Below are 72089 nucleotides of genomic sequence, written 5' to 3' on the forward strand. Positions count from 1 at the left end.
GTGACAAGGTATCATCTATATAAATCTCATGCAAAAGAGTTTGATAGTAACCATATGGGTTTTTTTTTCCTTTGTTTATTATAGGCCTAAATATTAATGCATTTTATAAGCTCTTAAATGGCCCTTGTTTGGGTCTCTAAATAGGCCCACTTATGAGCTCTTTATGGGTCATAAATGGGCCTAGGTTAACCATGCTAAAATGTTCTAAACAAAATTCGGTGTCTACACTTATAATTATATTACTTGTACAATTCTGTACACTAACAAATCGCCTATCAATTTCTTGTCTTTCTTCTTCTATCATAGTGTTTGTTTTTTAAGTAAGATTTATTTGGTTTTTACCTATTCTCACTATGCATGTTCTCTTCATTTGTTAGTCTATTTTAAGGCTGTGTGACTCATTTCAAGTTGTCATGTAGCTATGTTTAGATTTGTTTGCATTTAACTCATTCAATTAATTATTTAGGTTAGATTTCATGCTCCATTTTTTTTCAATTTTTCAAGATGCTTTCTTTTTTTTTTTTTCATTTTCAAGTCTACTTCAAGTGTATAAACCCAATTTTTACAATTCCTTTGGTTTGATCACATTTGTATAGAATTTAAGGCCATAAGTGGTATATAGTGTGCATTTTCTTATTTAGTTTTACACTACATTTTTCTGGTATTTTGGTTTGGTTTTTACATTTGGTGACAGATTTTGGGTCATATTTTGAGTCTATTTGAGGTTACTTAGGTCATATGTAGTGTTTGTGCCCAATTAGGTCACATTTCCATTTGGTTAAGTTACCTAAGTTGCATTTTAGCTTGATTTAGGTGTTTTCCCATTTTTGGTCTAACTTAGGTGTTCTTTCTAGTACTTTTCATGTCATTCTCATTTGGATTAGTGTAATTTTAGTTCTAGTTGCATGCCTTAGGATTTAGATTGATCATTATGGAAGCTTTCATTTAGTATGTTAGGTATTCGGTAAAATGCCTTCATGAAAATTGATGGTCATGCATTTATATTTTTACCTTAGTTAGTTATGCAATTTTCAATTTCATTTTAAGTCATTATTTAGTAAGCTTCTATGTCATTTTCATGCTTCATTTCATTTTACTAATTTCATGCATTTTTAGGCTAGGTTAGTATTATTGACAACCATAAGTGTACGAGTCATAGAAGTAATATAGATAGGAAATATTGAGTATCATCTCTACAAACATTAAATTTATGATTAACCTAGAGCTAAGTACCTAAATTAGGCAACTAGATTTTATTCGACTCTAACAAAAATTAAGGAAATTACTAAATTATCTTACATGAATTAAACTTAAAATATCCAAATTGACTTCTCAACCTAAACTAAAATGCAAAATAAAATGCATGGAGATTTAACCTGCCTAAAAGAAATGTAATCACTACATGATCATACTTAAAATAAATAAGCTCAAGCTTAAAATTTATCTAACTAATGCTCAAAATAAACAACATGAATAAAAAAATGCATGAAAACTATGGAATGACAAATAAGCAAAAATTTCCATGACGAGACCTCACTACAGGGGTTTTGGTTTTTAGTGAGGTTTTTTTTTATATATATTTAGCGACATTTATAAACGCCACTAAAAGATTTACGACATTTGCAAAAAACGCCAGTCAGAGTGCCGACTATACACGCGTCATAAAAAATAGTGATGTTTTCTATAAAGTGCCGTTACATTAGCAACGTTTGTATCTGGAAAATGCTGCTATATTAATGGCGTCTATATCTGGAAAACATTGTTATATTCATGGCATTTGTATCTTTGAATCCACTAATTTAATGGTATTTTTATCAAAAAAATGTCATTAATTTGGTGGCATTTGTATCACAAAAACGCCACTAATTTAAAGCTTTTTCTAACAAGAATGCTGATATTTTTAGTTGTGTTTTATGGTACAAACGCCACTAAATTATTCATTTAGCGACATTCTTAAACACAAACACCATGAAATTAAGAAATGTATTTTTTTTAAATAAAAAATTTTTGTTAATATTTATTATTTTCATAAACGAGCTTAAATTCAGATATTGAAATTAATATAAACTTAATTCATGTTCAAATATGCATCTAATTAACACAAAATTTAATAATTAGTATAATAACAATAAATTTTTTTAATACATTAACAAAATAAAAATTAAAACGTATGAAATTGATGACTGCATACATTTTGAAGGCTGCCAATTAATGAAGGAATTTTTCTACCTTGGTCACTAGCGTGCTTAAGAACCTACTAAATAATAGCATACAATTTTTAATACTTCATTTTAAGCTTTTTGGATATTAAAAAATATAAATATTTACTAAATATAATACCTGAGTTGGAGGACCACCAAGATCAGTTCTTGAAAATTATTATTGCAAAAAATTCATAAGATGATTGAATCGATCATGCAACTGCTAAAATTTTACACGCTTTTGCTCCATTCTAGCATATTCTTCCTCAATTGTGGCACGCTCCTGTTTTCTTTCTGTTCAATTTGCTGGAAACATTGTTGCATAATTTGCAACTCCTCTCTCAGTATCAAAATGTCTCACGAAGACTGACTTGTTGAGAATGTAAATTGTTGAGAGCTACGTCCATAGTAGGTAGATGGTGTTGGACCCAATCCAAGGCCTCAAACCCATCCATGCCTTTCTTTTCTAGCAACTTCTATGAATATCCAATTTTTCAATTCTTGCTTGTTAAGAGAACCATTAGATGCTATTCAATCTCAGTAGCTATTTTCTCTTTCGCTTTCTCCTGTAAATTAGTCATATACAACTATCAAGTTTAATAATTAATTGATAATATGTTAAAAAGAGTAAATATTTACTTTTTGTTAAAATAGAATTACAAATTATCATAATTTCTTGTGTTTCAACATTTATGTAAGATTTGTCTTTTTTTGTGTGTGTTAAGTGAAAAAGTTTCACACATCCAATTTGACCACACATCCAATTCGACCACCCATCTCAATCTCCTATACAAAAACATATGTTACTTGATATGATACATATCAACCGCAACTTATTCATGCGTATCATGCCTATCAATCAAGTTCAAAAATTTTGAAAATTTTAACATCATGATTTATATTTTGACCTCTTTACAACACAATAGTCTTAAACAGACACAAACAATAAAATCATTTTAGCCTTTCACACATATCGATCATGACAACCAAATTCAATTATTTAGACAAGTTTAATATAATGGATTAAATCCATTCAAACTATAGAAAGCCATCCAAAAGTTTAATTTGTATTTTGCCTTTTAAAGGTAAAAATAGTCCCAAATAGACATAAACGATAACTTTTTCACCCATATCAATCGTAGAAACCAAGTTCAATCAATCGGACTAGTTTAATATCAAGTATTGAAGCTATCCAAACTGTTTAAATAGAACAATAACAAAAAATTTGTAATTTTACCTAAATAAATGTAAATAATAACTTTTTCATACATATCATCCATCTCAACTAAATTTAAAACTTTTGATAAGTTTAATATCATGTATTGAAACTATCAAAACTATTAAAATAGTACAATAACTATTAATTTGCATATTTACCTTTTAATGGCAAAAAAAAGTTCATTCATTGGAATAAGTTTAAAATCATAAACTTACAATTTCTTTTTGCTTTCTTGCAAAACTTTTTTATCCTTTTTTGTGGCTATATTTCTATTGTTTTCTACTACCAATCCTAATCTATTATCTTTCCTGTCATAAAAAATAATTGGGTATATCATGGAAATACAAATATTACAAACTTAAAGCATAAAACACTTTCATTATTTCATTCTACTATACAAAGTTATAAATTAGTACCTCTCATTTTCTTGAGAACCAAAATCTAACTAATTGTTCATATTGCCACCTAATCACATTATGGGGTAGATTTTCCATCGTCACTTCTACAGTTGTATTTTCATCGAAATACTTATTCTTCAAATTATGCTTATAATCTTTCCATTTCTTTCTCAATGACTTAAGCATAAATGAAGTTGGTATTTTAAGTATACTTCTTGACTGTAATAATACAAAAAAGAAAAGTTTTAATCAATAAAGTTATTTAAAATAATTAATTTTTTATATGTAATTAATTATACCAATACCTCAATAAAGTTTAAAGCGTCGTCATTTACTTCTGTTGGAACTTTATGCCATGTTTCATAATGAATAGGCAATTTCATTCCATTACAGGTAAGTATGCCTAGAAATCTAGCTAACAATTGAGCCTCTTCACCAATTGGTTGCCTATCAGAGTTTGCAGACACTACAATACGCTCATTCGGAGGTAGTGCAAATAATTTCTTCAAAGTTGTCTGACCTCTAGTCTTTCGTTGACCATTGTTATCAACTGCAAAAATTAAAAAATAAATTTGTAAAATAGCAATACTTTTATCATTATAATTGATTTGTAAATATGGGGTATATGATAACTGCATTCAAATTTAAAACATAATCAATTGACGAGATACTATCTAAACCTAAACCTTATATATTACCAGATCCAATATCAGTTGAATGGTTAGAAGTGACTAAGTTAGATTTGACAATACATTCATTCCTCTTCAAAGGATTTAGTCCATCACCAATATCAATAGGTGCCATAGATGGTTTTGAACTAATATCTCTTATATGTATTCCTTTTAATTTACTCCTCCGTATTGTAACTTATCTGCATCATAAAAATGAATATATAAAAGATATTAGTTTAGAACATATATAAAGACATTGAGAAGTTAAGAAATCATAACCTACGATACAAAAAGAACATATCAATTTAATTAAATCAAAAGATAATGTATGATTTACAATACAATAAATATACAATAGCGAATGTGACATTAATTACATACAATCATTTACTATATTATGTCTTAAACACTTGAATTACAAAATATAAATGATCCATCATGGTTCATAAATGTCTTCATTAACATCTTCTCGGACCCACTAAGGGTAGGTACTGGAGATATTTTCATCCAAGTTTTGTTCAGCAAAAGGATAACATTTAGTTCCATGTTCAACATCATCTCTTGTATCTAACCCCATATCAAATAAGTCTCTAGGTGTGTTTCAAAGAACAACAAACCAACCCAATTCTTTGGGATCTTCAGAATAAAAAACTTGTTTAACTTGAGATAAAAAAAACATAAGGTTCATTGATAAGTTGTTATCCATTATGAATTAATTGAGAAAAATTCATAAGTGTAAATCTATACTAATCTTTCTTAATACCTCTCATACTATTCACATAAGCCCAATCACACTGACATAAGACAACTTTCCACTTGCCATAATAATCCAACTCAATGATGTCATTAATCATGCCATAATAGTCAACATTTCCCTCTAAAAGGTTTGTGTCCCTAGCACTAGCATAGCTAATAGTTGTTAAAGTAACAATAACTCTTGAATTTTGTGTACTGCTAAATCTCACACAAGATTTAGTGTGAAATCTAAATCCATTGATAATGAAACCTTTGTATCATTTCATAATCTTGTTCGAACCTTATGAAAGAAACTTCACCTCTTCACTAACAAGCCTTCCACTCCAAACCTATAAAAGTGGAATAAAAACATATATTTTATTAATGTTAGTTATACCGTAAGCATTCTATGTAGATTTTTCATAAAGGGAAGTATGGCATTACTTATAATTGCTCCTAACCATTCATGAAAGTTTTTGGTAAACAACTTATCAAGTTCTCGAGGGTTTGATCGTTGATAATGTGTAGGAGCTCTCAAATTATTTCTATACTCGCTACAAAGTATCATGATAAAGTATTAACAATAAAAAAATATAATAAATTATGCTTAATGTAATGAATAATTTCCTTGCTAAAAAACTTACATGTGAAACAATTCAATAGAGTCATGATGAAAAAGAACATATTGATGTGCTTGCACCCAAGATTTATCATCTAACTCCACCATTTTAGCTTTGTCTATTAGTTGTCCAAAACTTTGAAAAAGATAACTATAGGCAGAGTCATGTTGCTACATAGCAACATTTCTCAATGGTCTATTAAATATCATTTCAACATCTTCTAAATAATGAGCACAAAATGTCATACACTTTTTTGTAAATATCTTTCAGCAATAAAACCTTTCAGATAGCGTTTATTGCAATAATAAGACTTTAACCTCTCTAAAAACCTATCACATAAAACATTAGTCATATATCTTTTTAACTAGAGTGGCCTGATCATCAAAAAAAGCCTAATCAATCTGTTAAATAATAATACCTTTTGATAGGATACATCCATCGATAATAAATCAGCCCATCAACTTTTACTTTATATAAAACGTGGATAACCGAATGCATCATAATAGTGAAGAAGTTTGGAGGGAAAATCTTCTCTAAATGGCATAAAGTAATCGTGGCTCGATCTTAAAGTTTGTCAAGCTCTTCTACATTCATACATTTCCCACATAAAGATTTAAATATGTTACTCAATTCAATTATCACAAAAGTGACTTGCTTTGACATTGATGAATGTAAAGCAATTTGAAATAAGTCTTGCATCAAAATGTGATAATCATGTGATAATCAGATTCACACATCTTGATATATTTGATGCATAGCCATAAGAAACTTTGACATTTTTCAAAACCTTGCAAAACACATCTTTTTCAGATTTAAAAATCCTAAAACAAGTAGCAGGTAATTGATATTTGCCATTAGGAAGTAACTTCGGATGAAGGTCAGGGTGAATCCCCATATCAATTAGGTCAAGCTGACTCTTTAAGTCATCTTTTAATCTTCTATTCACATTGAAAATTGTCTCCATAAAATTTCCACAAACATTCTTCTCTATGTGCATCAAATCAAGGTTATGGCTTAATAAATTATATCCCAATAAGACAACTCAAAAAAGATACTTCTTTTTTTCCACAACTTAGACTCATTGGGGTCATCTTCTTTATTATCCTCTTCATCATTTTGAACATCAAGATCACCAATGTCAATATCAGTATCACCAACTTGCATAATATGAGGCCAGACACCTTCAAAGATGTCCTTCACTCTTTTTCTTAATGGAATCATTTTTTCATAAGTGAAGTTGATATCTTTTAACTTTGACAAGATATTAGACTCACTAATGGGTAAAAGTGATCTCCTTAACTCTTCAGTTTCATCAAAGAGATATTTTTAGAATCTAAATCGATGATTATCATCTAACCATCAACGATGTCTCATATAACAAAACTTTTTACCATTAGGTAACCACTTCAAGTATGTCTGTGTAGCACAACAAAGACAACCATAATGACATTTTGTACTCTAACCAGATAAATTCACATAAGTAAGAAAATCATTGATAGTCTATATAAAATAACATGCATATTGAAGTTCTCTTTTTTTTATGCATTATAGGTCTCAACTCCTTCTCATAATCACTTTAACTCTTTAATAAAAGGTTGTAAGTAGATGTCTATATCATTACCCAGACTTTTTTCCCTAGGAATCATCATAGACAATATAAATGACTATTGCTTTATAGCAATCTATGGTGGTAAATTGTAAGGAATCAATATAACTGGCCAAGTACTATAAAAAGTACTTATCATTTTGAATAGGTTGAATCCATCAGATACTAGTCCAAGCATAACATTTCAAGGATTAGATGCAAAGTCTAAAAACCTAGAATGAAATGATTTTCATGCCAAAAAATTTGTAGGATGCCTCAATGATCCATTATCTATCCATTTCTCATGATGCCACCTCATTGAATCTGTAGTTTTGGAAGACATGAAGAGTCATTAAAGTTTTGTTATTAATGAAAAACCTTAATAGGCTTTTTTTTTACATTGACCTCATCATCATCCTCATTTAACCTTTCATTGGAATTTTTGTCCACCCAATGAGAAATACCACACACATGACAAGATTCTTGATTTTTTCTATCACCCAATACAACATGCAATTATTGAGCAACTATGAATTTTCTTATATCTGAGACCTAAATCTTTGATCATCTTCTTTGATTCCTTACAAGATTCAAGGATTTTTGCAAAAGGAAACATTTTTTTCATAAACTCTAATAATAAAGTTAGAAAGTTGCCCGTCCGTCCATATAAACTTTTCAAGTAAAAAGATGAACACAGAAAGATAACTTTGAATGCTTCGAGCCCTCATAAAGTTCTTCATTCATATCCTCAAGCAACCTATAAAACTTTGATGCTTCTTCTCTAGGTTATTGGTCACTTACACCTATCTCAGGTTTACCAAATTCATTCATTTCAACATAGACTGATTAAATCCATCATTTTGGGGAAAAGAATTATGAAAATATTGGTTATGAATGTTAAAAGCATTTTGCAACATGCCTTCAATGTCATTTGCTATAAAAGGATTATGCTAGTGTTGGAGAGCCCTTGAAGTTAAAGAAACTCTAGTGGAAGCCTTTGATGGTATAGACTCTCCATGAAAATACCAATTAACATATCCCAAGAGAAATCCAATACAAATTAAATGTTCAAAAACAACTTGATGCATTTGTCAATCTATATTAGCACATTTCACACATTGGCATAAAATCATATTATCATCACTTGTTTTCTCAAATGCAAAATTAAGAAAAGTTTTCACTCTATCTCTGTACTCTTGACTTAATCTTGACTTTTGCATCCAATTCTTATCTATTTAGTGCTTGCTACATTATCAGACCAAATGTATATAAATAATTTATATGAAAATGAACATGTCAAATACTTAAGTTTACTATGTTTTAAACAAAAGATAATAATAAGACCAGTACTTATAGAAAATGAGAACTCTTTATTGTGAAGTATTTTATCAGGTACTTGATATTATGAATGTTAAAATCCGCTGCAACATAATAATGTGGTTTTCTGAACTTATTAACATAATATGTTTATACTTAGTTTTCTGTTAATAATGTGGTTTGCTGAACTTTGTTGTGTGATATTATTTTGCTGAATGGTATTGTATGATATTGGTATGCTAAATTACACGTTGAATGGTTTGCTGAATGGTGTTTCTAAATGGTTTACTGAATGGTGTTTCTAAGTGGTTTGCGGAAAGCTATGTCTGAGCACATTGCTGATTGATTTGCTGAATGGTGTTTGTATGCATAATATGGTATTGGTTGTATTTAATTACATACAATGTTAAATTTAGACTGTCATTTTATGTAATTCATATAATTATGATCAAAATCATAGGTATTATGGACTCCGAATAACATTATTCTTTTTTTATTGAACATGCAAAAGATACACCTGTAAGTCAAAAAAGAAAGGTAAGGGGCCTAAATAAATTAATTAAAATGAGTGACACAAAAATTCATGTTGACTTCAATCAAAGTGGTAAATCTGTGTCTAAAGGAGCTGCCAAAGTGGCTACTCATATTGGAACCATCATTCATCATAGGATTTCAATTACGTACATCGATTAGCGATGAGTTTCTAATGATCTAAAGGATGATATATGGCAGTCGGTTATGGTAAGTTTATTCAACTATTTCATAAAATTTGCTAAATGATCATTTAATTGAAATTCAATGTGTTCTTACTAATTGTGTCAAATAATTTAGGAACGGTTTGATGTCCTAATTGACTGTAAAAAGATTGTGTTGTAATATGTTGGGAAAGCATTCAGAGACTTTAAAAGTAGATTGACAACCTAATATATTTTATCACTGGCTGATCAAGGTCATGTATTCATTGTTCCACCTACAGCATATACAGATGTAATAAGTGTTGAAGATTTGACAAATTTTGTTTGATATTGACTTTTAGAAGATTTCTTAGTATGCAAAGCCATTACCAAAAATATTGTTTATAAGTCTTTATGTAATATAGCCTTTGATCTTTATATGTGATTGACGTAATTTCTTTCTTCTGTAGAAAATCAAAGAGAACCAACGAAACATTCGGGCCAAAAACAATATCACCATTGGACATCAGGAAAGGGATATGCAAATGTGAAGTGTGAGCTTATATATATTCTCACACTTGTTTTATACTCATTAATGAATATTATGAACATTCATTTCATACATTCTGATTCTTTTATTGCATTAATTTAATAGGAATCAATGAGCTCTAGCACCAAAGTTTTCAGATGGGATGTTTGGAAACAAGGACATTTATGGAAAGATGATCCTTTACAAATGAAGCAGCTGAAGAAATGGTAAAAAAGATTGTATGTATAACTACTTTTTTAATATAATGTATGATTGCCATTATGGTTGTATGCATGACTTTATACTAGCTTGTATGGATTTATTGTTACAGCCCATCTTATTAATGTCTTTCAGGATGATTATGCTACTAAAGTCAAATCTGGTGAACTGGTAACCCAGTATGACGAAGATCCTTTGTCTTTAGCATTAAGCACTAAAGAAAGGCCTGTACGGTTCGTGGGGTTGGTAAATTTATCTTGCTATCAAAGTTTTTTAGTAATCAACACAAAACCCATAAATGAGAAGTGCACAATATGAAGCAATCATTGAGCAATAATAGCAACGAATTGATGACCAGAAGCAACGCCTTAATGAGCAATAACAAAGACTCATTGCTTTGGAATCCATCTTGGTAGCAATGCAGCATAACATGCCAGCAGGTCAGTTTGATAACATCATCCACATAGGAGAAGCTTTCGTTGCAAATAAAGAAGCCAACCCATCCTCTGCTGCCACCCAAGAAGTATGATTTTGTTTATAATTTTAATATTAATTTGTTTATTATATTTATTGATTTGGTTTTAATACTTATATTTCATTAAATATTGTAGCAAGATGTTGGGACTCACAGTATGACCCTTACTCAGGCTACTATAGATGAGTTATCCAAATATTCACTAGAGCATTTATCCGAAGGAAACTTTATAACCATTAAGTCTAAAGAAGGGTTATTTAATAAACCATCATTTTCTTTCATTAGTGTGGAGAAGGTTAAAGAATTTTGTGAACTGGATGAATTATCAGCTATTGATATTGTTGTTTATATGAGGTTAGCTTATAAATACAAATATGCACATTTAATATGTACTAATCTATATAGGGTGTAATAATAACTAGCAATATTGATTGTTATCGTGCAGCTTCCTATATAAAGAGCTCAATGAGAGACAGTTGACCAACAAATTTAGATTCATTGACCCCAACTTCATTAGTGAGCAAAGTTGCACAGTCGCTTATCGTGCTAATCATGTGATTGAATGCATGAAAAGATTGGCTAATTATTATTTGCTCCCATATAATGCGCAATAAGTTATATTCCAACCTTAATTATTCTAAACTTACCCAAATCTGATCTGATGCATAATCTGAGTATATCATTGTTATTATTTTGCAGTTGTCATTAGGTGCTTATTGTAATTGACACCAAATCCTTAACGTCATACTTAATTCAGTTAATCTAACGATGATGCCTAACCATGATATTCAAACTTTTATAAAAAGGTATTACACTTTATTATATTATATATCTTTTATTTTTCATAAGTAATTTTATTTATGTATTAAGTAATTTTTTTCTTTTCAATTTAGGGTAATATCTGCATTCGATAAGAAGACAAAAAATCGAAATGGGTGTCATTACCAGTAAATATGAAATTTATTCTTTTATACTAAGTTTGTGTAGATAAATGTTTCTTAAACCTACTTAATTTAATTTTCAGGTACCTCGTCAACTCGATAATACTGAATGTGGATATTATGTCCTTCATTTTATGCGAGAGATAGTGTTAGATGATTTTATGACCACTTTCATAAACTCGTTATATCCTCAAAAAAATACAAAGGTACATTATATTCTCATTTATTAACATTTACTTATGATATTGTTTTTAGTGGGAAAGTAAAGAAAGCTTCATGGAAGAGGAACTGATGAAGTCCGTAAAGAATGGTGTAAGTATGTATTATCATTTTTCAATGTTGATAAACCTTCAGGTTAGGCATTGTTGGTTGAATGTAAATATATGAGGAACAAATTGTTATAATGTTTTTAACATGCCATGTTGAATGGAAACTTTAAGTTTGTACATTGGGGTATTGGTTTAATATTATTGGTATACTTAATATGAATACACTATGTGTACTTAATATATTATTAGGTAAGATTATTTCAAAAACGTATTAATATGGCAATGTTATTAGTTTTAATTTCATGTGGTCATTTTATTGAAATACAACAATGTTCATTATGTAAATTCCAAAATGTAATTCGTAGTATCACAAATATAAACCAAATGTTTTCTAAGCATAAATATACAACTGACTTCAATGTTTTCAGGGTATAAACCTATAACTAACTTGATATATACAATATCAAATATGTTTTTTTGATGGGATTAATGAAGGCATTTTTAGTAAGAAAACACCTTGAATCATCCTTAACAAAATGTTATTGAAGGCATTTTTAACCAAAACCGCCTTCAATAATCCCACCTAAAAATATATTGTGTAGAATATTAAAGGCATTTTGAGAAAAAAAAATGACTTCAAGAATCGTACCAAATATTGTGTATGGATTATTGAAGGCATTTTTGAAAAAAATTACCTTTAATAATTTCTGTTAAAAATTTATTTATTAGATTATTGAAGGCGCTTTCACCCAAAAACGTCAGCGCCTTCAAGAATCTGTTCCATATTTCTCCTATGGATTATTAAGGGCATATTTAGCATGAAAATATCTTGAATAATCCCTAACGAATGTTATTGAAGGCATTTTTTACCAAAATCACCTTCAATAATCCCACCTAAAATTTTATTGTGTGGAATATTAAACGCATTTTGAGCAAAAAACACCTTCAAGAATCCGTTCCAACTTTTTTCTATGGATTAGTAAAGCTGTTTTAAAATAAATTACCTTCAATAATACCAACTAGAAATTAATTGAATCGATTATTAAAGGCATTTTCCTACTAGTAATGCCTTGAATAATCCCTAACAAAATGTTATTGAAGGCATTTTTGAAAAAAATCACTTTTAATAATCTGACCATTTAAATTTATTGTCTGGAATATTAAAGACGTTTTGAGCCAAAAACACTTTCAAGAATCTGTTTCAACTTTTATCTATGGATTATTGAAGGCATTTTTTACAAAAAATCACCTTTAATAATCCTAACTAAAAATTTATTAATTAGATTATAGAAGACGAATTCGGCCAAAAACGCCTTCAAGAATCGGTTCCATATTTTTTCTATGGATTATTAAAGGCATTTCTTTGCAAAAAATACCTTCAATATTCTCTCAAAAAATTTTTAAAGCAATTGGTGAAGGCGTTTTTGCCAAGAAAATACCTAGAATAATCAATTACAAATAATCTCTGCAAAAACCAAAAAAGGCTAAAGGGAGGGATCGAACCTACAACTTTATGGTTAACATCTGTACGATCCTAAAATTTTGATATAATATTTATTGAAGGCATTTTTGACCAAAAATGCCTTCAATAAGCTATGAAATTTTTTGGTGGAATTATTAAAGGCGTTTCTTATAGAAAACGCCTTCAATAATCGCATACATTTTTTTATGAAGGGATTATTAAAGGCATTGTCTGCCAAAAATGCCTTCAGTAAATCCCTATCAATTTTTTAACAAGATTATTTAAGCCATTTTCTATCAAAAATGCCTTTAGTATTCACTTAAATTTTTAAAATAGGATTATTCAAGGCGTCTTAGTCGAGAAACACCACTAATATCAAGTCTTAGGTGGCATTTACAAGAACAATGCCATTATTTGAATATTTAGTGGCATTTTGATAATAAACACCTTAAGTTTTATAAAAATACAAAAGCTAGTAGCATTTATAAGTGAAACGCCGCTACAAAACTACCACTAATCTTTCATTTTCTGGTAGTGCTTACATGGCAGAGAGCCTCTAATTGCAAGAGCGTACATATTTAAGCATTAGACAAACAAGTCAAGCAACATGTAAAAATTATGAAATTACAAGAGCATGTAAGTTAAAGTGCCAAACATATAGATTGCATTTAAAAGTAAATAATTCAAAGATTAAAGTGCAAATTAAGTAAATTAAAAGTAACTAAAGAACTTGAACATTTAAAGATATAGACTTAACAAGAAAATAAGGTAATTTAACAAGCATATTAACAAGGGCAACAAGCTCAATCAACTGAAATTAAATGTTGAATACAAATACTAAATGGTAGTAAGCATAATCAGGAAAATAAATCAAACAAAATTTCAAAATAATTTATTCAAGTGACAAGGTGGCATCTAGGTGATACTTCTACCTAATAGAAACTTTGCATCATCTTTATCAAGTACCAACAGCTGTAAAAAAGAAGAAATATGAAGGAAAAACATATTACAAGTCAGAGCTGGAAAATAATAAAACTGAATGGAAAAGATTAAATTTGCATGAAGAAAACAAAGTTTTTAATCTTGCAAAAATTAAATGGACATGTAGCTATAAAGTAAGGGACCTAAGGATTGAAAATACTACTAAAATCTTAAAGGAAAACAAGAAGAAAATCATTAAAAATAAAAACTATACAACAACAGAAAGTACAAGCAAAAAATGATAAATAAAAACAAGAACTTTGTATTGGAAACTAAAAAAATTAATGGTCTTTCAAATTGTTATGAAGTTTAACTATAAGAAAAGTAAATGAAGAAGCTAAGAGACTATCAAAAACTAGAGAACACCTAAGAAAGCAACCTCAAAACTGAATAGCCATGGGGTTGCCAGTCTTGAGGCACTAAAGAGAGGAAAAAATAAAAATCTGCAAGACGACTAGAGCCTCCTTTTTTAATAGCTGAAAATGTCTCTTTTATTATCCTCTCCTAGGTCTTTGGAAGTCAATCAAATGGCTTTAAAATGCCATGTCAGCTGCTGATGTAGTAGCAAACTCTTGGCTTTTTAATTCAGCGTCATTTTTAGGTTTAGCTATTAGAGGTAGTAACTGCTATGTTGTCTAAGCTTTGCATTTTTTTCCAGCTCATAAAGGTGGCCAATGAGCTTGTATCATGAAGTCAACTAGAAGACATGTCCAGGGAATCAAATAGTGGAATAACAGCCACAAAATTACAGTAATGCCACCACTTGCCATCGTTATTGGAGGAAATACGATTGAAAAATTCATTCACAACTAAAATAGTGTGTAACAGCTAAAAAAAATGGCATAACAAGAAATAGCAATAATAACGAACCGTTATGGCTACTATTCTCATTTTCCTACTCACAGATCACCAGTTCATGTTATAAGAAAAAAAATTTTTCAACACTGTTAGAATAAAGCAATAAGCTTACAAAAGTAAAAGTAAAAGCAAAAGCAAAAAAAAAAAAAACTCAAAACCTCAGGTCTTCAGTATCAAAATCAATCTAAAAACAAGTTAGAAAACAGGCAAATTATTTATCAACCATTTAATCGGCACTTTGGCAGCAACCCTAGCTCAATCCATAAATTATCTAAATTCAAATCAGCCACAAGTTTTCAATCAATAATCAAGATCAAAGAATGTAAGAAAAGAAGTTAAATTACCTTTTTTTTTGCAAAATTTTTGTAAAATGATGTCTATCTTTAGGAGAGTTTGAAAGAGATAAATGAGGTACTCTGTAGGCACTAGGCAAGTGATAGTGATGAGGGGATACGAGAGAAAGTGATAGATGAAAAAAAAAAGAGAGAGAAAAAAAAATTCTCAAGCCCCAGATTCTAGAAGCATGAAGAAGAAGAACAGAAAAAAGTGAGATGGGTGCTTGGGTCTGTTAGGGTTAGGCAAAATTAGGGGATAGTTGGGGCACGTAGGTGGAGTGGGATGGGTGGGGTGAGATTGGGTAAGGTGGGGTTGGATGGAGTAGGGGTGGGGGTGGATGAATTTTTTGTTTAATTTTGTAATTAGTTTTTGAAATTTTTTTTAGATAAAATTTAATTAGAGGTATTGAGAATTTATAATTAAAAAAATAAAGGGATTAATAATTTAATATAATATATATAAAGATTTTAGATAAAAAATTTTGATAAATTTTTTTGTATAAATTAGATGAAAAATAATTAAAATTAAATATTATATTTTAAGTTTGTTATATATTAATTTATGATTTTGTATTTGAAATTTAATAATTTTTTTGTTGTTTTGGTATTTATATTGTTGTCAATTTTTTTGATATTAGATTAATTCTTATTATTTTTATGTAATTATTGAAGATTTTATTTATTATATAATTATTGAAAGTAATTTGTGATAAAAAAATTTATATCAATCAGTGTATCCAAAAGATTAAGTTATTTAATATATTTAGTATTTTATGATCTATTACTCTTATTAAGATTAAAAACTAAAAATAAAAAAATATAAGTTCGAAAATTTTTAATTTTTGAAATTTTTTTAGATAAAATCTAATTAGAGGGATTGAAGATTTATAATTAAAAAAATTAAGGGATTAATAATTTAATATGATATATATAGAGATTTTAGATGAAAAATTTTGATAAATTTTTTTGTATAAGTTAGATGAAAAATAATTAAAATTAAATATTATATTTTGATTGTGTTATATATTAATTTATAATATTGTATCTAAAATTTAATAATTTTTTTTGTTGTTTTGGTATTTATATTGTTGTCAATTCTTTTGATATTAGATTAATTCTTATTATTTTTGTGTAATTATTGAAGATTGTATTTATTATACAATTATTGAAAGTTATTTGTGATAAAAAAATTTTATATTAATTAGTGTATCAAAAAGATTATGTTACTTAATAAATTTATCGTGTTATGATCTATTATTCTTAAGATTAAAAACTAAAAATTAAAAAATTTAGCATGAATTCAATTTTTAATGATGCAATAAGTAACATTAATATTTATAAATATAAGTTTATTTTGTTTTTATACAAAATAGCAAGTATGCCACGATGTGAAGAGTTTCCAAGTAAAGGAGTAGAGGGTACGTTAAGTGATGATATAGGTTGGCAATTTGAAACACCTATGCCAAATACAAAAAGAAATGTTTCATGTAAACTTTATGGTAAAGTTGTAAAAGGAGAAATAACATGTTTCAAGGAACACATTGCTTATAAAACCGGCAATATTACATCATGCCCCAACGTTACTGGTATGTTATGTTTTTATAATTTTTTTGAAAATGTTATTGTTAATTTCTTAATAAAAATTATAAACTTACATAAGCATGTGCAACTAATTTTCTCCTTTTTTTTAACTATTTTATTCATAAGTATAGTAAGAGAAAGTATGATGAAACTCCTCTAAGAAAGCAAATAAAAAAAAGCTAACAACAAAAGAAAAAAAATGAATTTTTATCACAGGTAAGAGGAGAAGATGATTATGAAGGATTTATTGATGAAGACATCGTTGCTAAACAAGTCATGCGAGATAGTATCCAATCACAACATAAGTGGCACAGAAGACAAGAGTTCAAACAAAGAACTAGCGGTTAGAGTAACATATAAAAGGAGGGATGAAGCTTTCATGGCTTAATTGCTAAATATTTTGAAGAAAGAACAAGGAAATCAACTCTAAATGAGTCTGAATTTTCATTAAAGGGAGCTATACATGAATTGGTTAAAAGTAAAAGTTCAAGGCAACCAAAAGTAAGTGATTCATTTTTAAAGATATTAAGAAGAAAGATGGGTGAATTAGTATCAAAATTTTTTATATATGATCGACTTCATTTCAGTTAGCAAATTCTCTATGGTTGCATAATTTGATTTCTATGGCAGCAGAAGTTGGCCAACATGTAAAACATCCAACACCTTATGAGGTCTTAGATGTGTATTTAGAGTCTGAGTATCAAAAAGTTCATGAACGGGTTAATAGATTAAAAAGCTCATTGGAATGAAATGGGTGTCACTTTGATGTGTGATGGTTGGACAAACAGCTTGAATCAAATGCATATAATTAATTTCCTTGTTTACTATAGTAAAAGGACCATTTTTTTGAAATCTGTAGATGTCTCAAGTGTTTGTAGTAGAGATGCAAACTTTTACTACAAATTATTGGATGAAGCTGTGAAAGAAATTGGAAAAAAATACATTATTCAAATAGTCACTGATAATAAGGCAGCACTTAAGGCTATAGGAAAAAGACTAATGGAGAAGAGAAAACATTTGTATTGGACAGCATGTTTAGCTCATTGTTTTGACTTGTGCCTTGAAGATATTGGCAAGAAAAAAATTATGGTAAAGGTTTTGGATGATGCAAAAAAAGTGACTTGTTTTATATACAATCACATTTGTACTGTTAATTTGATGAAGAAATATACACAAGGGAAGTAAATACTTCATCCTACTCTTACCCGATTTATCACTCATTTCATACAGTTAGAAGAAATAACGAGGCAAAAGCAAGGTTTGAGAGATGTTCAATTCAAAGGTTAGCACTTAGTAATTAATACAACTATTTAAATCTAGCATATTTTTATGATATCATTATTTAAAATATTAATTTAAAATATATTACTCTAAAAATTTATTGATGAATATATAGGAATTTAAATAATCAAAATGGGGACAACAAAAATCAAGACCTGTTTATGAAGCCAAGAAAATTATTTTAGGAAAAGATTTTTAGAAAAAAACAAGCAATATAACAAAAGTTTATGAGCCTTTGGTAAAAATGTTACGCCTTACGGATGGTGAAGAAAAACTAACAATGGGTTTTATTTACGAGGCTGTGGATAAAGCTCAATAAGTAATTCAACAAAATTGTCGTTATTCTGCTAAATATGAAAAGATTATTAATAATAGATAGAGTTTCATACACTCTGACTTGCATTCAGCTAGTAAGTAAACCAAGAATATAGATGGCATTTAAAAAATATGTTTATTTTTTATACTTAAATTGCTTATATATATTTATTTTTTATTACTTTAATATAATATTGTTATGAATTATGTTTAGGTTACTATCTAAATCCACAATTTCAATTTGAAGTGGAACATTGGGCAAATGTATTTAAAGAAACATTAGAAGGTTTAAATGCAGTTATTGAAAGATTAGAACTTTTGATAAATACTCAAATCAGAATGATTAATCAAGTTAATATTTAATACTATTTTATAACTTTAACATTTATTTTATGTATTAAAAATTACATTATTTTTTATTTATTCATTTATTATTGTATTTTCAATCGACGCAGTTGTTATTATTTCGAGACAAGCATGAAAGATTTGGTACTCCACAAGCACAAAGAGCTTGGAAGCAAATGAATCCAAGTAAATTAAATAATTATAATTTATTTATATTATTTAATTGTATAGCGTATTCAAATTTAATTTAAATAATTTTATACAGTTGAATGGTGGATGATATATGACACTTGTGTTCCTAAATTACAAAAACTAGTAATCAAAGTGCTTAGTGAAACAACATTTGCATCAAATTATGAATGTAATTAGAGCAGATTTAGCTATATTCACACCAAAGCAAGAAACGGATTGAAGTTTTAAAGACTTCAGAAACTTGTATATACTTATTACAACATGAGGTTGAGGATGAGACATTAGAAAAGAATGAGCATTTATGAGATAAATAATAGTTTTAATCCTATTAGCCTTGACCATATTTTTTAAGATGATGATCCACTAATAGAATGGTTGCAAGAGAAAGAAAATCCTCTATTAGATGGTCAAAACTCTGATTGGCTACTGTAGATAATTCTGATAATGAAATGAATGTTGAACAATCATGCCAATCTCAAGAAAAGAATGAGTCTCATTCAAGTTTAAGTCCAACACTGAGTTAGAGTGATGATGGTAGGGGTTTAAGTCTAGATGATGGTAATGGTGATAGTGTGAATTTTGGTGATAATATGGATGCAAATTGACCTTACTGTCCACTTAGAAGAAAATTTAGGCTTGTTGCTACTGTTGGACTTTTCATTAATATGATAGATAATTGAGTAAATCCATCTACTAAATCTATTAAGGGTTAAAGTGTACATACAGCTCAATCAAAAGGAAAAGCCAAGAAGCACCACTATGACATTTCTAAAGGTTCTTTATCTTCAGGTGGGAGACCAAATTCTAGTAACTTTGAGTATAATGAATCATTTACTAGTACTCAAGGACATTACTATCGACCATAACAATCTAATTTTCAACCTTCTCATGGTTATCCACCTCTATATGGTTATTATCCACCTCAAATGTATCCTCCACCTCCACCCCAAATGTATCATTTACCACAAATGTATCATCTTCAAATATATCCTCCACCTCAAATGTATTAAGAACAAAGGCCACAGGGATGTGGATGGAGTCAACTTGGCTATCAAAGTGAAGATGTAGAATTTGATCCTCTTTGTCATTCTACCATGTGGTAAATTTTAAAATATATATCAATAATTGTAGTTGATGGAATTTGAAATTATTATATTTTTAAGTTTGTAATTTTATTAAATATAGATGCTTGGTATTTAACATATTATGCTTTCTTAATATTTGATTTGTCTAGAATTAATATTGAATATGAACTTGGCCAAGAAAAATTTTGTGGATAAACTAAATATGAATGCTTATTATAATCTAAATAAAATTATGAATAATTTTTTTAGAAAATAAAAAACATAGAGTGTAATAAACTATTTTTAAAATCATTAAATAAGGGTTTTTATAATTATAATTATTAAATTTTATAATAAATTATGCAAAAACAAATTCACAACTGCGATGACCATAATGACCGCAATAATAACCGCTATATAAATCCCTAGACATGTTAGCTACCAAAGTGGTAGCAACCAGCAATATCATTTTCAATTGTAACCAGTGAGGTAAATCAATGACAACAGGTTTTATAATGCAAAAAAATGTAACATTCTTTTAGCTCTCTAAATCCACCCAATGATAGTCCATGATGTAGCCACCTATGCACCAAGTTAGCAACATATTCTTATGCACCCAAATTGAAGAATTATGGCCTATAACTGAGGTAGGCAAGAACTACCAACTACTATTTCTTGTCTTCTTATGCTTTTGTCCCAATTTTTCTTTAAGCAGCTCATTTCTTCCTTTGTTCTTAAGGTTTTAGCTTGGCTCATGGTATTCTCTCTTCATGGCTTGGTGGCTAACTTGTTTTTTTACTCCTCATTCAGCTCACAACTTTGGCAACAAGCATCTCATGTCCTAAGCTCAAGCAACTCCGCACAATGCACAAATTACTTCCAATCAATGGTTAAAGACATGTAGCAAGGAAAAACAACTAGACCAAAAAAAAAATTGAATGCAGTTTAGGACATGTTAATCCTCTTTGGCACCTTATCTTTTTAATCTTGTAATTTCCAACACATGAGACAATTAAATACTATTATGTGGGTAACTAAATTAATTTGCTAGGAATCAAGCAAAATTTATCAAGTAATAAAATTAATCAAAAAGTCTTATAATAATTCTTAAAAAAATAGAATTATCACACCCTTAAACTAAAACTTTTGCTTCACGACAAGTAAAACAAAAAACATGCTAGAGCCAAGTTCAATTTCCTAAATATCACTTTACAATGATTTCCACAAAGATTGCATAGTGACTATAGCCTAAAGAAAATCATAAACAATGGCTAACTTAAGACTTATTCAAGTGTAAGCTTCTACTAATTGAAGTTCCATTATGTGTGTAATCACTTGAAATTCGATTGTGATTGTGTAACCAAGAAATGATAGGTGATTTGCAAGCTCACAGAATCATACAAGTAATATAGAGTAAGTAAAGTATCATTTTCATGAAAATTGTATATATTAAAGAATCAAGTACCAAAATTGTATCACCCTTTCTTATACTTGGATAAATCAATTAAAAGATATGAAACTAATCAAATAAACTCTAAAAAGATGTAATACTATAAATAAAATAGATCAAATAAACTAGAAATAACTAAAAACATATAAAACCAAAATCAATTAAGCAACTAAACATGTAATATAAATCAAAAGCATAAGAACCAAATGCTATACAGAACAAATAAGCTAAACCGATTATAACCCTAATCAAAACAACATGCAATTCATGCAAATTAACTCAAACAAAAACCCTAATATATTTTTAAATCATGTAAACAACTTAAATTAATTAAAGAACATGCAATTAAACCAAATTAAACTAGAACATAATTTAAATTAACCAATTTATACAACCTTAAAATATTGAAACCCTAAACTTTATAATATGAAATCCTAATGAAACCTTTAGTAGGTTTGGCTAAAGTGGGACTTCAAGAAGACTTCATAGTTTCAATTAGACTTGGTTTCTTCAATTAAGACTATTAAAAGAAAGCTTCTAGATCTTTACTATACCATACTTATCATGTCGCAACTCTTCCATACCATATATTTACTTACCAAAAATAGAATCTTGCTAAATTAACAAAGTAATTTTTGGCCTTACTAAATTTAGCTTCCATAAAGTTGCTTCAAATCCTTCCATCTTAACCTCCATCCTCTCTTTTGTGCCTTGACTTTATTTCTAAAAGAAAAATAAGAAATTAACTTCATCCAAAATGCTTCCTAAATGCTCATACAAGTTGTATTTATAACCTATCCAAAATCATACTCTAAGTAGAATTAGGAATACTTCACCACTAAGAAAAGAAATCCAATTCAAAATAGGAAAAAAAATAGAATTACCACCTTAGCAAGCCACATCATCTTCCTTAACCATGAAGAAACTCTTAAATGCCATGTCATCCCATAGTAATCCCATGCATGTGCACTAACACAAGCTACCATGGACTTACAATCATGTGAAAGTATAATTCTACCATTATTCTTTATTGAAATTCCAACTTGAGTTCTTGCATGAATTTTCATCTTCTTTCTTCAAGATTCATTATCTTCAACTCCATAAAACTTGTGAAAGCCAATCTTGAACTTTTTTCCCATTCTTGAATTTCAAGATTTTCAAGACAATCAAGAACTTCCAAGAACATCTCAACTATCCATAATAGGATCAAGAATCATCCAAGAATCATCAAGAAATTTCAAAGATCTTCAAATTTACCAAGAATCATTCTTTTTTTCAAGAAAAACTACAAAACAAAAAATTCACCCATTTAGGATTAAAAAGAACTTTGTTTTGTTAAGAACTAAGCAAAAATCAATCATAAAAGCACTAAAAATAACTATATAAAATAGAGTTATCAAGAAATCAAAGAAAGCGTGATGAAAGAACAAACATACCGAGCTCTAATGGCATCTATCTTCTCAATTAGGATAGCTATTTATGAGGACAAGGGTATAATAGAAACTAAATCGCTCTCAACAAAAGAACTCCTAGGCTTTATGCTCTCTAATGACCAATGGGGTTGCGATATACTAACAAAGGATATTACATAGTTCCTAAGCGGTTTGGCTTTATCAGTGTAATATTTTGACATAAAAAAACTATAAAAAAAAGCAAATAAAAACAAATAAGCAAAAGTAAAACAAAAAGGAGAATAAATATTTACAAATATTTACAAAAAAAGGTGAACCGAACTACAAACTAGCATGGTTGTTATCAATATTAACCTTAGACTAATTTTTCAATCCTCGACAATGGTGCCAAGTATGTGGATTGTATAAGTAATAGAGATAAGAAGTATCGAGTATCATCTTCATAGGCATTTAATTTATGATTACCTAGAGCTAAGTACTAAAATTGGGCAACTAGATTATATTAAGCTCTAAAAACAATTAGGGAAATTACTAAAGTATCCTACATGAATTAAGCTTAAAATATCCAAATTGAACTCTTAGCCTAAACTAAAATACAAAATAAAATGCATGGAAATTTAACATGTCTAATAGAAATGTAATCGCTGCATGATCATACTCAAAATAAATAAGCTCAAACTTAAAATTTATCTAAGTAATGCTCAAAGTTAACAACATGAATAAAAAAAGTGCATGAAAACTATGGAATGACAAAGAAGAAAATATTTCCATGATGAAGACCTACATGGCCAAGAGCCTCTACATGCAAAAGAGTACATATTTAAGGATTAGACAAATAAATCAAGCAACGTGTAAGATTATGAAATTATAAGAGCATGTGATTTAAAGTGCCAAACATAAAGATTGCATTTAAAAGTAAATAATTCAAAGATTAAAGTGCAAAGTAAGAAAATTTGAAAGTAACTATAAAACTTGAACATTTAAACATATGGATTTAACATGAAAATAAGGCAATTTAACAAGCACATTAATTGGGGTAGCAAGCTTAATCAATTAAAATTAAATGTTGAATACAAAAACTAAATGGTAGTAAGTATAATCAGGAAAATAAATCAAATAAATATTTAAAATAATTAGTTCAAGTGACAAGGTGCCTTTTAGGTGATTCCTCTACCTAATGACAACCTTACACCATCCTTATCAAGCCCTAACAGCCATAAAAAAAATATAAAGGAAAAATAAATTACAAATTAGAGCTCAAAAACAAGTAAAACTGAATGGAAAAGATTAAATTTGCCTAAGGAAAACAAAGCTTTTTTAAGCTTACAAAAATGAAATGGACGTGTAGCTACAAAGTAAGGGAGCTAAGGATTGAAAATACTATTGAAGCCATGAAGGAAGATAGTAAAAAATCATTAAAACTAAAACTTCATAGCAACATAAACTACAAATAGAAAATGAGAATAAAAACAATAACTTTGTATTAAAAACTAAAAACTTAATTATCTTACAAATTGCTATGATGTTTAACCACAAGAAAAGTAAATAAAAAAGCTAATAGACTATAAAAAACTAAAGAAAACCTAAAGGAAGCAACCTCAAAACTAAATAGCCATGGGGTTGTAGTCTTGAGGCAAAAGAGAGGAAAAACTAAAAATCTACGAGGTGACTAAGGGCTCCCTTTTAAGCAACTGAAAATGTCTCTTTTATAGTCCTCTCTTAGGTTTTTAGAAGCTAATCAAATGGCTTTAAAATTCCATTTCGACTGTTGACGTAGTAATAAACTCTTGGCTACTCAATTCAGTTTCATTTCTAGGTCAACCAATTAAGGTAGTTGCTCCTGTTGTCTAAGCTTTGCACTTTTTTCAGCTCATGAAGGTGGCCAATAAGCTTGTATCATGAAGCCAACTAGAAAAAATGCTAGCGGCAAAAATGGTAGCAACCAACACTTATATCATTATATTTGAGCATGTATCATTAGCTTGTATCATTACTTTTGTAACCCGTACACTTGCAATATGCTTAAAGTAGCAACAAGTTTTTGGCACCGTTTCCAAGGATTTGGCACATTTAGTCTAGGGTTAATATCAATAAAGGCACACTAGGGTATAGTCAGGCATTTTGTTTCTTGTAAATATTGTTATTCTATTTTATTTGTCTATTTTTAGTTTAGTATTTTTATTTTTCACTTATTTCTCTATTACCCTGCAACTCGATGATTGGCACATGTGTAGGACTAGGAGCCTTGATCTTCTTCCTTCAGATCCTAAAAATGAGAAAACCCTTTGAAACTTTAGGAAAAAAATATTAGGAAATCCTACCCTTACCCATCTCATGGCCAATCCACTTGATCATAGAACTTTGTAGGATTATGCTATGCCCAACATTTATGGCTTTCAAGCCAGTATTAGAAAGCCAACAATCCAAGCAAACACTTTTAAGATTAAGCCCACCATCACATAAATGATTTGGAGTTCTATTCGATTTGGAGGTTTAGCCAGTGAGAACCCAAATACCAATCTCGAAAACTCTCTTAAAATTTGCAACACCTTTAAGCATAATGGAATTTTTAATGATGCCATTGTTCTTATGTTGTTGCCACTCTCTTTAAAAATAAGGCTAAAAGCTGGTTTACTTTGATACCTCTTGAATTAATCATCATGTGAGATGATTTGGCACATAAATTTATGCCAAAGTTCTTACTGCAAAGATAACAAAAATAAAGAACAACATTACTTTCCTAGCAGGAGTTTGAACTTCTATATGAGGCATGGGAAAGGTATCAAGAATTATAAGAGGTGTCCCATCATGGTTTTCTACCATGGCTTGAGATTTAGATTTTTTATGATGGACTTTTGGGACACCACCAATCCATTATCGATACTGCTACTGAAGGATCTTTTATGAGCAAATTTGTTGAAGATGCCTATAAGCTTATTGAGGAGATCGTTACGAACCATCATTAGTGGACATTCGAGAGATAAAATCTTTAAAAACTAGTAGTCATGTATAAAATCGATGTTATCATTTCTCTTACTACCCAAATAATAGCACTCATTATAAAATGGATGCTTTAGGATCTAGCCATACTTAAAACCCAATCTATTTTGTTAGCCTGGTCTATTCCATTAGTTTTTTTTCTAGTTGCAAGATGTGTTGAAGTGATCATTCAATAGATCATTATCCTATTAGGATTAATCTTACCTATTTTATTACTCAGCCTAGTAGGTAGTAAAAAAATCCATACTTTCTCCCATATAACCCTAGTTGGAAGAACCACTTGAACATTTCATAGACAAACACTCAGGGTTTAATCCTTTAGCTCTAAACCCCAATATCCTCTTAGTTTTTCTCAGTACCCATTGCCTCAATGCCCACTACACCTACCCCTAACTTAAGAAAAAAAATTCTTTTTAAGGCATATGCTCTTCCATTCTCTAGTACTAAAACAACATGTTAATGAATCAAGCCAATCTCATCTAAGGACAATCTGCTACCTTTTAGAGCAAGCAGCTACTATAAAAAACTTAGAGGTGTAAATAGATAAATTGCTAGTGATGTGATCCATTATGGAAATATTATGAAAGCTAATGTAATTCATGATGATTATGAAAATCGAGACCCTATGGTGCCTTAATTGGGTCATATTACTCATTCTAGAGCCAAGAAGCTACAATCTACCCTTAACTTATTACTTAGACAAAATTCAATCTAAATAAAAAACTTGGATAATAAAACTATGGAAAAGAAGCCTTTGATGATTACATTGCTCACTTGCAATGACACTTTGGCAAACTTGGGCTTTTATAGGTTTTTGCATGAAACTGAACTAATTAGGCTTTTGCATGTCATGAGCCTCATATATGGGTTTTTATAGGTAATGGACCTTACTTGTGGGCTTTGCATGTAATAGGCCTCACTTATAGGTTGTTGCATGTAGGAGATTAGAGGTTTGAAGATTTGTAGCTAAATTAGTACATTTAGGCAGATTATATTTAATTTTATTTGCTTTTATTTTGGCTATACAAACTTTTCTATTTTTTGATAGATTTTATCCTACCAAATCTAGGGGAATATCTTTGGAGTATCTTAGATATTTTTGGATAGATTTTATCCTATCAAATCTAATAGAATATCTTATGAGTATCTTAGATATTTTCTCTTTCTTCTTTATGGTAATATTTCTTAAACTTAAGTTTAAGCCTTATTATAAAAAGGCCAACATAGTGTAGCTAAATACAATATTGAGGCATTAAATAAAAATATCATAATCGCATTCTTGTATTATTCTTTTATTCTTATCAAAACAACTCTTGCTTTTATGGTGAATAACCTCTAATTCTTATAACTCTTCCTTCTATCTTTTGAAGATTGTGGTGAATCACCCTTATTTAGTTGGTTGTGGTGTGCAAACGTATTAGTTAATTAAACTTGGTTTAGCCTTTTTTTTTCATTGATCTTACTTTTTTTTCTTATTGAAACTTAAACTTACAAACTATATAAACTTCTGCAATTAGGGTGCATCATATCAAGAATGCAATTCTAATGTTTTTATTCAATGTCTCAATGTTGTATTCAATTACACTATATTGGTATTTTTATAATAAGACTCAATCCTAAGTCTAAGAAATATTACCATAAAAAAAAGAGAGAAAATATTTAAGATACTTTTAAGATATTCTCCTAGATTTGGTAGGATAAAATCTATCCAAAAATATCTAGATACTCTAAAAATATCTAGAGAGAAAATATCTAAGATACTCTTAAATATAATCTACATAAATATACTAGTTTAGTTGTAAATTTTCAACCTTTAATTTCTCACAAGCAATAGCTTATAAGTGAGGCCCATTAAATGTGAAGCCCACAATTGAGGCCCATTACATGTAAAAACCCATATATAAGGCTCATGACATGCAATAGTTGAATTTAGTTCACTTTCATGCAAAAAACCATAAAAGCCTAATTTTGCAAGTGAGCAATGTAATCGTCATAGGCTTCTTCTCCATGGCCTCATTATTCAAGTTTTCCATTTAGACTGAATTCTGTCTAATTTACAAGTTAAAGACTGATTGTAACTTTTTGGCCCTATAACGAGTAATAAGACCCAAAGAAGGCACCATAGAGTCTTTATGCTCTTTATCATCATGAATCACATCAACCTTCTGATTGCACTAAAATTTTAGCATTTTTTTACCTTTTTTAGTGTAATTTTTCTTGAATTTTGGCTTTATCCTTGAGAAATTAGCTCAAATATACTCTTAAATGCATAAATGTTTAATGTGTAGTGAAAATATGAAAAATGAGGAGTTTTAGAGTTTTTGGACTTATTTTGGAGGATTTTTTGTCTTAAAAGCTAGAAAAGGCTAAAACTAATGTGTTTGTGCTTTATTGTCACTTATTGGAGCTTTTCTTAACCCTTTCTTCTATGATTTCTTTAGCTCAATTGAACTTAATAGAACTTTATTTCAAGTCTTAATCCTCATGCTTTTCATTTGTAAATGTTTTTCTTAGCTCATTTATGCATTATTACCTGTGTAGTATTTTTAAAAATGTTTAAAAGGTAATAAGTGCATTAGTGTAGTTAAAAGCTATTTTTGGACTTGTAATTTTCCAAAATTTTTCCCAAATTTATAATGCATAAATCATCCATTTAATCGCCTGTATTTTGGAAGCAAAATGAAGGAAGAAGAGGTTACAATTAGCACCAAAATAAGAAAGCAATGTTCAATCAAGGTTGTTGGATGCATAGGTCATGTGATCAAAAAGTGTGGTAGAAAACTTGAAGATTCAAACAAGGGCCAAGTAAAGCTATTGGGATGGATATTTGAAGGCTTCCTACTGCCTATGATGATGACTCTTTAAAGCTTATTGGATCATGAGAATGAGGTTTGAAGTAAAAGGAAGACAAGAGGAAGCCAACAAGTAAGTAAAAGATTCAAAGAAGTTAAGGAAGAAGGATCTAGAAGAATGGTTGTTAGCTAAAACTTTTTGTTGCATTCTTAGGGGCTGAAGCACCTCCCATTAGTTTATGAATACAGGAAAGTGGCAGTCTATAAGACATTTTTAGGAATTTTTAGTTTTAGTCTTTGTATTTTATTTTCTATGCATTTTATTTTCTCTCTCTAAATAGTTCATTTAGAGGCTATTTAGAAGAAAATTTTCTTTTACTTTCCATTAAAATTTACCTTTCTCGTTTTAATTTTCAATGCACATTATGATTTCTTCAATAAAAGTTCAAGATTATTAAGCTTTTATATTCAATTTCAATTCATCTCAGGTGTTCTTTAAAGTTGTTTGGCTATTTATAGTTTTGACCTCTTTGTGGTTTTAGATCGATACTTCAATTCTTGCTTGTTTGGAGCCAAATTTTTTTTCTTAGATTTTTAACTCATTGATTTTTAAATTTGGAGAAAATCTCTTGCAAATTCCATCTACACAATTTCAGATCTAATTTCAAAGTTGTAACTAAACTCAATGGTATAATTGGATCTTTTTTGAGTGACAATAATTCAAGGGACTTCTCTCCTAGCTGGGTATTCAATTTATAATCCTTGCACTTTACACTCTTCAATTCATCTGTTATTTGTTAATTGCATTTGTTTGCCTTCAAATTCTTGTATTTACATGCTGTTTGGCTACTTTTTCTTACACTTGCTCTAATTTTCTAGTTTTTGTACTCGATATGAATTAAAGTTCATTGAGCTTGGATTTTAATTGTTTTGTGAGATTTCTTTATTGATTCATGTTATAAACTTGTAGATCTAGGTTTTCTAGCTCAGTTTGAGTTCATTCCCTCTAATGAGTTCTAAATCTAAATTTTCCTCCGTTGACTTTATAGTTTACAGACTTAACTCAGTTTTTGTTTTTCTTATTAATTCTTGTAATTTCTTTCAATTCTTGTTCTTCAATTCAGTTTCTCTTATTGTTTCTTCAATGTTCTTTCAATTTCCAATTCATGATCATGCAATTTTATATGATTTAAATCAAGATTTCTAGCTTGAAGTTATGGTTTCCAGTTTTGCAACTTAACTTTTAGTTTTCATTCTTTAGCTTAGATCTTGCTATTTTTTTCTCATTACTTGCACTTTAATCTATTTTTACCTTAGATCATTACTTGTTTTTGCAATTTTAAATTTGAGTTCTTTTAATTTGTTTCAATTTAGATATAGTTTTGCTTGCTAAACTTTTAGTTTCTAGCCTTGCACCTAAGTTTTGGTTATGCTCTTTCTTTCTTAGATTTTCAATTTTAATCCCTTACTTTCACCCTAGTGCTATTTCAATATTCGTGTGCATTCTCTTTTCGTGTAATTCCCAGCAAGTTTGGGTAATTTCTTGAATAATTTATAGAAGTTGAAGTTAGTTATCAATTAGTTAAAGTTAGTTAATTTGATTATACTACTTTAGCTACTATTTTTGTCTTCTTATCATTTTCAATTCTTAGATTAGATTTACATTTTCATTCATGTTAATGTCATTGCATTCTATTTTAGCTACTATTTTTTTCATTCTTTTTCTTTGCTTAGTTTACAAATTGTAAGCCTACATCTTACTATAATCATGCTTGATACTTTGTTTGATTTTTATCTTTTTAATTAGTTTAATTTCATGCTTAACTACTGGTTGAGCCAACTTTAGGTATAGTGTGGAGATAATAGGTACTTAGGCTAAGAACCTTTTTAGCTAATCCTCATAGGATCAATATCTAGAATTTTAGTCTCTATTATTACTTGAATGATTTGTGTGCTCACAAAATTGTCCAATCAAGTTTTTAGCGTCATTGTTGGGGTCTAGAAGTTAAAGGTCTCAGGCTAATATCATTCTTTACCATGCTCTGCTATAGATTGGTTCACCTTTAGTGTACATACAATAGGTTAGTCTTAGGATTGCTTTGGTTTTATATGTACATAGCTTACCTTGTTTGGTTATTCATTCTCATTAGTTACACATACTTAGGTTTTTCCTTGTAGAATTGTTCTTTCAGTTTAGTGATCTTATGGCCAATGTATGCACTTATTTAGGAGACATAAGTTGATCCTTTTAGATCTTGAGCTTGAGACTACACCTAGGAAACTTAGAAGGGAAAAACAACCCTATCATTCAATCACCATGGCTGAGTAAGATGCTAGAGCACTTAGGATTTATGTTGTGCTCAATCTTAATGGATTTTGACCTAGTATTGGGAAGCTAGTTATACAAGCCAATAACTTTGAGATTAAACCTGCAATCATCCAGATGATACAACAATCAGTGTAATTCAATAGTCATATGAGTGAGGACCTAAATGCTCATCTTTAAGACTTTTTGGAGATATATGATACATTTAAACGTAATGGTGCTACTAACAATGCCATTAAGCTTAGATTGTTTCCTTTTTCCCTTAAAGATAAGCTAATAGTTGGTTAGCATCGATGCCACCAGATTCCATTACCACTTAGGATGATTTAGTTAAGAAGTTTATAGCTAAGTTCTTTCCTTTAGCCAAGATGGCCAAGCTTATAAATGAGATTACAACCTTTTCTTAACATAACTTAGAGACCTTGTATGAAACTTGGGAGTGATAATAGGAGCTCCTGAGGAGGTGCCCACACCATAAACTACCTATATGGCTAGAGATTCAAATTTTCTATAATGGGTTGATACCAAACACTATAACCATCCTAGATGCTATGATAGGAGGTAACCTGATGAGTAAGACCTCTAACATTACTTATGAGTTGATAGAGGATATGGCCACCAATAACTATTAATGGTTGAATGATAAATAACATCCTAGGAGAGCTTTAGGGCTGTATGAACTTAGTGAGCTTACAGTGTTGAGTGCTAAGATAGATTCCCTAGCCAGATCTTTATAGTCTTTGAACCTTAAGGTCAAATCCTTGAAGCCAAATCCTAACCATTCCAAGTTCACCCACAGTTCCATAGGTTGTGGTGAGGTTGATTACACTAAAATTTTAGTATTTTCATGCTTATTTTTAATGTAATTTTACTTATGTTTTGACTTGTTCCTTAGGATTTTTGGCAAAATTGCTTCTAAATCCACATTAATCTCATTTGTAGGTAAAAATGGAGAAAATGAGGAATTATGATCAAATTGGGTACATTTGGAGGATTTTTGGTGCAAAATTACGCAATTGGCCTAAACTAGTGTTGATATGCAACATTGACACTTAGGGAGCTTTCTGGATTTTTTTTACTTTATTTTTTTTAGTATTGTTTTCCTAGTTTTTTTAAATAAAATGGGTGATAAAAATATTCATAGAATGTTTGGAAAATTTTCAAAAAAACAAAGGCAAAAAAAGATATATAAAGCATGTAAGAAAGATGTTGGTGCATAGTGCATAGGAGGAACACCAAAATTTCAAAGTGTTTCAAGCTGGTTCAAGAGCACCAATTAGAGCGGCTAATCTAGTATTTTCAAGAACTTTGATTAGTCATTAAATTGACTTCCTAGACCATCCATTACACATCAAAGAAGAGCTTGCAAAGTGTTGAAGAAAAAGCCAAACAACCATGCACCAAATACAAAAACAAAGAGGAAAAAAGTCTTTAGAAGCTCACCTCATTGTAGATATTTTGAAGAGATTTTTTAGGGTTTCATCCACCACTCTCCTACCTATAAATAGGAGTGGAGCCAACCATTTTGGGGAGATTGTAGCTTAGGATTTTTTTTCTTGTTCTTTAATTTATGCATTTTCCTTCACCATATTTTACTTTCTTAGCAACCAAATAGCCCTTGATCTTCATGTTCTTCTATTGATTTTGATTGAACTTTTACATTTTCTCAAGTATTTTTTAGTTTTCTTTACAATTTTGGCAATGAAACTTGGAAATTTTATTGATTTCTAGCTCAAATCTACTGATTTTTTGTTGATACTCAAATTTATTTTGGAATCTACTAGTTCTAACCTACTTGCCTTTTTTTTATGATATCTCATTCAAATCTTACTTGTTTTACTCCAATTTTTTTCATAGTTTCCTAATCCAATTAGCTACAACATATTAAAAGTTCAACCTCAAACTCACACCACAGAATTATAGATCAAGCTTGGAAGATTTGGCTAGATGCAGTGACAATGTAGTTCTAATTTTGATCCGATAAGTTTGGCATGGAACTACTTTCTTCTTAGTTAGTTGTTGGCCTTCTTTTCATTCTAAATCCTTATTTTTACTTGTTTAAATGTTGGTTCTTACTTGATTTAGTTTATTTCTTTACATTTCATTGTTGTTTGGATGTTTGGATCATTTTTTTAGATAATGTTCTGATTTTTCAAATTCTGCTCTTGTTTTGAAGTTGAATTTGTTGAGCTAATTTGTTTGTTGAATCATGTTATTTTCTTGTTGATTTAGGTAGTTAACTCATATATCTAGGTTGTTCTAGCTTAGATGAAGTTCATTTGTAGTATAGAATTGTAGAAGGTAATTTTGGTTAATTTTCTTATATGATGTTCTATTTTTCCAAAATTGTGTGCTATTTAATTTTTTTAGTTTAAAGAGCTAAAACTTCTTGTTTTTGAGGCAATTTCTTTATTGAATCATGTAGCAAATTTATTGATTTAGCTTGCCTTAGCTTAGTTTTAGTTCATTCTCTTTAGAAAATTTTAGGTCTAATTCTTTTCTCATTTGAATTGGTAGATACTATTGTGAACTTAGTTTCAATTTTGACTTTTTCTAGTTAATTCTTGCACTTTCTTTTCAATATTGTTCTTCAAATTAGTTTCTCACATTGCTTCTTTATGTTATCATAATTTCCAATTCATATTCCATTGATTTTCTGCAATTTAAGTCTAAATTTTTAGTTTAAAATTTGGTTTCTAGATTCACAACTACTTTCAATTTTTCAACTTTTGCTTGCATTTTACAATTTTCTTCCATTACTTGCATTTAATTTTTGTTGTTCTTTCACAGCATTAATTTTTTTTATTTCAAGTTTGATTTCATGAAATTTGTTAACATTTAGAATTAGGTTTGATTCATGGAGTCATAGTTTTCCTATTGTAGCTTTATTTTTTCGATTTTGCAAGTTTTATAAGTTTAGTTGCATTTTTCACTTTCATTACTTCAATTTTGCTTCAAATTTGTTTTTACCTTGATTTAGCTGCTGTATTTTACATTTTATAGCATGTATTTACTTTTTGTTCTTGTTCTTGTTCATTTACTTAGTTTTATATTTTTTATGCTTTATTCACTTTTATTTTCGTAGTTAATTTTCATGCTTTTTTTTACTGAATCAACTTTAGTAAGGTATGGAGATAATAGGTACTTAGCCTAGGAATGCTTTTAACTAATTCTTATGGGATCAACATTGAAGCTTTTTAGCCTCTATTATTACTTGTCCAGCCTATATATTTACAGATTTTTTGTATCAAGTTTTTGATGCCGTTGTCGGGGATTAGGATTTAAGAGTCCTAAGTTAATATCAACCTTCACCATACTCTTCTATAGATTGGTTCCCTTTAGTGTACACACCTTAAGCTAGAGCTTAGGCTTGCTTTAGTTTTAGGTGTATATATCTTAGGTTCCCTTTGTGATCTTTTTTTTCCTTAGTTGTATACATTTAGGTTTCCATTTTTAGAGGGTTTCATTAGGTATAGCATTCTTGTGGCCCATGTATGAACTCATTTAGGAATCATGAGTTGATTCTTTTAGATCTTAAGCTTAAGGCTACTTGTAAGAGGATTAGGAGCAAAAGACTAATCAATCTGACCATTACCAGGGTCGAGCAAGACACTAGAGCCCTTAGGGATTATAATGTGCTCAATTTTCATGGTTTTCAACTTAGCATTAGAAGGCTAGCAATTCAAGCCAATAACTTTGAGATTAAACCTACACTTATCTAGATGACATAGCAATCGATGCAATTAAGTGGTCATTCAAGTGAGGATCTGAATCCTCATCTTTAGGATTTTTTAAAGATTTGTGATATATTTAAACAGAATAGTGTTACTGAGGATGCCATTAAGCTTAGGTTATTTCTATTTTCCTTTAAAGATAGAACCAAGAGTTGGTTAGCCTCAATGCCACCAGATTTCATTACCACTTGGGATGATTTAGTGCAAAAGTTCATAGCTAACTTTCTTCACCAGCCAAGACAGCCAAACTTCAGAATGAGATCACTACATTTGCCTAGCTTGACTCAAAGACCTTATATGAGGTATGGGAAAGATATAAGGAGCTCATGAGGTATATTCCATACCATAGACTACTAAAATGGTAGGAGATTTAGATTTTTTATAATGGGTTAGTGCCTAACACTAGGAACTTTTAGATATTGCATTAGGAGGTGGTTTAATGAGTAAAACTTTTGACATAGCTTATGATTTTATTGAGGATATGGTGACTAATAATTGTCAATGATCTAATGAAAGACAACATTCGAGGGCAGCTCTAAGGGTGTACGAGGTTAGTAACAGCGATTAGTGCTAAGGTAGATTTCCTAGCTAAAGTTGTAGAGTCTTTACATATTAAGCTTACAGCTTTAAAACTGAGTCCTAGTCATTCTAGGTTTACCCATACCAATAGTTCCTTAGCTATGTATGATGTATACAAGGTAAGATACCTAGGGAAGTCAATGTTCAAGCACCTACCCAGAAAGTATCCATTATTTAAGATAGACCCCTGGTAACCCAACAATCCATATATTCCCACGTATGGCCCAAGTTAGACGAATAACCAAATTTAGTTTATCTAGTTTATACAAGTACCATAATAGCCTCAATACACTAGACCACCTTACCCACCAAGTTTTCAACAGTCACCTTTTTAGCAACAGCCGTTACAGCACTACATGCCTATATATCTATTTATGTAACCCTTAAAAAGAAAACCTCAATCGATGATCTTTTAGGTTTTTTTATTAAGGCTCAGACCTCATTCATGCAGAATCAAAACAACATGTTTCAAAACCAATCCATATCCATAAAGAACTTAGAAACCCTAATTGGTCAATTAGTGACCCTCTTTAGTACCCAACCATAAGGCACTAAGAGAAAGAGGAAAAAGTAATGCAAAGTAATAACACTAAAGAATGAAAGGCAATTAGCTAATGGCCAAAGCCTGATAAGTTCTCAAAATGTGGCAAATAAGAGTCTAATGATCAGAGCCTAATAGAGACCCGGTTCATGATGAGGGAAAGGTAAGAAGAAGAAAGTAATCCCATGCATGGCACCTACATAAGTTACCATAGACTTGCAATCATATGAAAATACAATTTCACCCTTATTCATTGTCACAATTCCAACTTGAGTTCTTGCATGAAGTTTCCTCTTCTTTTTCCAAATTCATCATCTTTAACTCCATAACACTTGCCAAAGCCAACCTTGAACATCTTTCCTATTCTTGGACTTCAAGACTTCCATAAAAATTAAGAACTTTCAAGAACATCTTAACTATCTAAAATATAATCAAGAATCATCCAAAAATCATTAAGAAACTTCAAAAATCTTTAAGAATTACCATGAATCATTCTTTTCTTCAAAAAAACCTACAAAACAAAAATTCAACCATTTAAGAGTAAAAAGAACTCTATTTTATTAAGAACTAAGCAAAAATCAACCATAAACGCACTAGAAATAACTCTGTAAAATAGAGTTATTATTAAGATGAAACTTGCTAGCACATATTTGAAGTTTGCTGACAGTTTTAAAATGTTTCTTTTAAGGATAGTGAAAAAAGTGCTTGTAAAAGTGCATAAGTATACATTCCGGGCTGATTTTGTGGTTTTAGACATCATGAAAGATAAGGATATCCCCATTATTTTAGGAAGTCCATTCCTTGATTTTGTGTTTAAACTTGTCAATCCTAATGTGTTTAATGAAAGTGGGAAAAGAGTTGAAAAAGTGGCTAAGGAAAAAGCCTAAAAGCCAAAACCTAAACCCATATATAGGAGCTATATGAGGAAGCAAATAAGGATAAGAGATTATGTTGTTAAAGAGAAGGGGAAAGATTGAAGTGTGTTGAAGAGTTTTGGAATAAGTTAGTCAAGCTTAATTTTAACTAGCACTACTTGAGAGGAACCCAAGTTTTTATTTTTTAGTTTACATATTTCTTTTAGTTTTTTTTTTTTTTTAGGATAGATTATGCTTTGGTTTTTCTTTGCTTTGTTTTTATAGGAATTAGGTCTAAAGAAGCTAGATGTATTGTGGCAAGAAGGGATTCCATGCAATTTTGATTCAGCCATGGTGGATTTTATGCTTTTATATTTAGCCATTAAGTTTTAGGGTAGCATCTTTTTGAAAGCTTTCTAAAATGCCAACTCAGTAGCTCCATTTGATCTCCTTCGAATCTCCAAGCATTGGCACCAAAGCAAATGGTTGCATGAACCATGCATACAAAATGGCAAACTTGCTTATTTCTTTTTCTTTGATGCCAACTTCATGCTTTCATTTTGCTATAAAATTCAAGCCATAAAATGAACCAAATTGGCATTATAATACATGGCAACATTCTGAAATTTAATAATCTAAATGTCAAGAAGCTATAGAAGAAAAAAGATAAAAAAAAATCCCTCGATAAACAATTCCTAGAATTACACTAATTATGGCCTTTGTTTTCACCACCAAAAATCCTCCAAAATATGTCTAAATTATCCAAAATGCATCATTTTCTTTATTTTTACCTACACATGAGAAAAATGTGCATTTATGAGTATTTTTTTTCATAATTTATAAGGAAAATTGCATTAACAAAGAACATGTAAATATTAAAATTTTAGTGCAATCAATTTCCTCATTTCATGCATTTCATGCATGACTTTTGAATTCCTCCTAGCCTGTCACCACTTCATGCACACACATACAAATCTTTTAGCCATGTCATGTGCCATGTAGATGGATTGCCATGTCATCCAAGAGCATAGTCTTATGCATTAAGCAACATCATAGGTACCATGGTCTTACTTCATCAAAAATTACTAAATTGGCCTTATCTTTCGCTAAACCTACATGCATGGACATTTGCCTAGATTTTGGGCTTTGCTACCTTTCCTTGGGCTTACTAGCTTGCATATTTCTTCAAGTGCCCATAATTGATCCAAATTCAACCAAATTGCAACTTTTTTAGCCAATTTTGATCTTTTTCCGCATTTTCCCTCAAAATGAAAATTTAAGCACTTTAAAAGCAAAAATAAAATATAAAGGCTAAAATTAATGTAAAAGTAGGAATTTAAGTTCTAAAATGGCCTATAATAAATATAAAATTTAAAGTTACCAAGTTGCTATGTGGATCACCATTAGAGGTCAAACACTTAGGTGGCTTAGGTCTTGACATCTTTTGGTTTCAAAGACATACAAGGGTTGTTTCACTCAAGATCAAGAGATCTTTGATTACTAGTATGATTCTAATCAGATGTGTGTTACAAAAGTTTTAAATTACAAGCATAAACACAAATATGATCCTAAGCTATATTTAGCTATACATGTTTATTTTAATTTAGCTGCATTCTTGATACATACGATGTATGCTCATATTAATTGTTAATTGTATCATTCCAAATATTACCAACACTGGGAAGTGAGATTTGGGAATATGGGTTTTAGATCAAAACTATTTAGTGAAGTTTGCTAGGAATTTAAGCTAAAATAGGAAAGAGTAAGTTGTTTATGGCCCAATTTTAAATTTCATCTCAAATTGGCCTAAGCCTAACCATTGTTGAGGTCAAGTTAAGCTCGCCGAATGGCTAATGTGTCTGCTGATCAGCTAGCAATATTTTCCTTGCCTAATTTTTTCAATTTGAAAAGTCAACCAATTATTGATTAACAAGGTGCAAAATTTTGGTGCTCATGGTGATTAAAATAGAAACCTTGAAAAGTTAAGTAAGCAAAAGTTAATTTGACTTTACTTTTTAATTTTCAAATTTTATTTTTTTTTAATTTATAAGCGACATTAGTAATGCCACAGGACATGTTAGATGAGTGCAATGCCATGTCGTGTTCAATAGAGAATGCGGCATTCTACTTCAACATGCTATTAGAGACTAATGATAAGGTGACCAAAAATGATAATATCATAAACTTGTCTCACCAAATTGTAACTTTTCTAAATTCAATGACAAAAATAAAAATTTTCTTTAAATTCGGTGATTAAACACGTAATTTACCCATAACTAAAATGGTGAAAAGTATATAAAATGCTAGTTTGGGAGATCCACCACCAGTAGCCTCAACTTGGGAATTTCTAAAAAAAAAAATGGTTCCTATGTACTTAAGTGGAGCAGAGGAGAGAAGAGAGGACTTGATTTAAAGCCATTAATTAAGGTTTTCAGAGAAAGTTTAGGGTTTGATAAGAAAAGCTTTTTTAGAGATAAGCTTGTTTATTTATTTATTATAGGATTGATAGACTCATGTTTTATTTTACTATTTACTATGTGGAATTTTTTTTCCTTAAATATAAAAAGTATTTCAACTAAAATTAAGTAACTAACCAATATTCTATCATTTTATTGCAATAAATTGAACACTCAAATGTTTATTTCACCTAATTGAATTCTTATCGAATGAAAATTGATTAATTTGCATCATTAATTCCATCAAATCGAGACTCATTTAGATAAAAATAGATATTTAAGGACTTAACTAAATAAATAAATGTTTGAGGGTTCAATTAATTGCAACAAAATTATATGTATTAGTTTTAAATTTATCTAAAGTTTTGATATAACAACACATTAAGTTAAATTTATCATTTTCAAAATTATTCATTTAGAAATTTTTCCTTAACATTATTTTTGAATCAATTCCTGAAAAATTACAAAATATTATTGGACATCAATTTTTCTCAACAATTTATACTTTTAAATGAATATCATCTATAAAATATTTTAAGAAAAATAAACCTTTTTTCCTTGGTAAAAAATGTCAAAATATGTAATTTGTGGAAGAAATTATCAATCCCCTCACTTCTAAAAGCTCATCCCCTATTTTTTAAGCATGATGATTGATCCTAAAATTGATCCCTTCAAGTCAGAATGCTCCTCCATTGGTTTTCAAGCTAGAGGATTTATCTTAGGATCGACTTTTTCATTTCTAACGATTAAATTTTTAAATTTAAAAGCACAAGATTGATCATTGATCCCTTCATGCAGAAAGTTCAAATTCAACCCAACATTGAAATAAACAATAGCTCTTTTTCAATTCCAAGGACTTACAATGACTAGAAATTAAAAAAAAAAAAACCCAACAAAAAAGTAAGCTTCTAACACATTTAAAAGCATTTCAAGTCGAGATTTACCATTTCTAGAGCATTCAAAGAGCAAAAATCTAATCCTTGTATTACTTAAGATAAAATTCTTATTATATAACTCTCTATCTTTGTTCTTAAAAAGGTTTTCATAGTTTGCAAAAGTCTTTGTATTCAATGGGGACTTAATGAGTCAAGAGGTGAGGTATCCTATTGAGAGCTTTGTAAAGGATTAGGTAGAATCCTACCAAGGGGTAGAGGTTGTTATCTTGACCTTTATAAAATATTATAATTTGTATATAAACATTATTCATTAGTCAATTTGAAGCTTGGCTAGTAAAACTAAGGGAGAAGATGTGTGTGCTTTTAGAAAATGACTGAACCTCTATAAATTTTTGTGTTTGATTTTTTTACTCTTATTCATTTATTTTCATTATTGTTTATTTGTGCTTTAATTTTATATATTTCTTATATTTTCAATTCCTCATTTTACTTTTATTTAAAATTTAATTTTGGAAAAAAATTTATAAACAATCCAATTTATCCTTCTCTTATAATTGTTATCTCCACTTGAGCTAACAATTGGTATCAGAATTTGGCCTCTATTTTTTATAGGTCTAACAACCTAAAAGTGATCTTATGACTTAACTATTTGATACGGCATTTGGTGAAAGACAATCCACCACAAAGCCTCTTATGTTTGAAAGTTTAAAATACACTCAATGGAGAATAAGAATGAAAGTTTTCATTATGGCTCATGACATAAAAGCATGGATGATTCTTAGCAAAGGGCTTGATGTTTCAACATATGATGAATAATTGGATGAGAAGCACTTAAAGCTTATCCAAGTAAATTACAAGGCTATGGACATGCTATATTGTGCCATGAATGATAAGGATTTTAACAACATTTTAAATTGCTCCATGGCCAAAGAGATATAGAATAAGCTTGAAAAAATGTATGGGGAAACAAAAAAAAGAGAGAAATCAAGTGCATACTACTCTTCAAACCAAAATGTTTCATGCTTCATCACTCTTGAAGAGCTTAAGGTAAATTCCTCACTTTGTGATTTAAGCACTTATACTTTTGATGAGTTATAAAATGCTTATGATGAGTTAGCTATGGAATTTGAGTCAATGAGTTTGAAATACAAGAAGATGATTTCACAATTGAATGTAGAAAATGAATTTTTGGTAAAGAAAAAGGATGATTTGGAAAACCAAAATAAGAAATTGAAAATGAATTTAGAATATTGCCAAAAGAAAAATGAAATGCTAGAAAAAGAGAATTTAAATTTGGGAATGAAATTTGAGAAATTGATAAATGAAAAGCATGAAGTTTTAGTTAACCTCTAACATGCTAAAATGACAAAATGTAATCATTACAACTTTCATGGTCATATTATACCCACTTGTCTTATTAAAAGAAAAGTTTCATTTAGAATTAGATAAGTATGGATTCTTAAGAGAACAAGAGATATGGTAACTAGACCTCAAGGACCCAAAGCAATTTGGTTATCAAAATCCAAATGGTTTCTCATAGAGGTGTGTTAAACAATGAGCAACAAAGTAATTCTTAAATATTTAATGCTTTAAGATGGGTAATTTCTTTGCTATTTGTTCATTAAAATTTTGATTGCCCATTACTATGTGAAATTACTATTCTTAATTTTCATTTATCCTTTAAGGTTAATGGATAAGTCTTCACAATACAAATTTGATTTGATACATGGTTGTAGAATATTGAGAAAGTATGAGACTAAAATTAAACAAGTTTTCATTTATGCTATTGAGTCATTCAATCATAAATCCTTGAGTATGCAAAATTAGTTCAACATGGCACATGTTTTTTGTTGCATAATCTTGAATATGTTATCACCTTTGCTTTTGAGTGCATAATTATAAAAAAATATATTCTCATGATTAGTGAAATTGATTTTGTATATTCTTGCCATATTTTATATTTTAATTTTAAAAACTTATGCTTAAACATGATTTTGTATGCTTAAACATGATTTTGTATATGAATGTTGGATATTGATGATATTATGCTTTATAAAATTGTTGTTAGGGCTTGTAAGCTTAATGTTATACCTTTTTCTCAAAATATATTTAAGCATTAATTATATGAGCAATAGCGTAAACATGAATGCTTAAAATATATTTGACATTCTTGGTGTGTTTGATTTTTGTGCTTAATTTTTTATATTTATGAACAAACTTAGGGAAAGCATACATTGCTTAATGATTTTAAATTTTTAAGTTTTGTTTAGAAAATCATCTATGCAAAAGTCAAGTTTTTAAATGTGAAATTTTGTTTTTGCAAGCTTATAAGTGCAAAATGAATTCCAATATCTTATGTTCAATTATTTAAACTTGCTTAAGCAAATAAATAACTTGCAATGGTTTTAATTTTTGAAGTATTAAATGTAAGTTTTCAAAGAACTTTTAAAGCTTAAAAGATCAAATCTTGTTTTTGAGAATATATGGGCATAAAAACTATTTAGAAAATTTAAAATTATGATATAAAACTTTCATAAATGAAATACATTTTTAACACATTTGCCCTTTGCAATAGTCTTTTCAAGGAAATATGGGGTTTTATAAGTTGATTTTTTATTTCCTTGTTCTTAAGGCCAAATGACCACTTGAACAACTTTATGTTGTCATTTGAAATTTATTAGAATAGTTCAAGATGGTTAAAAATGCACTTAACTAGTTTTAAGATTTTCAAAATCTTTTTCAAGCAACAATGAGTTTTAAAATGTCAAAAATCAAAATATTTGATATATTAAGCTTTGAATGATTTACCTTATTTAGTTTGGCATAAATGAATTTGCTTAAATGAGTTTGGTGCTACAAATATGATTTTTATTGAGTTTAAGCCTCTTGAATATTAAATGGTACTACTTAACTAGTTTGAGACTTAAAGTGCTTATTTGTGAAATTTGCTCATATAAAAATGTTTTTGGGACTTGGACAAGTTTTTTGAATTTTGAGATATGCTTATATACTTGTCTCATTGTCAATTGAAGGAAAATGAACATATTTGATCTTTCATATGTCCTTTTGGCACTATTCATTGTACATAATGAACTTAAACTAGTGAAAATTTGATATATGTGTATTTGAGAGATATACTTGGTATAGTCATATTTCTTTTGTGTTTATGCATTTGTTTGAAGGTTGACAATGTATAAATGATGTCTAAACTTGAATAATACATGAAGTGGCATATTTCTTGAAAATTTATGAAAAAGTTGCATAAATATGATTTTGATCCTATATTTATGTCCTTACTAGTTCAAAATGATGTTTTAACATTACTAAAGTCTTAATTTTAATTAAAAACATCAAAATCTATGTTTTGGAATCAAGATCACAAGTTATTTTAAAGTCCTTTATGCTAATACAGTATAGATGATCGATTTTTGTTAAATAAGGGATCAATCCCTATTCAAAATCTACAAAAATCAAAGTAAAATCTAGTAGAAGATTGATCCCAATTAAATTAGGGATTAATCCCCCTTGAATAAGGATTGATCCTTTTTAAACCAAGATCGATCCCTTTTTAGCAGTATTTAAAAATTATTTGTTTAAACCTCTAAAACTCATTTTCTTCTCTCTTTTCACTCCTAACAGCCGCTGATGGTGAAATGCTAAATTTTGATTTTTTTTTGTGTGGAAAAATGAGGATTTTTCTTTAATGCTTAAATCTCTTACTTTCAAATCTTGAAAATTGCTGGTGATTCTCAAATCATCACATGTATATATGTATAAAATTATTCTTGATGAAAGTTTGACTAATATAATGCTTGGTCTTGGAAATAGTCTTACAATATACATTATCCTTCCGCTTAAATATTTATTCAAGATTAAATTTTTGGCTTATACTTTGTGAATTTATGTATGATGAACTTTTTAAGCTTAATGAAATATATAATGATTCTTGGTTCACCAATTGTCTTGGTCAAGTATGTTTATATAATTACTTTGTTTAGCTTGACTTTAAACTTATGCCTAAAGTTTATATATTTTAAACTTGACTTAAGTAAATGCGTTACTTATGGTGTTTATCTTTTTAACTTAAGTCAATATTGATCATAGTCTATATTTTGTGTTGACATATTTATCCCTTTATGGTAAAAGCTTCATGAATATACTTGAATGTTGAATATGTCTTCCTTGTGCTTATTATTTCTATTTAACCTAAAATAGATTGATGTTAGTACATTGATAACTTTAGCTTTAGAGCCACTATTGTGCTATTAAATGTTTAATTTGATAAATGGCCTATAACTTAAGTTAACATTGAATTATTTATTTTATATCTACCTTGCAATTGGCAACTTGTACTTAATGAACAAAGTTTTTTTTGCCTAAAATAACTTAGAATGTGGAAATTATTTTCTAACAATTGATATAAGTTTTATCATTTTATATTCTTGTGCTACTAATGAATTTTTTTATCAAGTATTTTTCTAAGTCTATGTAAAGAAAACTTGAAAGGTGCATGAATGAGTTTATATTTTGAAATTTCAAGTATAGCAAACAAAGCATGTCATCTTCATTAATCAAACTCAACTTGCTCAAATGAAATGGAATGGAGTATTCAAAGCTAAATAAGCACAATAACAAAGCTTGACAAGGATAGAGGTAAAATATTACTAATTCAAACACTTTGAATGTTTTTCATGAGAGATTATGTATAAACATGTGATATTGTGCTTAAATTTGTTAACACTTTGCACAAATTAGTTGCTAAGCTACTTGATAGTAATTGTCTTAACTTTTGTAAAAGCTTGGATTGATTAATGCACCTTAATTAATATTTACACCTAGTTTTAAATTATTTTGATGAGATTAATGATTTTTAATGCATGAATATTTACTTAAGGTAAATCTTTGAACATGTCTATAAGTTAATATATATTGATTTCTTGATTTTTAAATTGTTTTGACCCATGGATTATGAACTTATACTTGAAATGCTTTTACATGTTCATTGATTTGCTAGTGATAAATTATCTCTTAGAAAAAATAGCATGTACCACATTGCTTCTAGATTATTATATCTTTTTGGGTATGTTGCTATATATGATTTAAAATGTATTTGCATATGCTTGTATAATTGAAATATATGTTTGAATTGTGTTTAGATATATACATATGTTTGGATTTAGTGCATTGCTATACATTAAATGACTTGAAATATATTTGAATGAGTGTCCATTAGGCATTTGGATAACTATGGTTTTATGATATTTTTGATATAGTATATGTCGTCATCATGTTTGGAAAATCATGCTTGTATAATTTTTGTTATAACATGATAAAGGAATCTTATTGCTTATAAGTACTCATGCTTTATTATATATGTAAGCTATGGTTCTTGGATAGGATATGCTTATGGAAAATTGTTTTTTGTCAGTTGAAATTATTGAAATATATTTTAGAATCTTCCATATATGTTTGAGATGCATTGCTTGCTGAAAGCTAGACTTTTATACTAATGAGTTATGATTATCATGCAAAAATATAGGTTTATGTCTGATATAAATGTACATATCCAAGATATAGATCATAGCTTATACCATTCATGCAAAATTGTGTGCCTTAAATATATCACTTCTTCTTTTATAAAAAAAGAAAAATATCTTAGAATACAATTTTGCTTAAATTAAAATGATTTATTTATGATATACCATTTCTTTAACTATTGGTATGAGCTTGAATATATATGCTTGAATATATGTTTACATGATATTGACACTTTAAATTCTAAGCACGTTTTATGAAAAACATGAATATGAATAGTACATATATTATTCATATATATCTTTACTCATAATAATCATGCCATAATCTTATGACTAATGTGCTAAAATGTTTGCATGGATACATCGAAATATTTATATTCTTATGCTTGAATATATGTATTTGAAATTCATTGTATTTATTACACTTGAATACATGGATTTTTTTATGCTTGAATTATCCGCTCTTTATGGAATTACATGTGCTTAGCCATATATACGCTCTTGAAATTATCCTATGTTTTAAGTTGACCTTTCTTTATTTTGCTATGACAAAAAGTAAAAGAGATATTTTAATAGACAAATTTACTTGTCAAATGATTATTTAATATTGTGTTAAGAATGTGATGGATTTGCTAGGTATACTTATGTTAGAAATGTGGTGAACATTGTGAAAAATGGTCTTAGTTTAATTGATTCAAAATTGAAAATTGTACTTATATTTAAGGGGAGCTTATATTGAAAAGTTGTATTAAAAATAAAAGGAACTTTTTCATATTGATATTCAAAATTCATAATTGATTAAAGGGAGCTTTTCAAAGCAAATTTATCTTAAGTTTTGTCATATCAAAAACGGGAGATTATTAGTTTTGAATTGATCTAAGATTTTGATATAACAAAATATTAAGTTAAATTTATTATTTTCAAACTTATTCATTTAGTAATTTTTACTTGACATTATTTTTGAATCAATTCTTGAAAAATTATTAATATCATTGAACTTCAATTTTTCTTAACGGTTCATTCGTTTAAATGAATATTATTTGTAAAAAATATGTTTAAGAAAAATAAACCATTTTTCCTTAGTAACAAAATATCAAAATATGCAATTTTGGGAAGCAAGGATCAATCCCACTATGTAAAAATCGACCTCCTCACTTTTAAAAGCTCATATTATGTTTTTTAAGCATAAGGATTGATCCCTTTAAATCAAAATGATCTTCTCTTATTTTTTAAGCTATGATCTTTCCTCTTATTTCTAATGGCTTTTTTCTTAATTTGGTAGAATATGGAAAGATCGTTGATCCCCCATTTCCACAGGAAGTTCAAATTTAGCCTAAAACTAAAGAAAATAACAGCTTTTTCTCAATTTAAGTGACTTACAATAGCTAGAAATAAAAAAAAAAAAAACCCACATAAAATGAAGCCACCAACACATTTAAGATCAAGAAATTACATCCAAATAATCTCAAGTCAATATTTACCATTTCTAGAGCATTCAAAGAGCAAAAATTCGATCCTTGTGTTACTCATGCCAAAATTCTTATTGTATAATCTCTTCATCTTTGTTCTTAAATTTATCAAACACCCATATAATAAAGGTTTTTATAATTTGCAAAAGTTTTTATATTCAAAGGGAACTTAGTGAGTCAATAGATAAGGTATCATCTTGAGAGCTTTATAAAAGATTGGATATAATCTTATAAAAGGATAGAGGTTGTTGTCTTAACCTTGATAAAATCAAGATTGTATTTTGCATAAGAATATTTTTCACTAGTGGATTTGAAGCTTGGCTAGGAACACTAAGGGATAAGATGTAAGTGCTTTTAAAGAAAGATCAGACTTTTTATAAATCCTTATGATTGACTCTTTTACTCTTACTCCTTTATTTTCATTATTGTTTATTTGTGCTTTAATTTCATATATCTCTTATATTTTCAATTTTTCATTTTGTTTTTATTTAAAATTTATTTTTGGGAAAGAATTTAGAGATAATCCAATTCATCCCCTCTTGAATTTTTATTTCCACTTAAGCAACAATATGACCTTGAATCATTATTTAATTTTAGTTAAAAGATGTTTTTTATATTTAAGGGGTATTCGGTTTGTGGATTCTTAGATTTGAGATAACAAAGTGATTCCAGGGAAAAGTTATCAATTAAAGGGAATTGACTATTCCTATATTTTGTTAATCTTAAAAAATATAATATTTATGTATTTGGTTCATGGAATCTAAAATTACTTAATGAATTTTTTACTATATTGCTTTTGATGACACATAAATAACACCCGATATTTATAAAATCAGTTATTTAACACTTTCATTATATATTTATTAACACATAAATAACTAATTTATTTAACATTTTCATAACATATTTATTTATTTAACCTTCAAGCAATTTAATTAAATTAATTTATATATTTATATAACATTAAAAAATATATATCAATTTGTAAAAATGACTTCAAAGTTCCATTCAAAATAAAAGAAAGTTCAAATGTATCAAAACAAAGGGTCTAAGATATTTGACGAGTGAAAATATGGTAATAGTTGCTATAAAAGATAATGGTTGTTTATAAAAATCATTATTTATTGCATAAAATATGAGGTTTGTTTATAACAACCGCCATCTATTCTATAAAAAATGTAGCATGTGCATGATTGGGTTAAAGATAAGAGTTGTTATAACAATCATAATCTATTCCATAAAAAAAATGATGGTTGTTTATAAAAACTGTCATCTATTTCATAAAAAGATTACAGTAGTTTACAATAATCATCACTATTTTATAAAAAAACACTTCGATCAATCATGCTAAGAGATTATTCAACTTTTGAAGGCTAAAATTTTACCAATCAAAGATATTCTTCTTTATACATGAGAGGAGGGATGAGTTTGATAAAGTTTTTTACTTTTAGTAAGTAAAGTTTTTATTAAAAATATTACATAAAATTAAAATAAAATTTTAATGAAAAAAATTAATAATATTTAAAATTATTAAAAATGCCAATTTTAATATTAAAAAATATCACATCATTTATCGCTATTATGATAAAATCAATTCATTAAATTTATGTTTTGTTTTCATAACATTTAACACACACTTTAACAAAAGACATTTGTATTTTTTCATGAAAAGTCTTTCGTTATAATTTTTCACCAATTTTAATTCATCAATATAGACACAACAATATTTTTTGTGTTGTCCAAAAATTGTGCCCATTCATCTTTGAAAAATTTAAGGTGCATTACAAAGATTAAATGGCATTACTGTCGATTGATATTGGCCCTAAAGAGCACTAAAAATAGTCAAGAATTTTTTACTCTTTTGAAAGCATGATTTGCCAAAAACTTGATTTACAATCAAATTTGCTAAAATATTTAGTATTTTTTGCTAAATTTATTAAAACATCTTTTCAAGGAATAAAATATCCATCGAAAACAAGATTTTGGTTAAGCCTTTTATAGTTGATTACCATTCTGGCTTTACTATGTTTTTGTTCAGCATGGTTTCTTACCATGAAAGTAGGACTGGAATGTGGACTATTTTTTGGTTCAATTAGATTTTCTTTTTGTAATAGATCAGAAATTTGAATTTCAAACTTTTATATATCCTATTTGGTATAAATCATGGGTTTGACTCTTATGATTCTGTTTGAATCAATAGTTTGTAAAGTTAAAAATCGAAGACCATAATTTTAATGGTTCTTCACTAAAATTTTTAGAAAGAATTTTAAATAACTAATGTTTTTCACTGATTGTTTGTACCTCAACTTTGTTAGCTTTAGGTTGAAATTTTTTTATCACAAATATGCTTGTGATTTTTTATCAAAGGAATTTCTATAGGTTGTTTATCTAAAGTCAATGTGACTTTTTCTAAAGTTAGGCTGAAAGGTAAATAATTATAAAGAAAATTATTTCCTAACAACATATCTCCATGCATATGTGGAAAACATATAATTTTTGGTATTATAATTTTTTTGATATCGAAATAAATAGGAATATTTTTTGCTTTTAAAACCAATGATGGTTTCTTTACAATCAATTCCTATTATGGCTATAAGATGTTTCATATGTTGCCATTTGTTTAATAGAAGAGCATTACTACGATAGCTAGAGATTATTGCTCTAGCATCAAGTAAAATAAGTTGAGAATAAGGTTTATATTTTTGAAAAAAAAATTCTCCATTAACATAATTATAAAAACTTTTTGGTTGATTTTTTGAAAATGTAATAACATCATTATGCCCAAGTTTTACTTGAGTAATGATATTTAAACTTTTTGTTTCTTCTCTTTTGTAGTTTACAGAAGTTATGAAATTTAATACAAAGTTTACTGTATTGTAGACTAAAGGTTGTGATTGGTTATCACTTGGAAAAATAGGAATATAAGCATTGTTCGTGCTATTATTCCTTTGGAATCCAGAGAATGAATGTCTGTATAGGGTAGTAAAGGATTGATTGCTAGATAGACTTTTTATATCTTCTTCTTGATTAGAAAATGAAGGACTAGATGAGGGTAAGACTAAATCTAGGTTAGATTTAGAACTACTAGCTTCAAGTTTTTAAAACATAAATTATTTCCAGAAGCAAAGAATTCTAAAGAATTGACTATATTTTTTACAGGTCTTTCTTCAAATATATCTTTTAATAGCCATCTTATTGGGACTGATAAATCTCTAAGATCCATTAATCTTGGTTTAATTTCTAAATTAAAAGATTTTGGTTCAAAGATTTCAATGATTTTTGGGTCTATCTATTTGATATATGTAGAAGTGACATTTGTTAATTCATAAATAACAGTCTAATTTATGGACAAATCATGAGCTATTTCTTTTAAATCAGAATTTTTTGTTCGATTCGTGATTTAAGACATTCGTCAATTAAAGAGTCATAAATAGAAATAAAATAATTTAGACTTATTTTAAACTAAATAGCTCCTGTAACTAAATTGGATTGAATTCCTCCAATTATAGAGTTCACTGGGTTTGAAAGAAAATCTTTTAACCATTAAAACTACTAAAATATGAATATCTTTTCTTGAAATAAAAAAAGGTTTTATGGTTATCATAATAACTCCTATATGAATATATTTAACTTTTGGATATTTAATTAAAAACTTATTGATTTTTTCTTTCATAAATAGTCAGATTTCTATTGATCCTTGTTTAAAATCATTAGCAATTATATCTCCATTGACTTTTTCAATATGCCTTTTCATCCAAGGTTGAAAGGTTTTGAAAAAACTTGTTTGATAAATATAATCTTTTTTTGATGATTTGCAATTTTTTTTAGTTTTTCATTAGAAAAAGAATGGGTTTTTCCTATGACATTTCTTAAAGAATTCATTTGTTTTTCTCTTGAATTTGTTACTGAGTTAGTAACAGAGGATGTTTTTGATGCCTCATCTTAATTAGATAGTATAATTTTTTATGTCAATACAATTTTAATATTGAATTTATTAACAATAATAAAAATATTCTTGCAAATTTTCTCAGTAGACCTAATGGATAGAGGTAAAAAGTCTCTCAAGTACAAAAGAGAATGGTGAACCATTCAGAAGAAGCAAACAAAAAAGGTTACATCTTCTTCTTCCTCTTCTCAAAATCCTAACCAAAGATTTACCCCATTTGTCTATCTGCCCAAAGGATATGTAATCCAAAATATTCCTTAAAGGCCTTACTATCAATTTCATCAACCTATAGTATGACCAATTCTCTAGTAGCAAAACTTTTCCTAATTTGCTCAGGATCCTAACCAATGGACTACTGTTTTATATTCTCAAATTGTCAAACAAATAGAAAACTTGTTGACACTTTTAAACATGTCTGGTACAGAAATAAAAGATTTCTATAACCCTGGTCTTAATTCAGAAACTTACAATCTTCTTAATAATATTTGAAAATCCCATTTTATAGAAAATAAATCTCAATTTAGAAAAAGGATGACCAAATTAGCTGAATTTTTAGTTAACCAAACCAAAAATCAAGCTTATTTTCATGAATTAGTTTTCAAAAATCTTTGTTCAATAAATCTGCTAAAACAAGAAGATGCAAATTTCTTTGCATTAGAAGAAAACTAATACAGTCCAATACAGTTTAAAGGAAATAAACAATTTCCTTGAACTTTGTGAATATTTTTTATTCAAAAATTCTCCTAAAATAGTAAAACCAAAAAAAGTTTTATTATTTGAAAAAGCAGTAATATTTTTACCAATATTCTTACCAAAAGAAATATATTTCTACGAATCAATCATTCTATTACTCTAGAAATAGAAAAACTGTTAGAAAGAAAAATTCAAAGAATACTATTTTTCTTCATATTTAGAAACACCAGAAAAAGGAGAAACTTTTCCCAAAATCAAATTTGATAATGATCCTTTCGATATAATAAGTATCGAACTAGGAATTTTTGGTCAAGTTGTTGTACAAGATTTTTCATTCAATCATCTTAAATGTTTTCCTACTTTCATAAAGTCCAAATTTACTGATTTTGTAAAACATGATTAGTATTTCTTTTATATTCATTTCAAGATTACTAGTCTTTTAGGAATCTTTCAACAAGAAAGATTTATAATTCCTTATCAGATTTGGAAAATGAGAAAATTAATCTCTAGTCCTCTTATTGAATAACAATTGGACTCTATCGAAAATCCAAAACAATTGGATACTGTCATTAAAAAATTCTCAAAATGCCATTAATATCAATTTTAAACATGAATTACAATGATGCAGTATGCCAAATAGTCCTCTTATTGAACAACAATTGGACTCTATCGAAAATCCAAAACAACTACATACTATCATTAAAAAATTCTCAAAATCCCATTAATATTAATTTTAAGCAGGAATTACAATGATGCAGTATGCCAAATACCTGTTGTATGAAACTACTCATCTTAATTATCCAAGAATTTTCATTCAAACAGATGGCCATAGGATAACTATCATAAAAAACTATCCTAACCCAGGAATAGATCTAATCTCTTATTTAAAAAAGTATGAAAATGAAGAAGATTATGAAGAATAATAAATTTGGGTTTTGGACTAAAAAAATTTGTATTGGTAAATCATTTCAACCAAAAAAATCATATAATGCTAGAACGTGGACTTTTGTGATCCAATTATATGAGATTTATAGAATTATAATGTATAAAAATTCAATTTAAAAATAAACTATGTTAATTAAATTAATTTTTATTTTGTATAAAATAATTTTTTTAATGTGATCCTAGATCTCAAATATTGAGACTTCAACATTTTTATACATGTTAGATTAAGTCTTAATTTATTACGTAGAGAGCAAAAGTGCAATAAAATTTTCATTTCGTAAAGAATTAAAAAAAAAAAAAAAAACTCATTAAGATAAAAGGTTTTTTTTGGACTTTTTTTTTATTGACATTATCAACAATTTTAAAAACGGTGAAAGAATTACGTTTCACGAATGAAAATTGAAAATCACATTGAGAAAAATAATATTCCTAACAGAATTTTACTTTCTTCCGCCCAAACTATTGTTAAGAAAAAAAAAAATAATATTCCACACAGTAAAACAGTAAAAAAAGTCCCACGACTCCTCTTGGCCCTATAAGAATTAACTCTACAAGCTTGTATCACTTCCAGAAAATCTCTTCTCATCAAACCCTAGCCTCTCTCTGGAAGCGCTAACAATGGCTACACGTCGGGTCCTCTCTTTTCTCCTCCGCTCAACTTCTCGCCGATCTCTGTCCAAATCTTCAAATTCTAACCCTCGTCTGCCTTCACCATTCTCCACGCGCCGCTCTTTTCCTTGCGCCTACTTTTTCTCACGCGATGCCGAGTACGCCACATCTGCTGCTGCAGCCGCTTCTCCTTCTCACTCTCAGCTTCCTCCCGTTAAGAATGGCGGTAGAGGCAAGATCACCGATGAGTTCACGGGAGCAGGAGCCATCGGCCAGGTTTGTCAAGTGATTGGTGCCGTTGTCGATGTGAGATTCGATGAGGGTTTGCCTCCGATATTGACGGCGCTTGAAGTGATAGACCACTCGATCCGGCTTGTTCTTGAAGTGGCACAGCACTTGGGTGAAAAGATGGTTAGGACCATTGCCATGGATGGAACGGAGGGACTTGTTAGAGGGCAGCCCGTGCTCAACACCGGATCTCCTATAACTGTAAGGATTCTCTTCTTTTTAAAATTTTTTTTATTGGAAATTATGAGTTTTATCGGAATGTCTTCTGTTTTGCTTTTTTTTTTTTTTTTTGGTGTTTGGGAGCTAGAAACTTGAAGATTAAGTGAAGTGAAGATAGTTATCTGATTAGAATTTTAGATCTGAGTTTTGTTATATCGGAATCTGATCTGGAATAAGTGAGAATTTTTGGTCCTTTTAAAGTGAATTTCGTTTTAGAAACTATTGGGCATCTAATTAAAATGGATTGCATATTCCTCATTTTGTCAGCTACCCAAGTGGGAAGTCCTTTTGAACAAATTTACCCAAATGATATTCATTTATGCTTTAGCTGATGTTGCCCTTTGAATTGATAAAGGATTTTTGCTTTGATGTGTGTCACCTATGATTTGGGTATTATACTCAGGTACTTGAGGTTTCTTCCTGGTTTATGGTGCTTGTCATTTTCTCTTTTTTTTTTTTTTGAGTTTCTTCTATTTTACTCATAATTTTTATGGGCCTTTTACTATTTTGTATTTGTCTTGCGAATAATACTTTTGTGTTTGAGTTTTGTGAACTTCTAAGTCATTTTTGTTTGTTTTCCTCAGGTGCCTGTTGGTAGAGCTACTCTTGGTCGTATCATAAATGTTATTGGAGAGCCTATTGATGAGAAAGGCGAACTCAGTACGAGATTTCCCAGCTTTTTAATCATTTGAGCAGTTTACTTTGTAGTGAAGTAATGCAAAAGTCTAACTTACTGAGATTAATGTTTAACAGAAACAGATCACTTCTTGCCCATTCACAGAGAAGCACCAGCTTTTGTTGATCAAGCTACTGAACAACAGATCCTTGTCACTGGTATTAAGGTACTAATTATTGCTTAGAATTATAAATGTCTTTGATGCTATGCTGTTCTTTTTTTTTCCCCTTACTTTTGAAAGATGCTATGTTGTATCAGGATGAACTTTGATTCATACACTGTGTTGTCTTAACCTTGATTAGAGTATGTTAGTTAGGTCCAAAACTTTATTCTCTTGCTTTATTTTACAGGTTGTTGACCTCCTTGCACCATATCAAAGAGGAGGCAAGATTGGGCTTTTTGGTGGTGCTGGTGTGGGGAAGACAGTTCTTATTATGGAGCTTATCAACAATGTTGCTAAAGCTCATGGTTGGTTTTACATTATATTTGTGGCTTTTTCCACTTTTTACTTTGTTTATTTTCTTATGTTACTTGTTTCTGTACTTAGGTGGTTTCTCAGTGTTTGCCGGTGTTGGAGAACGTACTAGAGAGGGTAATGACTTGTACAGGGAAATGATTGAGAGTGGTGTCATTAAGCTAGGTGACAAGCAGGTAAATACCATGTATATTATTTGTCTTGTCCACATTTCCATTTTTTTTTTATATCTTATGCTTGTGGCTTTTTGTTTTGCTGGCATTACAGGCTGACAGCAAGTGTGCTCTTGTCTATGGTCAAATGAATGAGCCCCCTGGTGCTCGTGCCCGTGTTGGCCTTACTGGTTTGACTGTGGCTGAACACTTCCGTGATGCTGAAGGGCAGGATGTTCTTCTCTTTATTGACAACATATTCCGTTTTACTCAAGTAAGATGGCTTATTGTGTAAGCTTTTGAAACACTCTACAGTATATGTTGCATGTTGCTGATGGATGATGGTATGAATTTTGTTTTTTCCTTTTTTTCCTTCAGGCAAACTCAGAAGTTTCTGCTTTGCTTGGTCGTATACCTTCTGCTGTCGGTTACCAACCAACTTTGGCTACTGATCTTGGAGCTCTTCAAGAGCGTATTACCACCACCAAGAAAGGTTCTATCACTTCTGTGCAAGCCATTTATGTGCCTGCTGATGACTTGACAGATCCAGCTCCTGCGACAACCTTTGCTCACTTGGATGCTACAACTGTGTTATCCCGGCAGGTATTATACGCATCTATATGTAGCTGTTGAGTTCTGTATCTGATCTACTTTATGATTACTTGCTGGATTCTGCTCAACACTTGCTTTCTCTTTTATCAGATCTCTGAGCTTGGTATTTACCCTGCTGTGGATCCTTTGGATTCTACATCTCGTATGCTTTCTCCTCATATTTTGGGTGAGGAACACTATAATACTGCTCGTGGTGTGCAAAAGGTTCTCCAAAACTACAAGAACCTGCAAGATATTATTGCCATTTTGGGAATGGATGAGCTTAGTGAAGATGATAAGTTAACTGTTGCTCGTGCTCGTAAAATCCAAAGGTTCTTGAGCCAGCCTTTCCATGTGGCTGAAGTTTTCACAGGTGCCCCTGGCAAGTATGTGGAGTTGAAGGAGAGCATTGCCAGCTTTCAGGTACAATTTTCTCTCTGATCAGCTTTCATCTATTTTATGATTGTATCATAGTGCGTTATGGCATGTATGAGCAAGTGATTAATTTCTTATAATAGGTGGATCCATGGTATGATATCCTTTATTATTAAAATAAGAATGGCATTTAAAATGTTCTCTGAATGCATCAGCAGATGTTGTATGAATTGCCCACGTCATTGTTTCTAACAATGTGAGTGATACACTGATAACATTGTCTTAAAATAGAGCATAATGGTGCAATGTGATCCATATTGCTAACCCTGGTAGCGGGATAATGCTAATTTCTTGGTTGTGGGCTACACATGTCAACTTGTGGTTTAGATAGATATTATGAAGCTGCACTATGGCATGTGAATTTGCTTTAAGTTTCTCTATTACATGTTCAGAGCCATTATTTTATGAGAATTCATTGATAAGAAAATCTATCTGATTAGCCTTCTGGCTATGTGCATTTTTCTAGTCATTTGTTGAGTCAGCATTTAAATTGTCTGGTATTGATAGCATTCTTCATAATCTTGATTTTAACAGGGAGTGTTGGATGGAAAGTATGATGACCTTCCAGAGCAATCGTTTTACATGGTTGGGGGGATTGAGGAAGTCATTGCTAAGGCAGATAAGATTGCTAAGGAATCTGCAGCCTAATTAAATCCTTACATACCTTTCTTTGTCTCTTGGATAGTTGCTAAAATAATTTAGGTGGTGTTGGCAATGCCAGCAACAGGACTGTTCATTTTTTTGGGATTCAACGTTGGAGGATTTTTTTTTTTATTTTATGTTTTTAAATTTATGTTTTAAATAAAGAATGTGAAAGAGGAATAGAACTGGGGCCTGTTCTCCCGCAGCCCTCGATTTTCTTGTTATTTAACAAGGGACAATAGAAGAAGGCGAATTTGTACATTTTTCCTTAAATACGCTGGATTTTAAACTTAATCATTTCTGACTGCAATTTGTGCTGCTGAGCTAGCTACTGTTTTGAAATGCATTTGGAGCTCTGATGTTTCTTGAACACTCTCAGAATACAGGAACGGACTTCGCTCGTAAGTTCTATTGGCGAATTTGATTACAACATTCTCATCTCTTGGCACGGGTTGCATTTTCTTAGCTCCAGAATTTTGTAAGTTTTGGTGAGGTAGCAAAATTTTCTTTTATGCTACAAGTAGAAATGGATGCTACTGGTAACATAGGCTGTGGGTTTACATCCGAGATTGTAGATTTGATCTAGTGATGTTTTTACTAATTCTGTCGGCCGTCACTTTTATTATCAGTTAATGCTGTGTTTGGAAATATAAAGTTGAGTTAGTAAATTTAGATTTAATTTATTATATAAAATGCCAATTAATTACATATATTATGCACAAAATAATTAAATTTTAATATGTTTAATCTATTTGAAATATGTAAAAAAATAAATTCAAATTTTTTATTAAATAAGTATTATAGTCTAACATATATAGATCTAGAAAACTTACCCAGGCGCGCCGGGATTGTAAAATTTTTTATTTTGATGAAATACAAATTTTTTAATTTAATAATAAATTTAAAATTATTTTTTAGTATTTTGATGTTTTTTATTTTTAGAAAATATAATCTTTTAAAAAAATCTTTAAAAAAAACTTATACTCTAAGTTTGTCACTCAATTACAATTGGATAAATGTTAGTTTCTATCTTAAGTAAGGGAGATTATTTTAAAAAATTATATGGATTAAATCTAAATTCAATAATATATACATAATAATCTAACTTATTGATATAATATTAATCTATTATCAATATTAATTAATTATCAAATTCAAACTCATTTGCCCATAAAATCAAAAGCCACTAATATCATCACCCATTCAACTAAACTTTTTTAAAGAAAAAAACTAATAATCTTATTATAGTAAAAAGGGTATTATAATAATTTTGATCAATAATAAGTGGAAGGTATTTTTGTAATTATGATTAATTATAGTAACTTCTATCAATTATGATATTCGACTATTTCAATAATTATAATAAGAGAAATATTATGATAATTTTAATTAATTATAAAAAAAGTATTATAATAAATTTGGACGCATGCATTCAATTGTCAAGTAATTAAAAGAGTTTTATAATCATTTTCAATAAAATTTTAGTTGATTATGAAAAGAAAGGCATTGTATTAAATTTTTACACATGTCAAGCAACAAGCAAATAATTGAAGGGTATAATTGTCATTTCCAAATGGGTTTATTTTTATTATATAATTATAAATTTTCAAATAAAATGACTTGTGCCAACTTCTTATGAATTAATTATAAGGATATTTTCTAATTATAATAAAGAATATTATAATTATTTTGATCAATTTTGATGAAAAAGGTATTTTTGTAATTAGGATAAAAAAATATTATAATAATTTTGATCAATCATGATAGTAGGTAATTTTTATAATTATAGTTGAAGGGATATTATAATAATTTTAATCTAATATAATATGATGGATATTTCTATAATTATGACATAATGATATTATAGTAATTTTATATTTATAAGAGTGGTATTTTTATCATTTAAGAATAAAGACATTATAGTAATTTGATATTTATACGAAGATATTTTTATCATTTAAGAAATGAGGAAGATATAGTAATTTAAATTCAAAAGAAAGATATTTTTGTCAATTACATAGCATGGTATTATCGTTTCTTAAGACACATGTCAAGGAATTGGTCAAAAATTTAAAAGGTAAATTTGTCATTTCAATGGTAGGTTATTTTTATATATAGTTATAGATTTTGTTTAAGACCTTTTCCTTGCGCGACATGTGGCATTTTTGGAGCAAGGAAAAGAATTATTCATTTTGTTAAAAATATTTGTGATATTTCAAGGATAATGATAAATTGAAACTAAGACAAGAAGGAAATGATTTATTTTGTTAGAGGTATTTATGATATTTCATGATGAAAGGTTACGAATAACTAAAATCCATATAAATATTTTTAAAATAAATTCCACTAAAATTACATTAATGTTTTTGGGATTACTTTATAAGAAGATGACATGTGATATTTTGTGCATTTTTATTAAAATTATGAAAATACTTTCAATATCTATTTAATTACATTTAGAGTAATTTGTAACAAAATTATATAAATATCTTTGTGATTACTTCATAAAAAGCTTACACATAATATTTTATTTAAAAATTATTATAATACTCTTTTTATCATAATTATGAAAATATTCTTGTAATTATTAAGTAATTATCCACTAAAATTACAAAAATACTCTTGTAATTGCTCCATAAGAACCTAACATGTGACATTTTTTAATTTACTATAACGCATCTTTTATCATAATTATAAAAATATCCTTTTGATTATTTTGTAAAAAATTAATATATGACATTTTATTTAAAAATTATTATAATACCCATATTAAATTATATTTTAAATTTAACATAATATAAAATTAATTATATATTTAATTACTAAAATACCTTTGTCATTACTTAATAAAAATTTGACATATGACATTTTATTTAAAAATTACAATAATATCCCTATTAAATTACATATTAAATTTTAAAATGATATAAAAGTAACTACATATTAAATTACTAAAATTCCTTTACCATTACTTTTGTAAAATTTGATATGTGGGATTTTATTTGAAATTTATTATAATACCTTTATTAAATTATATATTAAGTTTTAACATAATTTAAAGTTAATCACATATTAAATTACAAAAATATCCTTACTAGATGAAAATTTGAGATGTGACATTTTATGAAAATTACTACAATTCTGATATTAAATTACATATTAAATGAATTACATAAAACTTAGTTACATATTAAATTATCATAATAAAATAAAATTTCAAAAAATAACATGATAAATATAAATATAAAAAAACATAACAAAAAAAATTAAATTAGTTTATTTTTTAAAATATTTTTAAAAAATTTATAAATTACAATAAATTAAAAATCATACATTTGATTAAATGATTAATAATAATAAAATGTTCAAAATATAGTATACAAATTTAACAAAAAAACTATAATCACAATATATGAAATATTATATATATTAATTTTAATATTTTTATGATATTTTTATTAATTTTATTAATTATTATTTTTATATTAAAATAATTATAAATACATGCAAAATAATAATAATAAATAATAATAATAAAGTTTGACAAAAAATAGTTCATTGGTGACTATTTCTAGTAAAAAAATTAAAGAAAGATGAAAAGGGTTATGGGATTACAATGAAAATGAAAAAGAGGAAAAGGAAGAGAAGGAATTAGGTAAGGAGCGGGGGGAGAAAAATAAAAAAAAAAGAAGAAGAAGAGAGAGAGAGAGAGAGAGAGAGAGAAACCCAATCTAGCTTCTTTTTTTTTTTTTTGAAATGCCTACCATTGATCGGTATGATTTTTCTTTTTTATATTTTCCATGATTTTTTCTACACCAAAAATTAACTTAAAAGTAGTTGATTTATGAAAAAGAGCAAGGAATGAAACCTTGGAAAACAACATCTAAATTCGTTTGAGGATTGAAGGGAGGTAACAAGAATTGGCTAAAGTGAAAGTTAAGGTTGAAAGGAGATGGGCTCTACAATTAGCCGCATTTGTAAAAAAAGAAAGGTAGGCTTTTAGAATTGGAATTTGGTTGAACTTAAATGAGCAAACTCAAAGTTGAAGTGAAAATAAAACTCAAGCAATTATATGTGCATTTGTGTCGAGCTTAAACCTCGAGGTATTCCTAAAAAGATAAAAGATAAGGATAATTAGAGGCAAAAGCAAAAAGTGTTTCTCGCGTTTGCATTTCGACGTAAAAGTCAGAATAGATGAGGTCGAAAGGAGAGTAATAAGGAGAAATATAGGTAGATTGGACTTGCCTCAATGTTTGCTTGGACTTTTATATTTATAGATAAGCGATGGGGGACCATTAGGGGATAATAAAGATAATGTTGAGTTGATGTGGCACTAGGTGTGTCAGATCGACCTAACATGTCAGGTTGACATAAATATCGAGATTACCCCGATTGTCTAAAGGCTTCAAATAAGAAAAAAGATCACTATATTCTTTTGACCACTAAATGCCTCTAACATTCTATCCTCCCATCAAATAGTCTAAGTATCAAACTACTAGATGTATGATCAACACACTCAATGTTGGGTAGGTATGCAAAAGAGAATGATGTGAAATTTAATTCTTCAAAACTGATGTCATAGAGGGGGTCGATATTAGGGGACAACTAGCCTTGAGCCATGGCGACCTTATGTGGGTCTAATCTTATGCGCATGTCATGGGTTGAGTTCATAGCCAGGTTGGAGGTCACCGACATGCTAATTGTTCGAGATGATTTGAGATTAGTGTTATACTTTATCTGGTCGACGTGGGACTTGTGTTTTATTTTAAGAATTTGGATTCGAGTCCTTACTTTGAACTCTAATGATGAATCAGGCATTTGGTTTACCCTAGAGAGATGTCCGGTCTAGCTTAAGGTTTATCTAGTTTGACCAGTTTGACTTTATTAAATGAGGAGAGAGGTAGTTTGAGCGAGAAAATTTAAAGAGGAAAGATAAAAAAATGTTTTTCCATCTTCACCCTAACACATGACATGGTCTATGTCATTCATCTGATCTGTAACATGGCTATATAAAGGGTAGTGGAGGCTTTTATTTTTCACTTATGCTTTCTTTGCTCTTAATCCAATCTAAATTTTCCAATCTTAAAGCTTTTTTTACCTTAAAGTTATTCTTTTCTTCACTTTCTTCAATATGTATTCTCAACTATGTCTTCTAGTTTAAGTTCTAGAGAAGTCGAGAGTTTTAGGGTAGAACCTATAGGAGGTAAGCTTAGGTAGGACAATGATGACTTGATACCACTAGTCATTAGAGGTTGTGATTGCCAAAGGATGCCCTTTTGGTTCAATTCGATGTTCGAAATGGTAGTAGTAAAACAAAGACAATGCTCGAGCAAAAGAAGAATGGGTCATGAATATAAAAGATCTATGTGCTCAGATAGATTTTGACCTAGAAAGTCCACATTATTTCTTCATCTCTCAAGTCGGTTCATCTTCTATGGCCAACCTTCTTTCATCTTTTGCTGTTCCCTTTTTGAGGCTTAGTCTCATCAATTTTTTTCTGTTTTTACTCTCTCAATAATTATTGCTCTCATTGTCACTTTTATTCCACTTTAGTCAATTCTTGTTGAGATTATTTCTTATCCTGAAGGGTCTCCACCTTGTCATTCTTCCCTTAGAGTCAAGTTGTTCTCAGCCACGATTCAACCTTAAATCTTACTTGTGCTCAAGAGTCGGAGTCTTCTAACGATGAAAACTCTAATGATGAGGAGGGTTTCGAAAAAAGACAAAAGAAAGGGAGCACACCAGTTAAGAAAAGTGACGATGAGGAGGGGGATCCCATACAACAAGATGATATAATCGAGGTTTCTATATATACTCCTTGTGACCTCGGTATAATCCCTAAAGGTGTGATGAAAAAACTAAAAGGTAGGGCTAATCCTAAAAATGGTCACAATATGTGTTTAGTTCATCATGTCTACGCTTTAGAGACAACTTTTTTTTTTTTCAAAGAGGGGTATAACATAGTAATGTTGAACTCCTCAGATTGGATCATTGATAGACTGTAGCCATATCAATTATATGTATATTGGCATTCATTTGTGGTTGGTTTAAGGTTTCCACCTCATTTTTTATTTATTTCATTTTTTAATTCTTACAATTTAACCATCACTCAACTCACTTCCAACTCTATATGATACATAGTAGGTTTCTTTATTCTTTGTCAATATCTAAACATTCTTCCCACTCTCCTTTTATTTTGAAAAATTTTTTTCTTAAAAAAAACCCTAGCGATAATAGGTGGTACTATATAACATCTCAGTCCAATAAAAAATTATTTGTCGATTATCCAAGTTGAATAAAAAATTGGAAGTTGCTCTTCGTTTACCTCAAAAAACAAAAAATAAATAAAAATGATGGGCTGAAAGTCAAGACCATTGTCGAGGTTAAGGCATGAGATATCAATAAATGGGCTCGACATCTTTGTGCATGCACCAGTGGCTCTTTTCGTCCTAAATCTATTAGATCAAGACAAAATACTAAAGTATACTCATAGAAGGGAGCTCATCATTGATTCCTATAAGTTAACCTCCCCAAAAGTAATAAATAAGACAATGTACTGGGATAGGTATAAGGTAACCTCATAGGATTTTATTTTAACTTAGTTTTTATCTAACTTTTAGCTCGGTCTTGCAGAGATGTCTGCTAATGTAAGCTTTAACTTCATCTTATATCATCATGCACCTAGGCCTAAAATGGGCCAAAAGAAGATTAAGCTTGGGGCCCTATTTTGTGGAAGGGATAAAGTCATCAACCCCTTAGTTCAACACTCATTGACAGTTCAAAAGATGAAGTATAAGGCTAGCCAAGATCTCTTCTTAGCATAAGCACCTCTTCTAACCAAAAACCAAATGTAGAGGTTTTCTCTTCTACCTTAGAAAATCTCAAAGCTAGGGTGTTAAAGCCCACATAAAAAAAGATCTTTACGATGTTGGAGTTTGCTCCCACCGATGACCCCACCATGAATCTTGATATGGCAATGAAGTTTTGCAAGGTTGTGATCCCTCTTCTTAGTAAGTACTATTTGACTTCAGCTTAGTTTTTTGATTGTTCTTCATTTTACTTAAATGTCTAAGTTTATTTCGTGTAGTCTAATAGAAGTTCTTACCTCAACCTTTAGACAATACTAGCCAGGCCCTCCACCATGCCTATCTCATTATGGCCTACATTTTCAAGGCTTATAAGGATATAGTTGTCCTGATTAAAGAGCATAAAAAAAGTTTACATGTTCTGGGCAATGTTAGGTCCAGCCTCATGCATCTCATAAGAAAAAGGTCAAACAGAGGAATAAAAAAAATGAGCTGACAACAAAGTTGAAGGCTGTCATGCTTGAGAAAACTTTGGTTGAATCTATGACGGAACAGACCAAGCTCAAGCTTAATAATGCTTAAGCTAAGATAATGAAGTTGATGTATGAGTTGGATGCTAAGGAGAAAGAAAGAAAAAATTTGAAGAAAAAAACTATTGAGGAGATTAAGGCTTCCAATGAATTCTTCCAGCTAAAGGTGGAGTTCTCTAAAAAAATATGCTTGGTGCCTTTTAGCTGGCCAAGGATAAGGTTTATTTTAAATTTTTTGACTTTAACCTTGACCTATTTGATATTGATATCAATAATATTAGATTGAGGCCTTTTTCAAATTGGGCCAAGAAGGGGGAAAAAATGAAAATTAAGAGAAAAATGACGGTAAGGCCATAAATGTAGAGCTCGAGGTAACTCTGGGGATCGAGCATGAAGGGGAAGAGGTTAGGGAGGCTGAGGTCATTATCATTACTCCTACTGATGAGGGTGCCACTATTGTTGTTGATGTCGTTGATACATGATTCCTTTTTTTTTTTTTAATTTTTTGTAACTTTTGTAAAATTTTTTTTTTTAAGATTGTTAATGTATAAGGTTGGTTTTTGTGGTGACCTCATATAAGAATTTTTGCTGAGAACTTTGTATTGATCAATAAGCAATGAAATGTAGATTTTGTTCAGTTCAGCTCAAATTTTAGTTCAATTGCATTATTATTTTTCTTTATTCGCGGTCAAGTTCAAGCTTAGTTAATCATGATAATATGGACTCTATAGATTAACTTGGCTAATCAAGTTCAAACTTTAAGCCCGGTTAAGGAAGCTGAGGATTTACTTAGCTACTTAGCTTAAAAGTACCTCAAATTAAATTAATTTAAGAATCCATCCAAGTTCCAAGTCGAATCTTGTTAGGTCGATTTAGAAATAAACTTAGTGTAATCATAATTTGATTTCTACATTTGAGTAAAAAATACAAGTGTGAGCTTAGCTTAATCTGAGCTATTAATAATAGACTTTCAAGTCATTCACATTCCATGTCTTTGGGATGACATTGCCATTTATATCCTATAGCATGGATGATTTCTTTAACTACATATGGTCATTTCCAAGTCGAGACTAACTTGCCACCTCGATCATTTACTCTCTTAAAGCATTAACTTTTATAAACATCATGTCATTTTTCCTAATTTGCTTATGTCAGGCCCTTTTGTTATAATAGTTAGACACATTTTGCTGATAAGTCGCTATTCATGTCAAGGCCATCTTTTTGCTCTTTGATAAGGTTTAGGTCAACCGTTAGTGCTTTTTTATTTCCTTCTTTAACCTTAATTCTACCCTTGAGCTTGGAAGATTTATTTCAACAAGTACCATGGCCTCTATTCCAAATGTCAAGTAAAATAAGGTTTTCACCTGTTGGTACCTTAGTGGTCATCTTTAAAGCCAATAACACTCTTGGTAGTTTATTAGCCCATTTCTCCTTTGTTGTATCTAATCATTTTTTTAGGGCTTCTAATATTATTTTGTTTGCCACTTGGCCTATCAATTAGATTGAGGGTAAAAGATCGATATGAATCTCAAGTCGATGTGAAGGTTTGAACCTCAGGTTTTCAAATTGTTTGCCATTATCCGTTATTATGGACCTAGGTAAGCCAAATCTACAAACTATATTCTTCTATACAAATTTATCAACTTAAATGTTTGTTAAAGTGGCTAAGGCCTTGGTTCAAGCCATTTTGTAAAGTAGTCTATTGCCACTAAGACAATTTTCCACTAACTTATGGCTAGGGTGAATAATCTAAGGACATTCATTTCCCACTGCATAAAGGGCCATGAGCTGATGATAGGGGTGAGCTTGATCAAGGGGAGATGTTACACGTGAGCAAATCTTTGACATTTATCACATCTCTTGACTAGCTCAATCACATCCCTTCTAATGAAGGGCCAATAATAGCCTTATCTAAGCACTTTGTAGGCTAATGATCGAGGTTCGAGGTGGTTTCCACATATTTCTTCATGGATTTCTCGCAAGACATAGTTTATCTCTTTCTCATCAACATATCTTAGATAAGGCAAGCTAAAATACTTTTTGTATAGTTTTTCTTTAATCATTGTGTATCAAAGAACCTTCCTCATTAATGCTTTAGCTCGGATCCTATCTTTGGTAGTGTCCTTGTGATTAAATAGATATTGATCGATGTCATCCATGTTTCTTTTTTTGTGATCTATCTTACAAGCTTGTCCTTAATGGTTTTGTATATTAGCTCTTCTACTAAGACTTGGTTCAGGCTTTTGTTATTATTCTTGAAGCTAACTTAGACAAAGAGTCCACCACTAAATTTTATAACCTTGGTATTTTCTTTACCCCAGCCTTATTGAAACTAGCCACTAGGGCTAGAGCTTTATCTAGATCTCTTTTAATTCCATCTTCCCAAGCTTTGAACTCCTTATTTATTTGATCAACCACTAGTTAAGAGTCATTAAATATGGTTATATGTTGAATATTCAACTCGGTTGCCAACCTTAAACCAGTTATCAACGCCTTATATTCTACTTTATTGTTAGATACCCTAAATTTAAATCTCAAGGCATATGGATATTGTAGTCTTTCTGAGCTAATTAAAATAAAGCCAGCTTTTTCGTTGTGGTTCATTACTGATCCATCAACATAAAGCTTCCAATTTTCTTTATTTGTGATTTTTTTTCTCGGGTCATTTTTCAATATGTACTAAAGTGAACTTAATGACGAAGTCTGCTAGCACTTGAGATTTCAAAGTTGACTTGGGTAGGATGTGCATGGCGAATTCACTAAGCTCTACTTCCCATTTGATTAACTTCCCCAACATTTCTAGTTTCTGTAAAACTTATCTAAGTGGTTGATCAATCAATAAGTGGATCACATGGGCTTAAAAATATAGCATGAGTTTTTTTTATTGAAGTGACAATCATGTAAGCTAATTTTTCTATATCGCTGTAGTTAATTTTTGGTCCTGTTAATACTTTACTTGTAAAATACATTGGTTTTTGCTTCCTTTCTTCCTTTTGAACCAAAATCAAACTGATGGCTTGGTCTGTGGTGACCAAGTATAAGAACAAGGTTTTGTCAGACTTCGACTTAGACAAAATAGGTGAAAAGGATAAGAACTTTTTGAATTTTTCAAAAGCTTTTTGACACTCAAGGGTCTACCCAAAGTCAGATATGTTTCTGAGAATTTTGAAGAATGACAGACATCGTACTATTGACTTGGACATGAATTGGCTTAGGAGAGCTATTCTATCAATTAGCCTCTATATTTTTTTTATTAAGTTTGATGCCTTCATGTTTAAGATTACTTGAACCTATTTTAGGTTCACCTCTATCCCTTTTTTATTGATCATGTAGCCAAGAAACTTACCCACCATGACCCCAAAGACATATTTGCTTGGGTTAAGCCTCATATTATACTTTTTCAAGGTGTTAAAGATCTCTCTAAGTTCTTCTAAGAGCTTGGTCAAGTTATTACTTTTGACTATCATGTTGTCCACATATACTTTTATATTACGATTGATCTGGTTTTTAAACACCTTGTTTACCAATCTTTGGTAGGTCGCCCTTATATTATTCAATTCGAAAGGCATCATCTTGTAATAGTAAAAGCTTTTTTTGGTAATAAAGGTTGTCTTTTCCTTGTTGTCTTTTACCATTTTAATTTGATTATAACTAGAATAGGCATCCATAAAGTTAAGAAGACCATGCTCGACACTATTATCCATCAACCAATCTATGTTAGGAAGAGAAAAACTATCTTTTAGGCATGATTTGTTTAGGTTGGTAAAGTCAATGCACATATTTTATTTTTTGTTGTGCTTTTTGACCATGACTATGTTTGCGATCCATTCAGAGTAGAAGACCTTTCTGATAAAGCTTGCTTACAGTAATCTGTCAACCTTCTCCTCGATGGTCTTTTATTTTTTTAGGGTAAAGGTTTTTTTCTTTTGCCAAACCAATTTTACCTCAAGATTAGCATGTTTGGTATCAATTTTAGGCATATTGGATGGTGTCTAGGCGAATAGGTTGGCATTATATCTCAAAAGTTGAATTAAATGATCTATATGTTAAAGTTTGGTTCTGATCTACATCTATTTCTTAAGAATGCTATCCCAATATGAAATGGCTATGAGATCTTTGACAGGTTTAGGTTAATTTTCATTTGAGTCTAATCTTTAATCAATTATCTCTTTTTTATTAGGTTAGGTTAAGACCATTTTCTATGAAAACAAATCTCAATGTGATGATCAGTAAGTTGTTGATGACTTGTTGAATATATATGTAGTGAAATTGGTATGTATTTTTCATTTCATACTACATTTTGACCAATGTATTAGCTCAGTCCAAATGACATATAGTTGTTCACGCTAACTTAAGAGCTTAATCATCTTAGGAGTTACCTAAAAAAATTTAAAAAATATAACAATATATTTTTTTATTAAAGCCTAAGAGTTCGAAGTGGCTTAAGAGTGCACTTTTGTCAGGTTGGTTTTACATTCTATGTTCTCACTCTTGGTTTCTTACTTCTTGTTGGTTCCACCATTTACCTTTTTTTAGTGCTTTTTTTCCAGTAAAACTACCGATCTGCTTCTTAGTCCTCTATTTCATTGTTGTGATATAACATTATCATGCCATGAACTAGTCTTCGTAACCTCTTAACCCCATTGAATGTTAGAAATTTTACTTTCAGATGGGGAGCTAAGTCTATGAGCCACATAACAAATTGGCTAAGTTGGCCTAATATCATGTTATAAGCTGATTGAACGTTGACAACCATAAATTTTATAACTGAGGTGATAGTTTTTGGTTCTATCCTCAATGAAATTGATAGCTTAATGGTTTCTTTTATTGGTACCTACTCATTCTCAAATCCTAATAATGTTATGGTGATCGACTGTAACTGATCTTTATCAATTCTTATCTTTTCATAGTGCCATAGTACATGATGTCGGTCGAGCTTCTATTATCAAATAGGATTCTTTTAACTACATAATTGTATACTACGACTATGATCACTAGAGTATCATCTTACGGCTATTGGATTCTTTTCAAGTCTTTCGAGGTTGAATAAGATCGATTTGTTTTTTCAATCTTGTACTCTCTTTGTTAAGATGCCTATAGCCATGACCATGCTTGGATTAAACTTTTTTTTGGTCGAGGTAGAATTACCTCCAGTGATCACATTAATCACCTACAAAATTGACCTATTATTATCAGTTTGAACCTTTTTTTGAATTGACTCATTTTTTCAAACTTTTTTTCTTCCATTTTTTAACCTTCATTTTCTACCTTAGGTGGGTTCTTTTTGGTCTTGTTTGTAATTCGTTCTAGGTTGGCCCTATCTTCGTTGCTTTACAACCCTCTTCAATTATTCTCTTCTTATTAAAGCTTTGATCTTATTTTTCAGGTTGATGCAATCTTCGGTATTATGGCTTATACATCTATAAAAGGCATATCTTTTGATCAGATCCTTTCTTATGTTCTATCTCAGTGGCTTTGGCCATCCAATGTCAGGATTTTTTTTAATTTGCATCAAAATCCTCTCTCGATAGGTATTCAATGCAATGTAGTTTGTTTCTCCACTAGGGCTTCTAACCTTATGTCTTCTACCTCTTAGGGGAAGATCGTAAAAATCTTTGCCTTTTTTATAACCATGAAAAAGGGATAAGCTTTTTTCACCTTGATCGTTAAGAAAGGGGGATAAGCCTTTCTCATCTTGGTTGTTTTTCATTGTAGCTTTAGCATTTATATATTTATCAACTATCAATAAGAGATCGGCCAAAGTTTTATGTGGTTCTAGTGACAAAGTTAACTTTAGGTGGTATTCTTTGTCATTGAGTCCACTTATCAGGGTGACTATAGTGACTATTTGCCCTATTTTTTACTTGTAGAGTTTTCATGTTAAAATCTATGATATAGTTCTTCAAAGATTTATTACGACCTTGGTGGATTGACATCAAAGTCAAAGTTGTCTTTTTTGCTCTTCAACTACTTACAAATCTAAATAGGAAATAATGGCTAAGTTCTTTGAATGTTGTAATTAACTTTAGTTCTAGGTTATTGTACCAGGATCAAACTGCACCCTTCAGAGTGGTATCAAGTCCTTTGCACATTAAAACTTCCTCTGCGCCTTGCATCATCATGTTAGTCCTATAAAGTTTTAAATGATCAAAGGGGTTAGAAGTACTATCGTAGGTTTCCAACATCGACATTTTAAATCCTTTAAGAGGTATGGTTCTATCAATTTTTTTGATGAAAAGCAAGATCTCTAGGAACTTGAGCTTGTCCTCGAATGCCACTATTTTTGTTTTCAGTCTCTATGGCTTGCATCCGATCTTTCAGTCCTTATTTGGTTGGGGTCTAGAATTTTTCTATTTAAATTTTTAGGTTGTGGCATGTGTCGAGTTATGGTTGGTGTAATGGCGAACTGGAATGTTATGCTCTTCTTTTTTAGAGGTTGAGGAGGTTTTTAGCTCTTATAGCTTTGTTGTCTTACTACGATTCCTTGACCAAATGTGATTAAGTAAGGTACTTTCAAAGCTTGTAGTGAGGTTATGGTCTACAACATCTATTTAAAGGCCTGAATATGCTTAGTTAAGGCCTAAAATTATTCCATGGTCAAGCCTATCTGTAGTAGAGGAGGTCATTTTAAGTGCTGACTATTATGCATTTCTATTATAGTCAGAATGGCTATCTCTCCTTCTTCTAAGATTCTCTTCCTTGGTGGCATTGTCTTGTACACAGAGAGTGGATGGAAAGGTCCTCTACATGGCACACCAAATGTTTGTGTTGAGCTTAGGCCTTAAGGTATTCTTGAAAAGATAGAAGGCGAAGACAATTAGAGGCAAAGGCAAGGGGTGTTCTCTATGTTTGTACTCTGGCATGCAAGTCAGAATAGATGAGGTTGGAAAAAGAGTAATAAGGAGAAATAGAGGTAGATTGGACTTGCCTCAATGTTTCCCTAGACCTTCATATTTATAAATAAATGATAAAAGATCATTAAGGGGCAATAAGGATAATGTTGAGCTTATGTGGTATTGGGTGTGTTAGATTGACTTGACATGTCAAATCAGCACAAATGTCAAAATTACTCTTAATTGTCTGCTGAAGGCTTTAAATAGGGAAAAAGATCATTATACACTTTTGACCACTAAATGCCCCCAACAATGTGTTAAAACTAATGTGGGAACTCATTGAAACACAATACTGAATTTAAGAATTGAAAAGAAGAGAGATAGTGATATTTGCTACTATTTGGTAGTGTTTTCTCCATTTTTTCTTTTATTTTATATTTGATCTACTTAACAGTTTTTTTTTTCTTAAAAAGTCTTAGAGCAGGAATTTAAGGTTTTAATTTTTTTTTATATTTTACTATATGAGCAAGATTAAGGCTATTTGTATTCATGGATGCATGCCTTGAGCAAGTTAGAAAGGTAATATTTTTATGATTAAATTAATTTTATTTTTTTTTGCTTTAAAAAATTAGAGAAGGTAATCTCCTTTGGCATGTTTTGTTATTTCTTTTTTAGCAAAGATGGAAAACACAAAAGAGAGGAAAAGAGAGTTTTTAAATATGTTTGAAGTTATTTTTGATTAAGCCAATGCCTGAATCTCATCTCAATTTGTTAAAATTTGTAATTTTTTTTTCATTTTATGACAAAATATTGCTTTTAAAAAGTTTTTGGCAAATTTGAATATTCTAGCTTATTTTAGGTAGTTTTAACCATGCCAATGCCTTTGTTGCTCTTTATTGCTCCTATATACAAATTTTAAGGTTGAATTTGTTAATT

General features: G+C 29.6%; 1 protein-coding gene and 1 non-coding gene across 2 annotated transcripts; one reads left to right on the forward strand and one right to left on the reverse strand.

Moving 5' to 3' along the window:
- Positions 1 to 31621: 31621 nt before the first annotated feature.
- Positions 31622 to 31728, reverse strand: LOC149519276 (small nucleolar RNA R71). The gene has a single exon (XR_016341974.1). It is a non-coding gene; the product is annotated as a small nucleolar RNA R71 (small nucleolar RNA).
- Positions 31729 to 53466: 21738 nt separating this feature from the next.
- Positions 53467 to 57294, forward strand: LOC111287607 (ATP synthase subunit beta, mitochondrial). Its single transcript, XM_022878260.2, has 9 exons — positions 53467 to 53995; positions 54598 to 54673; positions 54767 to 54855; positions 55040 to 55157; positions 55237 to 55340; positions 55432 to 55590; positions 55695 to 55919; positions 56019 to 56330; positions 56877 to 57294. Exons 1-9 carry the CDS (start codon positions 53516 to 53518, stop codon positions 56988 to 56990), a joined length of 1677 nt encoding a protein of 558 aa, XP_022733995.1. The 5' UTR covers positions 53467 to 53515; the 3' UTR covers positions 56991 to 57294.
- The last annotated feature ends 14795 nt before the right edge of the window (positions 57295 to 72089 follow it).

The sequence above is a fragment of the Durio zibethinus genome, chromosome 4 (assembly GCF_047325235.1).
Source record: "Durio zibethinus cultivar Kanyao isolate XHJ-2024 chromosome 4, ASM4732523v1, whole genome shotgun sequence".
In the NCBI taxonomy this organism is placed as follows: domain Eukaryota; kingdom Viridiplantae; phylum Streptophyta; class Magnoliopsida; order Malvales; family Malvaceae; genus Durio; species Durio zibethinus.

Bases quoted from the DNA above. Each gene is read 5' to 3' on its own strand.
- LOC111287607 (XM_022878260.2), top strand. From the start codon at position 53,516: ATGGCTACACGTCGGGTCCTCTCTTTTCTCCTCCGCTCAACTTCTCGC. The intron at 54,674-54,766 runs GTACGAGATTTC...AATGTTTAACAG, and splicing joins TGATGAGAAAGGCGAACTCA to AAACAGATCACTTCTTGCCC. The intron at 56,331-56,876 runs GTACAATTTTCT...TGATTTTAACAG, and splicing joins AGAGCATTGCCAGCTTTCAG to GGAGTGTTGGATGGAAAGTA.